Source organism: Sphaerodactylus townsendi, linkage group LG06 (assembly GCF_021028975.2).
Source record: "Sphaerodactylus townsendi isolate TG3544 linkage group LG06, MPM_Stown_v2.3, whole genome shotgun sequence".
Taxonomy (NCBI): domain Eukaryota; kingdom Metazoa; phylum Chordata; class Lepidosauria; order Squamata; family Sphaerodactylidae; genus Sphaerodactylus; species Sphaerodactylus townsendi.
This window is the reverse complement of record NC_059430.1, coordinates 69,027,988-69,100,076: the sequence shown is the minus strand read 5'-3', so window position 1 is coordinate 69,100,076 and position 72,089 is coordinate 69,027,988. Positions and strand designations below refer to the sequence as shown.

The 72,089-nt window shown below is 42.4% G+C and overlaps 1 long non-coding RNA gene across 1 annotated transcript; it reads right to left on the bottom strand.

Annotated features, from left to right (window-relative positions):
- Positions 1–43,158: 43,158 nt before the first annotated feature.
- Positions 43,159–71,164, bottom strand: LOC125434162. Its single transcript, XR_007244739.1, has 3 exons — positions 71,083–71,164; positions 43,385–43,447; positions 43,159–43,298 (listed from the first exon to the last, which is right to left on the bottom strand). It is a non-coding gene; the product is annotated as an uncharacterized LOC125434162 (long non-coding RNA).
- Between the last annotated feature and the right edge of the window lie 925 nt (positions 71,165–72,089).

The window sequence follows — 72,089 nt, the reverse complement described above, 5'->3', positions numbered from 1 at the left end:
AGCTCATGACTGGGATCATTCTCTATCATGACATCCCATCCTTGCACTTAATGGCATGGTTGGTTCAGTCCACTGGGCACAAGCAGAAGCCTTGAGATTTTTCAGTTGTCCTTTGTTTTTTGGGGGGAGGGGTATTTGTTGTGTTTAAAAGATACTGGGTTGCCCACTACTTCCATGAAGGTTCACCTTGCTGTAATTTCTGCATTTCATGTTCCAATGGGACCTTGTTCTGTATTTTCGGGGTCTGATTCAAAGAGGGTTTTTAAGAGGTCTTATTAACCTCTTCCATATATTTAAACCTGCTGTTCCTCTTTGAAATTTGTCTTTAGTTTTGTCACAGAATATATATACACTTTTTGAGCCACTGGCAATGTGAGACTTGTCATTTCTGTCCTATAAGCTAGCCTTTCTGGTTGTTATTACCTTGGCCAGAAGAGTGAGAGAATTATCTACTCTCCGGGGCTGTTTCCGCACGGCCGTCGAGGCGCCTCCACGCTGGCAAGAATTCTGCCGGCGTGGAGGCGGAGGCCGTTCGCATGCAAGCATGCGAGCCGCCTCTTCCCCCTTCCCTGTCCCACTCACGTTGTCCCCGTCGTTGGCCTGCTGGCCGTCGAAGCCCTACCTGCTGCCCTCCGACCTCCAGGGTTGGAGTGGACGAAGCGTCAGGGTGGGGCTTCGACGGCCAGCAGGCCAATGACGTGGACAAGGTGAGTGGGATTGGATAAAACAGCGTGTTCAGGCAGTGCTGCCTTGCAGCGCCCCGGGAACGCGGGGCTCTGCGCTGTCCTGGGAAAACAAACTCTTTGCTGGTTGTTTTCAGGCAGCCTGACGCCTCTCTGGGGGAGGGGAGCGACGCCAGGTCGGCGCTTGCTGCCTTAGCAGCCCTGCGCCTTACGCCTGTCTTGCATCGGCTCCCTGGGAACGGCGTTTATCCCATCCCCAGGGCACCATTAAAGGGCCATGCAGAAACGGCCCAGGAAAACTCCCCTATTACCAAATTCCATCCTGATAAGATGGTTTTATGCCTTGGTTCAGAGTTCAGGCCTAAATTGGTTTCCTACTTCCATCTGTCACAAGACATTACCTTTGTTTTTCCTGAATCCACAGGTTACATGTGAACAGACACTACATGCCCTAGATTTCAGAAGGGCATTCCTTTTTATTTAAGTCTCACAAATTCCTTTTGCCAAGACAATCCTTTACTGGTTTTCTTTCCAGGTCCCAATAAGGGCAAGGTTACTTCTCCCCAGACCATTTAAAGGTGGGTGGTTTCTGCGATTACATTAGCTTATTGTATTGCTAGGGTTGACTGTCTGTTCCAGGTATAGGTTCATTCTCCCAGAACCTAAGCCTCTTCTGCTGCTTGCCAAGGTCATCCTCCACTATAGCTGTCAGGTGGCTGCCTTGTCTGCTCCCTCTACATTTCCCTACTCCTATTCCTTTGATGTGGATTTCATTAAAGATGCAACTGTTGAGAGAGCAGTGCTAAAATTGTTATTTTGATAACAAGCTCACACACACTTTCATGGAAAGTGAGTTTGGTACACTCCCATGTGAGACTGCACTGAAGATATGATAAAAAACAATGTTGCACTTATCTGTAACTGCTTCATAGAATATGTACTGTGCATCCCTTCCTCCTTTTCCTGCTGTGAGCTGTCTTATTACTGGACTTCTACTGTTTCATGGCAATGAAATGAGAATGGAGGAACACTCTCCCTGCCTCCTTTTATGTTACTGTTTGGGAGAAAAACCATCCTGATTTTGGCCCAGGAGGTGAAAGGGAAGAGTGCTCCTAGTGCTCAAAAACTGTAGAAGCTTTTCTAGCCACATCTCCATGTGCACAGGCAGCCTGGACCTGTGAACTCCCCATGCATGCTTACACAGAAGACACTCAATAAACAACAGTTACAGGTAAGCGGAACATTGTGTTTAGATGAACATGGAAGTTACAGCTTGATACATGCTGACTTCCTGAAATATTTAGTTATTTAATGTCACTAAAGGACAAAGGCGTATCAACGCGTTCAATAACAATGCATCTAACAGCTATCTCAGCATTCCATAGTCTTATAAAGTGTTTTCAGCACTACACTTAAAGTTCCTGATGTCTCCATAACATATTCCCTCTAATAAAACCACTAGTTCCTTGATGGAGCATATTTCTAGTTTTGACTAAGCTTATGTATAAACCTTTTGAACTATTAGTAAGTTGTAGCTTTTATTTTTTTTGTCATATAAGACTGCATTCTTGGTACCAGTGACATTGCCTGGAAATATTAAAGAATTAAGTGCCCTATGCTGTGATAAAATGCGCCCCAGGACTTACCCTGGGAGACCATTGCAGCAGGGGAGGAGTGACAGGCAGCCCTCCTCCCGGGTCCCGATTGGCGGCAGAATCACGTGATGTGACAAGGGAGCTGGTCGGCACCTGGCCAGCTCGGCCTCTTTTGGAGGCCGAGTGAGAGGAGCACTTGCTCACTTGCGGTGACATTGGTCCTTACAGTGTGTTCTGAGGCCAGAGTCTTCAGAAAAGGCCGGCGTGGCTTCAGAAAAGCATAGGCATTAGGCCTCAGGGTTTTTGGGGGGGATGGAGATTGCCCAGTGGTAGGGGAAACCAATATGAGTGCTTGGTGCTAACCGGGTTAGCTTGTTCCATGCTCTAGGCCGGTTGGCTTGTAGCGTGGACCATTAACAGGCATTAGCGGGCAGCCCCCACACCCTCCATAGCGGTTGCAGGCAGATGCGTGGGGCAGCCAGGGATTGACGGCACACATTTGTGCCTGTCTCTTTTCCCTCCCCCTTTTCCCTCCCCTGGGTGTTTGGACCCTGGGGGTGAAGTGGCAGCCATTTTAGAGATAAGCAGTTAATTCCCGTTGACAGCCATTTTAAGAAAAAGGGCTTGGGAGCGGCAATAGTCTTCTTTCCCAAGCATACCATTTGTTTAATATTTAGTGTTTAAAAATTATATTAGTTTTTTTAATAGTTGATAGGGTATAGTGTTGTGGGTGTTTATTGGGTAGGCATATTAATAGTAGATTAAAAGTTTATAATTAATTGGTAGTCAAGCAATTCATAGTTAGGAATTCATTAGTTAATTAGTTAGATAGGATAGTTAGAGTGTATTGGGGTTTCTTAGTAGAGTAAGGATCAAGAGGGTGTGCATTGATGGACCATGGCACCCAAACCTAGAGGGGGTAAAAAAGCCTCCAAGTGCCAGACCTTGGTCAGGGCAGGAGACAGGAGTCCAGAGCAGGGCACCCCAGCAGTGGCACAACCAAACCAGGCTCCACGCCCTAGCACACACAGCGTAACAGCTGGGGCAGTAGGTCCTCCAGCAAGGGGCCAGTCAGTGGGACCAGCTGCCTCATCTGGGCTGCCTGCCTCTTCCACACCAGCGGGGCTGGGCATAGTAGACAATCTGCCAGGAACAAATTGCACACCGGGACATACATTCCCTCACCTTACATGACCCCTACTATGACACTGGGCTGGCTGGGGCAGGCAGCACTGTGCCATATGTCATGCAGTGGCTGGTGGGGTTTGGTGGCCTCTAACCACCCTATGGACATGGAGGCGGAGGCTCCTTTTCTTATTTTTCTCCTCCTCAGGCTGTGGGTTCAAATCCAGGATTTGTTTATGAAAACCAGCCTTGGCCAGGCCCTTCAATCACGGGCCCTTTGAGGGACGTTTTTCCATCAGGTCCTTTTGCCAATGGTATGCAGCCTATTCCAGGTGGGGACAGGCAGGCTTCTTCAGCCATAGTTCCTGCACTGGTTAGTGGGTTAGAAAGGAAAGGTGAGATGTCTGTCCCGATGGGTGAAGGCGATGGTGCAGACATGGGAGTCAGGCACAGAGGATGGAAGTCCACTCAGTGCTCATGGTCCTCCAGGCAGTCTCCTAGCATTTCCTCATCCAGTAAGTCAACAGATGAGGACTCTGCATAGGCAACTGGGGACTTTTGGGTGCATGGGGAACAGGTACCCTCACTATCTACTTGGCTTGCCAGGAGGAGGAAGCTTAGCGCCAGCATACCTTTGCCCCAGGTAGCATTCAAGGGCCCAGGGTCTTATTCAGCCTGGGATGCCAGTGACCCCCCAGGGTCTCATCTTCCCAGGAAAATCAGTGAAAGGGCTTTAGATGGCTACTTTGTGGACATCTTCACTGTACTGAGACCTGAAGGGGATCCAGGTTTGCCTGGTTCACATTCTGACAAAAAAAGGGACAGGTTAGGAGGGCTGACTGCACTTTCAATAACTGGTCCAAGTGAAACCAGTTTACATGGAATATGTGGCACTGATTACTGCAGCCTATCCACTGAGGGCTTGGCATTTAGTGGCACATTGGTCTACATGCTTAGAGTTCAGTTGCTGGCCAGGGACTCAGCTGCTTTAGATTATGATGAGGCTTTCAGGAAGAGTGCGACTAATCATCCTGGGTTATAGTGGGATTTGATACATCACCAGACCTGGTTGATATCTGTTCACCAGCTCACAAAAGCCAAGGCAATGGGCAGCATAAAAAAGGCACTCTACAGCGGGATTCCATCAGGCTTGTGTGCTCGGTGTTCAATCAAGGTGCCTGCAAACATTTTAAATGCAAATTTGACCATGTCTGCTTGGTCTGCCATGGCCCTCATGCCAGGGGGCAGTGCCCACAAGGGCCTGTTTGGCAGCCCTTTTGGCCTGGCCGGAACCCTGACTCCCGTGGCCCCTGAAGAGACAGCAGTAGCCAGGGAGGTCCTTCCCCCACTCAGAAGGCCTGAAGTCCTAGCAGGACTCCATTCCCTGGCTCCCACCCTGGTGCGTTTGGGTCCTCTATGCAGGTTACTGGGTAGGTACCCACAGAGGCAGGAGGCTGATTACCTTTGGGATGGCTATTAATACCCTGTTTCCCCTAATATAAGACATCCCCGAAAAATAAGACATAGTAGAGGTTTTGCTGAAGTGCGAAATATAAGGCATCCCCCGAAAGTAAGACATAGCAAAGTTTTTGTTTGAAAGCATGCCCGACAAACAGAACACAGGAAAAATAAGACATCCCCTGAAAATAAGACATAGCACATCTTTGGGAGCAAAAATTAATATAAGACACTGTCTTATATTCGGGGAAACACGGTAGGGCTTTCATATCCCCTTTTCTGGCAGCAGGATGGCCATGTTTGATACCAATCTTAGATCTGCCAGGGAGCTGCCTGAAATTATGGTGCCCAAAATCAACAAGGAATGCTTAGCAGGCTGGGTCATGGGAGCATTTTCTGAACCCCCTTTGCATAATTTGAGGGTGTGGTGCCCAAAAAGGCATCAGTGTGGTGCCTAAAAAGGTCCCAGAGGAGTACAGGATGATTCAACACCTATCCTACACAAGAGGGGAGTCAGTGAATGATTTCATTGATCCAATTATTTGCTTGGTCTGTTATGCCTCCCTGGACGAGGCAGCTGGGCTAATCAGGCATACAGGCTGGTTGTCCTCATTGGCAAAATGTGACATCCAGTTGGCATTCTGGCTGCTGCCTATCTACCTGGGGGATTTTGATTTGTTGGAATTGTATTTTGTTGGGATTTGTTGGGATTTTATTTTGAGGATTCCTGGTATGTAAACCCGGCCATTTCCATGGGCTGTTCCATAGCATGTGCTGCCTTCAAAACGTTCAGCCCATTTTGTGAATGGGCTGTGTGGGACAGGGTGCCATGGGCCCAAGTTACACATTATTTGGATGACTTTTTATTTGTGAGTTCACAGGGCACCACAGATTGGGCAATGAGCTTGGCAGCTTTTCAGGGCTTGGCAGCAGAGCTCTGGGTTCCACTGGCTGCCGACAAGACAGAGGGTCCTTCAGTGCACCTAACCTATCTTGGGGTCCAGCTGGACATGAAGGGGGGGACTTCCTCCCTCCCACTTGACAAGTTGTCAGCACTCCACACTCTGCTTGAAGCCACCATTCAAAAATGAAAGTGCAAGTTGCGGGAGGTGCAGTCACTTTTAGAGCACCTTAACTTTGCTTGCAGGGTGGTTATCCCCAGATAGTGCCCATCTTCTGTGCCCATCTAGCACAATTCACAGCTGGCTACCTTGCGCCCTACCACCACATTTAGATCACCACAGGACTGCGGCAAGATCTGGAGGTTTGGCTGCGGTTTCTATTGCATTATAACAGTGTGTCTCTATGGCAAGCCCCCCTTCAACTTGGGGAGGAGTTCCAGGTGCGCCCCAACACAGCAAGCGGGATAGGCTTTGGGATTTACTTTGGTGACCGGTGGTGCTGGGGAAAGTGGCCTCCTGCCTGGGAAACCTTGGGCATCCCTCAAGACATGACCTTTTTGGAATTGTTCCCAGTAGTGGTTGTGGTCCACATTTGGCAGGACCTTTTTCAAAATCAGTCAGTGCACTTCTGGTGTGACAATCAAGCAGCAGTAAGGGGAGTGAACAGGCAATCCAGCCATTCTGAAAGGGTCATGCGCCTAGTCCGAGAGTTGGTGTTGCTGTGTGTGACGGATTAGGCTATTAAGAGGTTAATTAGCAAAGGTGCAGTTAGCCAGGACAAGAGCACCCCAAAGATAACCAGAGTGCAACCTGACTAGCTGGGCTGTAATGCTATAGCTGGTAGCCACAGATAGGGTGCGCTGTCTACTATAAAAGCAGGAAGAAGCCTGTCAGAAGAGAAATTGGGAATTGAGAGTCTGGAAAACAGACTGCGAGTCGGTGTGACTCAAAGAGAACCCTGTGATTTCCTCAGAGTCAGTCGAAGGAGATAGTGTCTAAGGGCAAAGAGAGCCAGAGACAAAGGGGGATAAGGCAAAGGGGGGCTGTATTCTCAAAGATCTCAGACTGAGGGGAGATAGCCTTGTTTCCACAAGAGGATAGAGGTCTGGTTGGTGGGAAACAAGAGGGCTTGTAACTGAAACAGCCAAACAAACTGCTTGCTCTGTAACCATTAAGAAATATCTGCCTAAAGTAATGCTTATGTGCCTCTCTGAACCATCATCCTGGTAAAATAAAAATTCAGTTTGTGTTTAAGCTTTCAAAAGTCTCTCTTTAAGTTCCAGTTATTTTGCTTCAGTTTATGGTGGCAGCATTTTGAAAACTATAGATTAGTTTGCCCTGACAGGAGTCCTGTTTAAAAAGTCTGTGTGTGTTCATGCGTGAATTGAGGGGAGTGCCTCAGGCCAACAAAGTCAGCTACCCAAATATCCACCCTCAGCAACAGGCTTCACTCCCTTTTTGTGGCTTTTGTCTTCCCTCAGGGAGTGGGTGCTGTTATACTGCACCTTGTCAATAACATCTCTTTTAAGACTATTTTCCTCCCAGAGGTCACCAACAGCATCGCTGATGCTTTATCTCATTGCCAGGTAGACCGTTTCAGCTCCCTTGCACCCAAGGCCAACCAGCAGCAGGATCTGTTCCCAAAGCAGCTGTGGCACCTTGGCAGTGCATGGTAGCGGATGGGGTCCTCCAATCCTTGGCTCCTGCCACTCAATGTTCCTATGAAGGGGCAGTGGGCTCTTTCTTGGACTTTGCAGCACCTCTGGGCCTGGCAGCACAGCAAGGAATCCCTGGAGGTCTCCTCCTTCAGTATTTGGCCAACCTGAAGGCTCAGGTTGGCCAACCCTTCAGGTTGGCTCCGCGGATGATGAGAGTTCACTTAGCAGCCATTTCATTATTTAGTAGACTGTTGGGAATACCTGACCCAACCATATCCTTCCTAGCCCACAGGGCAGTAGTGGGTTGGTGCTAGGCTTCCCCTGAGCCTACTGATAGCCGTTGGCCCATCACAAAAGGCATGCTGCAGGCATTACTCACAGTCACTGCCTCTGTTTGCTTGTCTCAATACGAGGGAGTGCTATTTCAGGAAGCCTTCACCTTGTCCTTTGTTGGCACCTTTTTCTGCAGTAAATTAGTGGTGCCTTCTACAACATCTTTAGGGCCCTGAGCTATCCAATGGGCTAATATAACAATTGTTGAAAATGGCTTATGTTTGGCCACTTCAAAGACAGATCAACTTCAACGGGCACCCGGATTTATTTAGCAACTGCCCCTATTTAGCAAAGGCCCCCTTGCCTGGTGGTTACAACTGCAGCATTGTAACTCTCCAGCTGGCCATTCCAGGCCCCCTCCTTATGCACAGGGATGGGTCGATATTATCAAGGTTCCAGTTTGCCATGGTGATGCGGCAGTGTATAGGGGCTATAGGTCTACCTGCCAAGGAGTTTGGCACACACTCATTCCAGATAGGAGCAGCCACATCAGCAGCGCAAGATGATCTTTCTCTGGACCAAATTCGGGTCATTGGCTCGTGGAGATCATTTTCCTATTGGGAGTATGTGTGACCTCACCTTACGTTATGATTTGTTTTTCAGTTGTGCTGCGCTAGGGACCTGTGCATGGCTGGTTGGACACAGCATCGTGCACTGGGACGGTTGGTATGCTGCAAGTTCCAAATGGGGTGTGAACCTTGGCTTCCTTGTGCAATATTGTGACTATTAGTTGCTTGGGAGGTCGAAGCATGGTCTGGGATGCCCTGCTGCCTACAGTTCCCGAGTCGGTACTTCACTTTGGCCCTCCTCACGGTGTGGTGCTCCAGCTTGGTGAAAATGACATTCCAGATCAGAAGGGTGTGGCGCTAGCACACGGAATGGCTAAGGACCTGCAGGAGCTGCATTGGTGGCTGCCGAGGGCCAGATGGTTCTGGTCCTGTTTGCTGGAATGGAGAGCATGGAGGAATGTACTGAACCCTGGAAAAGTTAACAGGACCAGGCAGAAAGCTTGTCAGGCTGCAGCCCGGGTGGTACGGGATATGAGCTGTGAGGTTATTCCACAGATGGAGCTATCCCATGAGCAAGAGGCACATTTTTGCCCTGATGAAGTCCACTTGTCTGAATTGGTGATGAACATTTGGCTTCATGCCATAAGGCATGTTCTACTGCAGTGGCTAAGTGGCACGCAACAGGCCGGTGGCTCTGGGCTCAGGAAGCTGGGGCAGGAGCTGTTGGTAACAGCTCAGTGGCAGTTTGGGGCATAGGAGCACATCCATACCAAGAAGGCAGAGCTTGCATGCCAGACCTTCCCACGGTTGAGGTCCTCAATAAGAGGTCTGGGGGTAGTGGAGGGCTCGATGGTGCAAGCCTTGAGGCTTTGCTTGAGAGCTCACTACTCCTGGCAAGAAGGGGTGTCACTAAATGGGTATGCACTCAAGTGGCACCTAGTAACTTTCTGTCCCAATCCCCTTGGGGGGACAGTGCCGGGTTAGTGGTTGCTGCCCATATGCCAAGTTCAGCATTCACTGCCTGGCAGCCAGGATGTGCCCCTTATGCTTGCCCAGCTTCTCAAGTTGTTATTAATAAACGGGCTGTGGCCAAATTCTATTCTAACTAAGCATTGTGTCAGTGGTCATTAGAGCGAGCATCTGCAAATATGCATGCAACCCCTTTACTGCTTTTCATTCTGATAAGGTAGTCCTTCACCCCAGCATGGAATTTCTATCTGAAGGGGTATTCATATGACCCAGGTCATTGTCCTACCACCTTTTTTCCAAACCCTCAAACCTTAGCAGAACAAACACTGCACACACTGGACATTGCTTTTTGGCAACCCTATTTAGAGGTAAATTAATAGAACAGGTGTGTTTTTAGGAAATTCAAATATAGAATTTAAAACTTAATCTGTTTATAAAGCAGTAATAATTAGAAGTAGGACATAAAACTGAAAGGGAAACAAGCAGACAGATAAAACAAAATATTTGTGCCACTCTGTCTCTCACTCTTTTAAAACTAAAGCAAGAAGATTTTCACAGTCCAATCAATATTTTTCAAGGCTGCAAGATGCAGGGATTGTGAAAGGCCAATTAGAGCTAGGTAGGGCATGAAGGACATCATCACTGAACCTGGTATAAACCTCTTCTGCCTGGTTATAAGCTAGAATTCCAAGAAGAATAGAATTCCTACTGATATCTCTTTGAGAAAATCTTACCAGAGCTTTCTGTTGCCAAGGTGACAGACACTGAGTTACACTTCCACCTGGGCTGACAACTTGCTGACTGTTTGTTTAAATAGAGTCCATACCTTTTCCAAACAGGCATATATGTTCACCACAGATTCTAATTCTTTTTCGTAGTAGGAACATGTCAAAGGTACCTGGATGTTCAGCAGTTTTCATTCACTCGAGCAATTGTAAAGAATAATTAAATATATGTATTATTGATGGCTGGATTCAACAGGTTCTGGTGTGTTTTCTGGGCTGTGTGGCCATGGTCTGGTGGATCTTGTTCCTAACGTTTCACCTGCATCTTGGGTGGCATCTTCAGAGGTGTATCACAGAGAGAAGTGTGTAACAGACTTCCCTCTGTGATATACCTCTGAAGATGCCAGCCACAGATGCAGGCGAAACGTTAGGAACAAGATCCACCAGACCACGGCCACACAGCCCGGAAAACACACCAGGACCTGCTGAATAATTATGTATATTTTCACAACATTTACATCAATAATTCTAATAAAAATCATAATGTTACAGTTCAAAAAATGTAAATATGTTTTGCCTTCATGAATTTAGATGCAAAGGTTATTTTGTTTGACTCAGTCTATTTCCTTTTTTACAAGAAAAATACTGGGGTGGTTCACAGCAGTTGAAGCAATTACAAGTCACAGAAAATTAACAATTATACATTTTCTTTAGAACATGCTGTCATAAGCATTCCTCAAATGTCTTTAAAACTCATCTCAAAAATCAAATCTAACTGAACCTCACTTAGCATTTTAGACAAATTTCATCTACAATCTAAGGATAGTTGTGCCTATACTGCCCGCAAGAGAGCTTTCTTCTTATTTCAGTCTTCTTTGCTTTCACTTTATGGGTTCTATAGTAGTCTTTAATTTTCTGCTATTATTGGATGGAATCCATGTTCACCAGCAATGTAATCAGATTTTTGGCAGAATTTTGTTTGTTTGTATCCTAAGAATGTTCTGATTGAACAAATAAATAGAATTTGTAACCCCAAACAAATAATCCTGTCAACAACAAAAAGTGCTCCATAACTTTATTTCACCACACTTTGCCCACAACCTCACTTTTGTAAGTATTTGCTGCTGTTAACTTTTCCTGAGAAGCACAGAAGTACCTTACTTCTGTTAAGAGACAAGCAGTCCTTTTATTACCTAAGGCTTTATGGGTGCTGGCTGTAACTGCACAAATGAATGATAAATGACATATCTCTCAGGGATTTAAAAATGTATTTTACCAGTTGAAAACACTGACACGAATGCAAAAAAGTTGATATTTTAAAATATTGACTGTTTGTATTCTTTGTAATTTCCAAATTGTGTTTTGTGACAGTTTTTTAAAAATAGCAACTAATATATCCTTGACCTATGCCTTTTATTACTAGCCAATTTCCTTGTGTGGTATTCTGAATACTTGCTATCTGCTTATTAATGTATCTTCATTCTCATTTTATAGATATACCCTCTTACAAAGAAGTTCAAAACTATGTGTTCATAATGGTCTTTTTGATTTGTAGTTTGTTTTTAAGGATAAGTATGAACTTTGCTTGCTTGTCCACATGTTGAAGAGCTGTATGTAATAAATAATGAAATTGCAAAGATGTCAGGAGCCTGACAGAATGTGTGCCCTCAATCTGCTTTCTCTCAAATAATCTGTTTGTTCAACGACTGACAGACAGGTAGGCTAGATGGTTCAAAAACAAAGTAATTTACCACCATGTCCAAAAGCAAGGTAGTAGTAGAGGTCATTGTCAGGAATTTAGCTAGGTCATTGATCCAGCAGAATCAATTCAAAGGAAAGGACAAATACATCTTGAAAGAGATGCAACAGAGAAGTACAATATGAATCCATGTATTTTCTGGCTATGCTGAGGCAGAACTTATAGGCTATCTGGTGGTGGGAGATGAAATCTATAACACATTTGCATCATTTCTGATTTTTTCAATAAGTGACATTGCTACAAAGTATGTGGTACTTGAGAACCTGTTCCCTGATTTTGGGTGGCCATTGGCAAGATACACTTTAGTGGTCTTTAAAGGTTCCCTGTAGTGTTACTTATAATTGTGCATCCAAGAGAAGCAGACCATGACTATTGAACATTCCTTTAAATTCCATTAGTGCCATCAAGGAGTGATGAACATTCTGATATACTCAAGACTCCTCCTAGCAGGAAATGGGAAACTCTAGAGCCTCTGCAATACCTCTGAGGAAAACCATCATCTTTCTTATCTGAAAGGCTCTGCAAGGAAAGCAGCAAACCACACCTGTTTGCTGCTAAAATTGCCATCTACTGCTTTCAAGCACGTCTCAGCGGGAAGACAGAGATGACCCCAAAGGCTCTTGCTATTATTGTGATCTCTGGGGTGATCTTTTGTTCCAGGAGAAGCAGATGACCAACCATGACACTTCGATATCAGCCCTAGTTCACCCATGAATTCCAAGAATTGCATATTTTACAGAATATGAGAGAATCAAAGAATTGCAGAGTACTGAACATCTGTTAATTTGTTGCTGAATTTCAATAATTCTGTTTCCTGCTTTTTCTTGGTAAAGTAACTGGACAAGAGCTATTCTTATTTTTAACATTTTTAAAAGATAATGAATGTTAAGATAGCAGAATTAGCTCTTCAAAAGAATTTACTCCAGCATTGCATTGTTGTTTGCCTTGGTGATTCACAGATAACTTGAATTGTCATATTCCTCATTTTGGATTTACTTAAGCATAAGGTATTTCTAGTGTTGGTAATCTTTTCAAGCACTACTTGTTCAATGTCCCATAAATAAGGGAGATGTTTTTTTAATAGTAAAGTGCCAAACAGGCATGATCAAGCATCAATCCTCCCATACTATCCAGCCTGCCAATTAAGATCTTCTTCTCAAGCCCTGCTCTGCACTCTGTACCTTCAGACATGAGGTGGTTGGCAACTAGAGACAAGGCTTTTTCTGTGGTAGCACCTCTCCTTTGGAACTTCGTATCCCTTCAGACTCACCTAGCACATACTTTACTTTCTTTCAGGTGGCAGGCTAAAACACATCTTTTTATCCATGCTTTTAATTAGGGTTTTATCTTATCATCTTTTAACAGTCTGCTCTCCTTCCTGGATTGCTGTGGTTGCCTAGCAACAGCCACAGAAGGAATCTGTTGCTTAAAGCTTCCTTTATCTTTTTTTTTGGGGGGGGGGAGGTTGAAATCTCTCTCCAATGTTGTTGTTTTAAAATTTTGCCTTTTTCTGCAAACTGAGTCCCTCTTTGCATTTGTAGAAATATCAGTCTTGCCCATTTACAACTCCAGTCACTTGATTTAAGTATCAAAAGATTTGGCCAGCTTTGCTATTAGAATGTAAGTCTTCCAAATGCTATAGGGGAGGGTAAATTCAAATACAAGGACACATGATTAAACTGTATTTAAATAGACTAAAGCCACCATGGAGCTAATTATTTTAGTGCAAATTCTGTCAATTATGAAACTGAATCTTTTCACGTTAAATTATTAGCTGTTGCATAACACCATGAACATATTGCATTGGTCATTGTCCAAAAGTTGACTATCCGTAGAATCCCAGACACAATTATACCATTCTATGTACGCTGAAGCCACTGGATTTACAAGGGTGTAAAGCAACTGTCCATATTTTCTTGTTGATTTAATGATCAGTGTTAGAAACTCAAGTTACCATCACATCCAGGTACAGAAGGAAAATGTTCAAAATGATTGACTGTATAAAAAAGCTGACATATGCAAAATGTTTTGGAAGCCTTGTAATACTTTAGGGACCACTGTCAACAACAAAATATCCAGCTGATGTTGAAATTGACTTTGGTGAAAAACAAAGTCTGCTGAAAAGCAAATGTAACATGGGATATCTTTTTGCAGTTGGACATAGACTTTTCACTGCCAAGCTAAAATGTTTTGGCATGTGAGAACTGGTCATGCTTCTGTCTCCAGTACTAGATTTGCCTTGGTTTTTAGTCCGAGTTGTATAGCATTGCAAAAGTGGGAGAATCCTGTTAGTTTCTTTTTATGTGTGATGATGTTTCTGTTACAAAATAAGCCGGTGGGAACGCGCTGATTTCGAAAACCTCACTCATTGAGCGAGGTTTTCAGGGGGAGCTTCACGCCGCCTGGGGAAAGCCAGGACAGCACTACTGCGAAGCAGCAATGCGTCCTGTGTGAACAGTCTCCCAGGGATGGCGTTTTTGCCATCCCTGGGATGCTGTATACGGCCTGTGCGGAAAGGGCCTATGAGACTCAAGGAAGATGCTGGTGACTATTGTTTAGCAAATGGTAGATCTCAATACCTTGTTGGGGACTTGGCAATTGCACATAATAAGTAGAAAAGTCCTTATTTGGCCAGTTGTATATATTGCTGATAGAGTATAATCCAATTTCTACTATTTAATTAGTGAGTTTACATTTTCTGTGAAATTGTGATGTCTCAGTCTTATAACTGAAATTTAAGTAAATAAAAAAGAAAAACAATTTCTTTAATTTTAAAAATTAGCACAACAAAATTCCAATATAGTTTCCATAGTGAATTAATAACAAAGCTTTATCAGTTAATCAGAAAACAAGCTAAAGACCAGTTAAACTTGAGTAATGGAGACTTGAAATAATATATTATTTTGGCAAATAAATTAGGAAATTAATAGCCTGGTGTGTAAGCCAGTTACCATGATGTAGCAGTTTAGTTCTATTGACATCTTGGGAATAGTCCTATAATAGTAAAATAATTATACTACTTTTAACATTTAAAATTAGGCTCTCTTATGTTGATCTGACCAAACCAGCTGAAATTTAAAATGTTTTGGGATCATGCTGTTGGTTTTCTAATTTATTTCCAAAATCCTTATTCTTCTTCCACATGTAATTGTCTGCCAGTTAAGATCAGTACCAGCTATTAGAAGACATGTTAACATGCCATATATGCACAGGTGGGATTCAGCTGGTTTGGACCAGTTATCTAGAACCAGTAACTAAATTTATAGCTAGTTCGCCGAACCAGCTGGGGCTGGCTGGGGGCTGGCTGGGGCTTCCTCCCCACACAGAGGCTACCTGGTTGGCTGGGTGATCAGGTGAGGATCCTCGCCTCATCCCCGAGGCAGCAGGGCAGCTTCTGTATGGGGAGGAAGCCCCAGCGAGCCCTGAGCCAAGGGCTGGTCACTGGGCTTCCTTTCTTTCCATGGAAGCTGTCTGGCTGGCTGCGGGATGAGGCAAGGATCCTCCCCCAGCCAGCAGGGTGGCTTACGCACAGGGAGGAAGCCACAGCCAGCCCCGAGCCAAGGGCTGGTAGCTGGGCTTCATTCCTTCCCACAGAGGATACCCAGCTGGCTGGGGGATGAGGCAAGGATCCTTGCCTCATCCCCCAGCCAGCTGGGTGGCCTCTGCGTGGGGAGGAAGCCCCAGCCAGCTCCCAGCCAAGGGCCTTGGCCTTCAGGGCATTGGGCAGCCTGGCATGAGCCTCTGGGGTGGTGGTGGCTGGGGCTTCCTTCCTCCCCATGGAGGTTGCCCAGGCCTCCCAGCCACTGTCCTAGCCCAAGAAGACCACCACGGCATGGCCGGAAGGCCTGGGCAAGCTCCAGCAGGACTCCAGTCGCCAGCCCAGGTGTGCGACCCGTTCGGGTCAAGCTGCAGCTGCTGCCTTCCATCACCTCCTCCCTGCCCAACATGGAAAAGGGGTGGCTCAGCAGCCAGGTAAGTGAGCAGTGGCAGGAGGGCATGTGGAGGGAGGGGTGGACCGGTTGTTAACAAATTAGAATTTCACCACTGCATATATGTACAGAGTGACCTCCATTTTCACATGAGGAAAATAGTGGAGTGATCCCAATCCATGTAGAGGTGAAGCTGGGGTGATTGTACTCTGCCTCTGTGTGTGTATTTATGTGTATGTGTATATAACCAATTAAAACCCTCAGAGCATCAAATAATTTTAAAAAATTAAACATCGACTTAAAAAAATTATACTTACATATGAAACCAACAATTACAAACAAAAATGAAAGAGATCAGTAAGGGAATATCCAATGGAACAGAAAAGTCTTTCCCCAATGTTGGAAGATAATGATTGTGTGTGTGTGTGTGTGTGGGGGGGGAGATGAATAAATCTTCCTGGGGAAAAAAATTCCATACACTGCCACATTCAAGAAGACCCTTTCCTGGCTTGCTACCCTTCTAGTTTTACATAATGTGAGGCACCCACAGCAGGGCCCCTGAGGATGGCAGTAATGGTCTGATAGGTTCATATGGATAGATACTAATGGGGACTTTTCTGTGATGATTCCTTGACAGTGGAACCCAGCATTTATTCTGGTGTCTAGTTTGTTAAAGTTTCATTATCAGCCGAAAATATTTTCCTCAGGCATTTTGTTTCTTGTCATGCTTTCGATGTTTGCCTGAGGCTTGTATAAACTTTTGAAGGAATAAAGGCTGTTTCTCAGTTGTGGAAGGTTCAACCCACACAGTCTCCAGTTAAGAAAATCTGCTATTAGATGATGATAAAGGCTTCTTCTTGATAACCTGGAAAGCCACAGGCAGTCATACTAGACAAACTCATTCATCACAAACCAATTTCATCTTTGTAATCTGTTCAATATTTTGATGATGTAAAGTTTTGCAAGTTGCCTTGACTATTTTTTTTTGGAGAAACGGGCAAACAACTATTTTTAAAAATGAATTGTTTTATGATTTTAATTTGAATATTATTTATATCTTCAACCCTTCTGAAATATTTAAAAACTGAAATGATATTTTTTTCATATTATTTATCTGGTATCAAAAAGAATCTTCTGATTACTGTCCTAATTATACAAGTTGTACTGCTTCTATGACTTGAATTGATTCTTCTTGTGCCTATATCTATTTTTATGATTAAAACTGCAAAGACACTTCTGATTTAATTTTACTATATTATTGTAAGTTTATTGAACCTTTTGTTGTACCTTATTTCCTTGAGATTGATATGAACAGATGGCAAAGTGAGCATCACAGCAGTATCTAAAATATGAATGATAGTTTGAAGGTCTTATTCCGGCAAAGGACAAAAACGATGGCTACATAAATATGACACTAATGCAGTTGTATGCAGACCTTAGAAATTAATCAAGGTATAAAGGAAAATCTTTTTGAAGCCATGCCTCTGCATTGGAAAGAAGCTAAATTTGCAAAATAATCTACAAAACACTCCAGGCTCCACGCTGCCACAGAGGCAGGCTCCTTTTCTAGCCGAGGCTCTGGCTGGGGAGGTTTCCTGGCCCTTGCAGAGCCAGCAGCTGGGTTACTGGGCAAGATTGTGCCACTGTGACAGGAGAAGATGAGGCTAGGAACTTGAGGAGGCTGCTGCTCGAGGTGGGGGTGGGGAAGTCCAGCCTGATGCCGGCCCAGGAGCCTGCTGTGGGCCTGTGGCAGGTTCCCAGGCCAGCTCCAGCTGCTGCAGGGAGGGGGCAGGAGCGGGGGGGGGGGGGCTCGGAACAAGCGAAGTTCACACGGCCACACAACCCGGAAAACCCACCACAACCAGAAGTTCTGTTTTGTTTTCCCTTACAACACATACACACAGAGAGATGCCACACGATTTGACAGCGTTTTAGCCTTGCAAGAGTTAAAGAAGTAATTGCTGGTGAGAACGATGAAGCCTCCCTGCCCTCGAGAGACTGATATTCAAAATTCCAGGATCTATGTTAATGTGCAGTTGCAGTTGAAAGCCCCTTGCAGTCCCTGTGGGTTGTTTGAGCTGGGGAAGGGGAGTGCACGGAAGATCTTGCCGCCAGATAAGCAGATACAAAACAGCAGTTTCCCCAAAGCATATAGTCCATCCTTTCCCCCCTCCCCTTCCATTTGTTCCTGGAAAAAAATAAGACATCCCCTGAAAATAAGCCGTAACATCTCTTTTGGAGCAAAAATCAACATAAGACCCTGTCTTATTTTCAGGGAAACATGGTAAGTAGCACATTTACATCAACACACACACACAGACACTTAATGTATTAATAAAAATGGTATAAAATGGTATTTCATTGGCTGCTGTCCTTGAGCACAATCTTATTCTTTGTGTGTGTGCTCTACACACAAGCTGATTTTCTTCTGAAAGACTCTCATATGCTTCAGTAACTAGCATATAATCCTTTTCTGAATCCAACTTGAACATCTGGCATTTCTTATTCCATATATGTTCACAGTCTGTGTTGTAAAATTTTGAGCAACACTTTACTCACATGAGAAATTATGATGGTATGATAGCTGCTTCGATATTTGACATCTCTTTTTGTGAAATTGCAATGTACATTGAATGTTTCTGATCTGAGGGCCATTGTTTCATTTTCCAGACTCAGTTTTGATGGCTTCTCTGTTGATATCTCTGTTGATAACTCATCTACTCCTGGTGATTTATTTCTCTGAATTGCTATCAGTGCATCTTTCACTTTCTAAAACTGTAGATTCTTCTTCACAAGATTCTTCTTGGAAGGAATCTGTCATCCTTTCATGTCTTCTGTATAGGTCTTCAGCTCATTGTTCCCATCTTTTCTGTATGTTATTCTATTCAATTAATGTACTTTCATATTCAGAATGCCGAACCATGCTTTAAGTATTCCTTTCATTTTTTGAATCTTGGGGAACATTATTTGTTCTTCCTTTTTTTGTGGTTCTCTTTTATTTCTTTACACTGGTTATTATAATATCTTTGTCTTTAGCTGTGAACTTCTGATTTCTGACATGTTTTACTTTTGCTTCCTGTTGATTTTTAGCAGCTGGAAGAGTTTCCCCAGTCACCCATCGAGGCTTTAGATTTCTTTTGGCAACCAGACTGCTCTTTGCACTTTGTTTGTTTGTTTGTTTGTTTGTTTGTTTGATTGTTTGGATGGATGGATGGATGGATGGATGGATGGATGGATGGATGGATGGATGGATGGATGGATGGATGGATGGATGGATGGATGGATGGATGGATGGATGGATGGATGGATTTTAGCCCATCCTATACTCAAAGGTCTCAGGACAAGTGACGACATTAGATAAAAAATTATAAAATACCAATAATCTAAAAACAAAGCAATATATAACAATATACTAAACTCATTTAACATCCATAAAACTGTTAAAGACTATCAACATTATAAAACTCATTAAAATTCAAAAAATCTGTTAAATTCATAAAAGCTATTTTAAAAAAATTATTACCAGAAGAGGGAAATGATCTCTTCAGCCAAAGGCCAGGGAAAATAGGAAAATACTAGTTTTCTAAATGCTTGTAAAGACAATACTTGATGCAAGTCAGGGGCGGGGGAGATCATTCCATAGTCTTGGGGCTGCTACTGAAAAAGCCCCATCTTGGGTCTCCACCTTTTTTACCACTAAAGGTGGTCTGTCAAAAGGCCTTCGTGGGAACACTTGATCCGGCAACTGGTCTATGTGTGCAGTTGCCTAATTAAGAACAGGAGTCTGGCATCAATTTTGAGGGCAGCCCTAAAGTTCCGATAGAAGGAGCGAATTTGGCTATTGTGCTCCATACACTCTCTATAAAACCAAGGTGTTCTCTTTCTGTTTTTGCTGGGTTTCCCCACAGTGGACGTCGAAAGACCAGCCACAATTTGTTTAAGAAGATCCTGGTAATAGTCTCCTGGGGGGGAATCTGCAGTGAGGACAGAGGATTTAAGGCTGGCTAAGTAAGTTTTGAGTGGCTAAGGCCAGCTTGGGTGTCCAAACTAGTCTGGGGGGTGGATCATTAGGTGGCGAGGAAGCAGCTTGTCTGGCCTCTTGATGTGATAAAACAAGTCTAAGGGGAAGGTGATCACCCAGCAGAAGATCTCCAATCTGGAAGGATAAAACAGATGATCTCAACTTTGGGGAAATGAGGAGATAGTCAATGACACTGCAGCCATGAGGAGAAACAAAGGTATAATCTTGAGTGTGGGCATAGCACTTTAAGCCGTTAAGCCAAAGTTTGTTGTGCTTGATGGCCAAGTGAACGAGTTTCCTACCAGCAGCATTGGAGTGAGTATCTTTGAAGTCACAAAAGGCAGGAAGTAAGAGTGAGTGGTAGGGTTCATCATCAAAATCTTCCTGCTTCAATTTATTATTGCACAAGACAATAGTTCAGAGCTCCCGCTGACCAACAAGAATCAGACGGAATAGAGAGAGAGAATTATATATTATCCATGTATTGATGGATAAATGTAAACCAATCTAAAAATGTAAACCAATCTAAAAATTCATTCCAGAATTCCAAATGGGAAGGAAAGATTAAATATTTTCTACCATGATAATACAAGTGCCAATGTCAAACAAAATTCCCCATTTCATTTTCTGAAAATGCTCATCAAGGTAGGACCAGGACCACCAAGAAATATAGGAGGACCAACAGGGTCACATTGCCCCCATCTCCCCCCTGAAAAGATCATCATTTGGGGTGATCAAGGCTGTTTCAGTACCATGACTTGGGGTGAATCCAGCTGAAAATGGGTCGAGATAATCAGCTTCTTCCAAGCACATTTGCAGTTGAATTGCCACAACCCTCTGTTATATCTTGGCTAAAAACCCCGATATGTTAGCCACTGGGTGATGGTTGCTGAGATCTTCAGGATCTAAAGAAGATCTCTTAAGGAGACACACCACTGCCTCCTTGAAAGATATTCACTACCCCCGTATCCGATCACTCATTTTGAGGAGGCTAGTGAGGGGCAAGTATCTAATAGGCATTTTGTTGTCCACACCAAGCAAGCAACTTGTCCATATCATCAAGCCTCATTAATTGCAACTGATTCAAAATAACTGGACCGTACTGTTCTGTGAATGTCTCCACTGGACCATTCTCAGAATTCTTACAGAATTCTTCTGGTTCATGTTCAATTTAACTTAGTAATTCAAATTTGTTCTTTACATGGCATTTCAACTCTTCAGGAATGCTGTTTTGATTGTATTTTGGCCCTATGAATGTTTTGGTGTTGTTTTCAGAGAGAATTGAGCTTTTCCATTTTCTGCTTCCAATTATTCATTCTAAATTTGGCTGTCTGAGGATGCCCATCTATACTGTCATCTGTTCAGTTGCCTGAAATATGTGTTTGCAATAAACAAATTGTTATCTTCACAAAATTCTATGAGTTATTCTCTTGTTTCATTGCATGCTGCTAGTCCAAATCTTCCAACAATATTTGATTCTGACTTGTTTCCTATTTTTGCGTTCCTGTCACCTATGATTATCAGCACATCTTGTTTAGGTGTGCGATTCATTTCTTCCTGGACACTTGCATAAAAGCTTTCAATTTCTTCCTCATAAGCTTTTGTAGTTGGTATTGGCAGCATAAACTTCAGTGATGGTAATATGAAAAAAATGTGGTTTTCCATGTAGTCTGATTGATTTATATAATTTAGTCAGATTTTGTGTTTTATGTGGAGAAGGGGAGAGCCATGCATGCTTAAAGCAAGTATGGGACAGAAATGGAATAGCTACTTGGATTGTAGTTTGATTGTTACAGCTGATTTCATTTTTAGCACATTGGTCAAATTCATTGGAATGGACTGTGGGAACCCCCTAAAACAGTGGTGGCGAACTTATGGCATGGGTGCCAGAGGTGGCACTCAGAGCGCTCTCTGTGGGTACACGTGCACAGATTTCTTCATGTGGGGGGGTTAAAATCGCCCCCCCACACACACACATCTAGGCTGGCCTGGGCTGTTGGGCATGACATGTAGGTAACCCTGTTAAGTGCTGTTAAACCCCACTGATTTTCATGGGAAGAACTAAAGCACAATCCTTTACCTGGGAGTAAGCTCGGTTGCTGGCAATGGGGCTTGCTTCTAAACCCACCCATTCAAAACGTTGCACGATTGCTTCAAAGCAAAGCCACCGATTACCACCAAGCTTACTCCCAAGTAATGCGCGCCTTGGAGCCAACTGTTTTTCTAAACTAAAACCTCGGTATTCAGGTTAAATTGCCGTGTTGGCAATTTGCGATAAATAAGTGGGTTTTGGGTTGCAGTTTGGGCACTCGGTCTCGAAAAGGTTCACCATCACTGCCCTAAAATAACTACAGCTGGGGTGAAAGGGTTTTGATATGCTGGGTGTTCTTAGTTTCTGTTTTGGTATATTGTACAATGCATTTGTTTAATGCCAATGCTTCTGCAAATTCATAGCTATCTGCAAACTTCATTAGCTGCATAGGCTTTCACTTTTGTCAACTTCATGGCCCAAGTGATATTGGTGCTCACATCAAATGATGTCAGCACTTCCTTGGAATATCCTAAGTTTTGCATAAAAGTTTAAATCTTTATGCAACTGTTCTGGCAGGGAAAATAATTCATGAAGAAAATAGTTCATTTTGTCTTTTTAGCGTCGGCAGCACTTTAAATTCTGATAAACATTCTGGGTCATTTTCCTGCAGATTTTTAGAAAGGTTGCATTCGTAGAGCTCAATTCAACAAGCCCCTGTCCAAACAAAGATCTCCAGAAGAAAATGTGAGTGCTATTCCATTAGAATGCTGTTTCTTAGAGGATTCAAGGTAGCACAGGTATACCGTACATACTCGTGTATAAGTTGACCCACATTTAAGTCAAGGCACCTAATTTTACCACAAAAAACTGGGAAAACTTATTGACTTGCATATAAGTCAAGAGTGGGAAATGCAGCAACTACTGGTAAATTTCAAAATAAAAATAGATACCAATAAAATTACATTAATTGAGGCATCAGTAAGTTAAATGTTTTTGAATATTTATTTCAAAGAAAAACAGTAAACTAGCTCTGTAAGTGGAAAAGAGGATCAACAAAAACAATATGGTCTCAACAATAACTTTAAAAGTACAAAAACCTTAGTTCAACCAGCAACCAAGCTAAAACACAAGAGTCAAAATCCTTCAAAACTGGACTTTTGGTCAGGGGAGGAATGTTTATGTTAGCAGTACCAACATTTCAGAGTATCTTTAGGAGACCCTCCTGATGATACCACCCAGGTTTGGTGGAGTTTGGTTCAGGGGGTCCAAAGTTATGGACCCTCAAAATGTAGCCCCATCTACTATTAGCTCCCATTGCAAACAATGGGGGATGGGGCACCCACTTTGGGGATCCATAACTTTGGACCCCCTAAGCCAAACATCACTGAACCTGGCTGGTATCAGCAGGAGATTATCCTGATGATACCACCCAGGTTTAGTGAGGTTTGATTCAAGGGGTTCAAAGTTATGGATCCTCAAAATGTAGCCCCATCTACTATTGGCTCCCATTGGAAACAATGGGGGATGGGGCACTCCCTTTGGGGGTCCATAACTTTGGACACCCTGAACCAAACTTTACAAAACTTGGGTGGTATCATCAGAAGAGTCTCTTGAAAAATCCCTGAAATTTTGGTGGCACTAGCCTAAAAACTGCCCCCCCCGGTGGCCAACAAAATAAAAACCCTAAAATGTTTTTTAAAATACACCTCACTAGCCTATAAGTCGAGGGGGGCTATTTCAGCACAAAAATGTGCTGAAAAAATTCGACTTATATGTGAGTATATATGGTAACAGAAATAATTGGCACTGCTATGTTGGGAATAGTCCAATATCTGGTGCAGAATTGCATGGTGCACAAAAATGCAAAATGATTAAGTTTGAAACCACAGTCCTAGTTGATCATGCCAACCTACTATAAACTTTAATGCTGAGACAGCCACATCTGTAAGTACCTTACCTTTGGGGTGAAGAATGATGTTGAAGGCAATGAACTGGAGCCATAGGTTAAGCAAGGAAAAACAACTGAAAATCTTCAGTTCATGTAAGGTATACAAGGGTGCCCCATGTCCCTTCAAGGTCCACTGAGCCATACACTAGTTTGCAATATTAAGGTTCAAATTTTACGTAATTCAGGTTTCTGCACATACCATGTTCACTGTTTTTGTGCTATGTCAGTGTCCTTTGTGAATGAAGACACCTTCCCCTTTTTCAATAGGGGCTGGTGTATCTTCCTGAGAAGATGATCATTTGTTCCAAATGTCTCCTATTGTGGAGATTCTTTCACAGAGATCTGTTAACATAACCTCTCACTATGACAAATATTCCCATAGCACAAGACAAGGTTTTAGCTTCCTGCCTGGCTTCCAAATTCTTCAGTGGAAATTTTGAGTTTATGATGTCTTCATATTCTCATAATTAACAATGCCACATGATACTTGACATGACATCAAAACAGAGTGTTGTGTTCTATGGGCAATGGATATTGTGAAGCTAACTTTGGCAACTGGTGTCAGGTTTGTTGCTGCTGGTGCTGAGTAAAAGTTCAAAATTGAAGAATTAGGATGTGAACTTGCTGTTACTTTTGACTTTATGATGAGTTTATGATGTCTTCATATTCTCATAATTAACAATGCTACATGATACTTGACATGACATCAAAACAGAGTGTTGTGTTCTATGGGCAATGGATATTGTGAAGCTAACTTTGGCAACTGGTATCAGGTTTGTTGCTGCTGGTGCTGAGTAAAAGTTCAAAATTGAAGAATTAGGATGTGAACTTGCTGTTACTTTGAGTAAAAGTTCAAAATTGAAGAATTAGGATGTGAACTTGCTGTTACTTTTGACTTGCATAATCCTGATCATATTTATTTTTAATGATCCTTTAGTTCTTTGGACACAATTAACATAGATGTAACACTAAAAATTCAAAAAATATGACTTTTGTAAAAAGAATGTTGTAACTGATTATTGACCACATGATTATATATTTATAACAAATAATTTCTGTTGAGTATATTCAAATCTCATAGCTATAATTCTTTGATACAATGATTGTAGTGCATTAGAAGGCTTTGACTAATCCTCTGGTTAATCAAATAATAATAGTGGTTTTTTTCTTGGGATGGAAATTTGAGTAAACATTTTTGAATGCATCCTGTATCATTACTGAACATTTTACCATTTATTTGTTTCTTGACTTATATATATACCATTACCTTGGCAAACTTGGAAAAAAGAGCACGGATAATCAGATTTCATGGTAACTGTTCCAAAGGTTCACATCTGTTTTCCATTCTGCTCTATAAATCTGGAGAGCAGAAGATGATACCATATCGCCTCATATTTTCCATCTTGCAGAGCGATCCCATATGCAAAAATTCCTCCATTTCTAGAGACTAACTGTAATTTCTGAGTGTGACAAATAGCATATTCATTTGGTCCTTGGAAACATATATTTTGCTGTTATATTTGGATCTGTATGACAAGGGATGCATTTTGTTGACATGACTAATGATCCTGCTTAGGCAGAGGTATATTTTAGATGATTGTGGTAGCATTGCAAATCAGAACAAATATATAAGCTCTGCATAATAGGAATCTGTGGGTCAGAGGTCACTGGGCCTGGCACATAAAGTCTGGTGAACTACCACCATGTGCATTCTTGCCTCAGAAGAATATCAGTTGGCAAAGATTAACTACATTTGCACGATTTTTCCACTGTGAATATGCCACTGTGGATTGTTTTTAGAAACAATGTGAGCAATTTGCTTTTCATGACAGAGAGCATAGGATATGGATTGAATCTTGTGTGTTTGGGGAATACTTTTGTAGAAAGGCTACACAGTCCAATTTTGCCCTCTCATTAAACACTAAATCAAAATCATGAGAGCATCTAGAATTCTTGGGGTGAAGTAAAATTTTGGTATATTCATTCTTATGAGAACGCCAAAGTCCACTTCTGAGTGAAAACAATTAAGTACCTTTTACTCAGGTGAATATTTGTGACTTATGATATCTATGTGTTGAACCTGTCTTATACTTCCTTCTGTTCTTTTGCTGAGACTTGTAACTGGAGATAAGTTTTCCTGGAGTCTTTTGCTTTTCTTGTTGGATCTTTTCTGGTCTAGCTAGTCAGCCTTTCATGACTCACCCACTATCCAGACTTGTAAATGCCATTGGAAAACCCAAGTTTCCAATAGTTCAGATCTCATATATGTTGATTTCAGTAAGTTGAATCTAGGGTCCCAACCGAGGCATATTTGGAATGGAACAAGGAGGGCATGTGCACAAGGTGCCATACCTTGAAGGGGGCACCAACCGTACCCCATGGCCTTCAGAGATTAAAGGCAGAGTGCAGGCAGGAGAGGAGGGCCCACTGTGAAAGTGCATGCCCTGCCTCAAACTCCACATAGAGTTGGGGCACAGTTCAAGACTGCCCTCAGGCTTGCTGAGTCCAGCGTTAAACTGCATATCCCAACCACAAACTCCATGTGGAATTAATGGGAAAAGAGCAGAGTTTAAGGCTTGGCTTGGTCAGGTCCAGCTTTAAACTGTGGATTGTGCCCCAAAGCCTTCAGTTTAAAGCTGTACCCAGCAATGCTGAGGTCAGCACTGAATGGCAAGCTCAGCCTGGTTGGGTCCAGCTTTATACTGCTGCCTCTCAAATTCAGAGGTGGAGCTTTGGAGGTGGCACCAGCAGCTTAAAATGGGACCCAGACAGGGCAGAGCCTGCAGTTCAAATCTGGACTCAGCCTGGCTGCGTCCAGCTTAAAACTGCAGGCTTCAGAGTCAAAGTCCATAATTTAAACTGCACCTTATGCTGCCAAGAAGTGCATGTCTCACCCACAAACTTTACATGGCAGTTTTTAGCTGCTACTGAGTCAAGTTTGAAGGCTTATACTCGAGTCAATAAGTTTCCCAGTTTTTTGTGGTGAAATTAGGTGCCTTGGCTTATATTCAGACTGGCTTATACTCAAGTATATATGGTAGTTTTCTATATTTTGTACTTTGATTTGATTCTTTTTAAAAACATTTTTACTACCATGGAAAATACTCTATTATTACTGCCATGTATATTCAGAATGAAAATGGATGAAATAAGTATGTCTGTTCCACTAATGGTTAATGTCAGTTATTATACTTTAATTTCATGCTTTCATTGAGTAGATGCCAGTCAGACTGTTTTTAGATGGACATATGTGCACATATTCAATTAGAGTGGAAATATGCCAAGATTAGAATATTCATTTAAAAGGAGGACAGAGTTGTGCCTCATTTGTGCTATTATGGGTAAAGTGGTGGGGATGACACATCTGTAGACAGCAGAGCATATAATGGTTTACTGCCCGATGGGCAATATATTTTTTAATACCTGAGCAATTTTAATTTCAAATCCTCTATAATTTTACCTTTTCAATTAGGAACTGGTCACAAATTTTTTTTCAATTAATGGTCTTCCTCTTAAGAAATATTTTTCTTTGATAATTGAATTCAGTTTTGCCCTGAGTTTTTTTTTAAAAAAACAAACAAACATAGTTCTGTATTTGAGTGTACTCATATCTCCTTTCTGGAAATTAACTATTCTAGTGATTTATTTCTGTTTTGTTAATTGCTGTAATAGCTATTTTAATTTGGGGTGCTTATTAGTAACAGTCCAACAGTCCTCTGAGGGACAGTAGTTAACATTTTGTGTCTTTCTTGGGGATTGGATAGTGCTACTTGGGGATCTTTATTATTTTACAGTAAATGAGCCTAAGAGCAGCCTATCAAAAATTCTGGGTGTGGGCAGGGATTTGGCAATAGGTTTTTGCTATACTTGATTTAACAGCAATGAAGCCTATAATTATTATAGAAATAACATGTAAATACTTAAAAATACCCACCATACTGACTGTAATTCTATCCTTATTGCACCCTATAGGATTTGACAGACCAACTGTGTAATCAAGAATGGGGTGTATGTGTGAAAGGGCTCTGCATGTGGCATGCCCATGCATCAGTGTAGATGCCACTCAACAAATTTACATGAGCTGCATTTACACTGGTGCAGAGGCACTTATGCTGGTGATGGGGAGTCATGTGGTTATGCAGTCACTGAGTGTCAATGCAGCTGCAGTGCTGACACTCCTCTGGGCAGAAGCCCCACTGGCAGGGATAATTCCAAGGGCACAGCTGACTTTTGTTGGCTTCCTAAATCCTTTCAGTCCTGGAATACCCCCTTTTGCCTGCATAGACCTATGCCAGCAAAAAGGCAGGCAAATCCCATTAGCCTACGTAGGGGTCTTGCAGAACAATCGGGGAACTTTCCTTTTACCTTCTCGCTGCTGGCTCTGCAATGCTATTTGGAGGTGGTGGTGCTACACCATGCCTGGTCACGACCCATCTATCCCCTCCCCCATCATGTCCCCTTACTATTTTCTTTATGAAGTCTTTGGAGGAACCAAGAGGTAGCACAGACAAAGTGGACTTTCTTGGAAGAAGAAAGGATCAAGGTCTCAAGTTTCAAGTTGTTCAAGTCAAGCAAGTACTTTGTTTTAGTCAGACCCTAGGAGGAGTTAGGGTCTTGATTCTTCTATGCAATAAAATCTCTTTTTTTGAACTGTTACACCTTTGCTTGTGAGTCTCCCACTGTTCTGGTCAAGTACAGGGCACCTAGAATATTTCACTTGGGAAACAGAACACCTCCCCATTAGGATTAAGAACATAAGAACATAAGAACTAGCCAGCTGGATCAGACCAGAGTCCATCTAGTCCAGCACTCTGCTACTTGCAGTGGCCCACCAGGTGCCTTTGGGAGCTCACAGGTAGGATGTGAAAGCAATGGCCTTCTGCTGCTGCTGCTGCTCCTGAGCACCTGGTCTGCTAAGGCATTTGCAATCTGAGATCAAGGAGGATCAAGATTGGTAGCTATAGATCGACTTCTCCTCCATAAATCTGTCCAAGCCCTTTTTAAAGCTATCCAGGTGAGTGGCCATCACCACCTCCTGTGGCAGCATATTCCAAACACCAATCACACGTTGTGTGAAGAAGTGTTTCCTTTCATTAGTCCTAATTCTTCCCCCCAGCATTTTCAATGTATGCCCCCTGGTTCTAGTATTGTGAGAAAGAGAGAAAAATTTCTCTCTGTCAACATTTTCTACCCCATGCACAATTTTACAGACTTCAATCATATCCCCCCTCAGACATCTCCTCTCCAAACTAAAGAGTCCCAAACGCTGCAGCCTCTCCTCATAAGGAAGGTGCTCCAGTCCCTCAATCATCCTCGTTGCCCTTCTCTGCACTTTTTCTATCTCTTCGATATCCTTTTTGAGATGTGATGACCAGAACTGAACACAGTACTCCAAGTGCGGTCGCACCACAGCTTTATATAAGGGCATGACAATCCTTGCAGTTTTATTATCAACTCCTTTCCTAAGTATCCCCAGCATAGAGTTTGCCTTTTTCACAGCTGCCGTGCATTGAGTTGACATTCCCATGGAACTATCAACTAAGATGCCCAAATCTCTTTCCTGGTCTGTGACTGATAGCACTGACCCTTGTAGCATGTATGTGAAGTTTGGATTTTTTGCCCCTATGTGCATCACTTTGCATTTTGCTACATTGAACTGCATTTGCCATTTCTTAGCCCACTCACCTAATTCATCAAGGTCCGCTTGGAGCTCTTCACAATCCTTTGTGGTTCTCACCACCCTACATAATTTGGTATCATCTGCAAACTTGGCCACCACGCTACCCACCCCTACTTCCAGGTCATTTATGAATAGGTTAAAGAGCACTGGTCCCAAAACGGATCCTTGGGGGACACCACTCCCTACATCTCTCCATTGTGAGAACTTCCCATTTATACCCACCCTTTGTTTCCTGTTCCTCAACCAGTTTTGAATCCATAGGAGGACTTCCCCTCTTATTCCTTCATTGCTGAGTTTTCTCAACAGTCTCTGGTGAGGAACTTTGTCAAAAGCCTTTTGGAAATCCAAGTAGACAATGTCCACTGGTTCCCCCTTATCCACATGCCTGTTAACTCTAGTAAGTTTGTAAGACAGGACTTGCCTCTGCAAAAGCCATGCCGACTCTTCCTCAGCAGGTCTTGCTTTTCTACATGTTTAATAATTTTATCTTTAATGATAGATTCTACTAATTTACCAGGAACAGATGTCAAACTGACTGGCCTGTAATTTCCTGGGTCCCCCCTAGACCCTTTCTTAAAGATTGGTGTGACATTGGCCATCTTCCAGTCATCAGGGATGGAGGCAGATTTCAGGGATAAGTTGCATATTAAAGTGAGAACATCAGCAATTTCATGCTTGAGCTCTTTAAGAACTCTTGGATGAATGCAATCTGGGCCAGGGGATTTGGTAGCATTTAGTTTATCAATGGCTGCCAGAACTTCTTCCTTGTCTACCACTATCTTCGCTAGTTCCTCGGATTCACTTCCTAAGAAGCTTGGTTCAGGTGCAGGAATTTTCCTCACCTCCTCTTGGGTGAAGACAGATGCAAAGAATTCATTCAGCTTCTCTGCAATCTCTCTGTCATCTTTTAGCACACCTTTTGTTCCTTCATCATCTAATGGGCCTACCGCTTCCCTAGCTGGCTTCCTGCTTTTGATGTATTTGAAGAACTGTTTGTTGCTGGTCTTGATGTTTGCAGCCATGCGTTCCTCATAATCCTTTTTTGCCTCCCTTACAGCTAACTTGCTTCTCTTTTGCCACCATTTGTGTTCTCTCTGGTATTTTTCATCATTTTAGTTGGACTTCCATTTTCTAAAAGACATTTTCTTTTTTCTGATAATTTCCTCAACCTCTCTTGTTAACCATGGTGGCTTTCTTTTGGACTGGGCACTGCCTTTCCTAACCTGCGGAACACATTCCAGCTGAGCTTTTAAGACTGTGTTTTTAAATAGCCTCCAAGCATCTTGGACAGTTTTGACTCTCTTGATTTTCCCTTTCAGCTTCCTGCGCACTATCCCCCTCATTTTTGAGAAATTTCCCTTTCTGAAGGCAAATGTAACTACATCAGTAGTTGTCACTTGTTCGCATGCAGAGATACTGAATCTGACAGCATTGTGGTCGCTGTTCCCTATCGGCTCAACAACACTGACTTCCCGCACCAGGTCCTGGGTCCCACATAGAATTAGATCTAGAATCACCTCTCCCCTGGTTGGTTCTACAACCATCTGCTCTAAGCCATAGTCATTTAGCATATCCAGGAATATTCTCTCCTTACTATGACCTGAACATGCATTTTTCCAGTTTATATGGGGATAGTTAAAATCGCCCATTACCACTACATTTTTGCTTTTGTTGGCTTCTCTAATTTCTTTTTCCATCTCAGAATCCTCTTGTGCACTTTGGTCAGGGGACAATAATATATTCCTAATGTTAAACTATGCTTCACCCCTGGTATTGATATCCACAGTGCTTCTGTAGAGGAATCAGCTCCCCCTGCATTGTCTATTTTATGTGACACTATGCTGTCTTTAATGTAGAGGGCCACCCCACTCCCAATGCGCCCTGTCCTATCCTTCCTGTAAAGCCTGTAACCTGGGATAACAGCATCCCACTGGTTCTCCTCATTCCACCATGTCTCTGTGATGCCCACTATATCAATGTCCTCCTTCAAAACTCTGTACTTCAGCTCCCCCAGTTTAGGTCGAATGCTTCTACTATTAGCATAGAGACACTTGTATACTCTGTCTCTGTCCCTAACCTGGGATTTATGTGATTTGCCCTCTAGCCTTTTGTAGACACTATCACTTATCACATTGCTATGTTCCTTGCTTGTATGTGGTTGATTTAGAAAAACCTCCCTCTCTGTCTGCATCCCCATGGACTCTGTATTCCGAACCGGTCACCTCAGCTCCTGCCGGCTTTCCCCCAAGGATCAGTTTAAAAGCTGTTTTGCCACCTTTTTAATGTTGAGCACCAGCAGCCTGGTTCCTCTTTGGTTCAGATGAAGCCCGTCCCTTTTGTACAGGCCTGCCTTATCCCAAAAGGTTCCCCAGTTCCTGACAAATCTGAAACCCTCTGCCTTACACCACCTTCTCATCCACGCATTGAGTCGCTGTATCTCCGCTTGCCTAGCTCGCCCTGCACATGGAACAGGTAGCATTTCTGAGAATGCCACTTTGGGGGGTCCTGGATTTTAACCTGTTTCCTAGCAGCCTAAATTTAGCTTCCAGAATCTCCCAGCTACATTTTCCAATGTCATTGGTACCAATGTGGACCACAACTGCTGATTCCAGCCCAGCACTGTCTAACAGCCTATCTAGATGAAGCGTGACATCCAAGTAACCCAAGCCCATCTGTCAGGCAGGCAAGTCACCATGCGGTCATCATGCCTCTCACAAACCCAACTCTCTATGTTTCTAATGATCGAATCACCCACTACAAGGAGCCCCCCACCTCCCCGAGGGGTATCCTCAGTGCGAGAGGATATCTGACCACCAGCTAAGGAAGGGGTCCCATCTAAGGGAGCATCTTCCACCACCTCAGACTGGCACCATCCGTTACCTAGACTCTCATTCTCCATGACATCTGAAGAGATGTCACCTTGGGAGTGGGACCCGACTGTTAGGTCCCTGAAAACCATGTTTGTTGCCCTCTCTGCCTCTCTCAGCTTCTCCAGGTCTGCCACCTCGGCTTCAAGAGAATGCACACATTCCTTGAGTGCCAGGAGCTCATTGCAGTGAGGGCACACCCATGACTTCTGTCCTAGTGGCAGATAGTCATACATGTGACACTCAGTGCAAAACACTGGAAAGCCCCCATCCCCTTGCTGGCTTCCTGCCTTCATATCTAATTTTGTTTAGATATTCAAATACTGATTTTAATTAGTGCCTCCCTCTTAAGGTTTCTATACCTTCTACTATCCCTTAAAATATGTTCTTATTTAGTAAAACACTTGCGCGCGCCTAACGGCATGTGCCGCTAGTTCCAAAGACTAACTGAAAAGATTTAAAAATTTGAGAAGCCCCACCCCTGAGCAGCCCCACCAATCAGCAGCTTCAACAGCCTCCACCAATCAGCAGCCCCCGGACAAGGAGAAAAATAGAGAAAACCCCTGTTTAAAATACACTGTTTAAAAGATGTGGCTTTGAGAAAAGCCCTCTGTAAAGAAAAACCAGAGCTCACTCAGCCCTTTCTGGCCCACTCCTCTTCTCCACTGCTCTTCTTCTCTGCTGGTTCCAGAGACTAACTGAAAAGGGTTGTTAATTGGGCTGTTAATTGGCAGTTTCCACCATTACTTTCCATGGAGATCAGGGGTGGGGAGTGGTAGGCCAGAAAGGTCCATTCCACTGATGGAAAATTTAGTCTAGATCCTGTTCTTGGCTTGGTTGTTCAAATTGTAATTTATTAGAAGGTTGGATCATGCAATTTGTGGCGATGAAAATAGGGGATCATTTTTATGTTATCTTCCTCCCCAGCAATCCTCTCCTAGGCAAGTTTATTCCTGGGATCACAGCACCTATGTGGCTAAACACCCATGTGAACTGGGAGGCTGCATTGGGGAGGTTATAAGGGAAAATTGCCCTTTTACATCTTCCACCAGCAGAGCTGTACTGATGGAAGACAAATATATACTACTATTTATAGCAATTTGTGGTTTGCTCTTCATTTGTTGGGACACAAATATATTAATTCTTGTTATAGAGCATTTACTAGCTGCACAACTAAACACACTGACCCAACATACCTAAAACATTTCTAGTGGTTGGGTCACATATAGATAAATAAGTATTATGGCAAACAGGAAGGACGCTTCTGCATGGCCACGCTGGGGGGTGCGTCGGCATTCACAATGCCAACTCCCCCCCGGGACCATTTATGCGACTGGTCCCAGTAAAGACAGGGAAGATGGCGCAGCGCTGCGCCGTCGCCTGATCGACTTACCTTCCCTGCGACCTTCCGGCATGTTGCCGAGGCCAGGGGACACACCCCCTGCCTCGCGACTGCTCCAGAGTCGCAGGGCAGGGGGCCATATCCCCAGGTCTCGGCGACACACCAAAAGGTCGCAGGGAAGGTAAGTCAATTGGAAAAGGGGGATGGTACCTTCCAGCTGCTACCATTCGCACGGCAGCGGCTGGAAGCCGCTGTTTCCAGAAATCCTCGCTCGGGTTTCCAGAAAACCTCCGCGCCGCTGCGAGGGAGTGAGGGCAGCTTGGCTGCGATGCAGCTGCACCCCCTATGTGAACAGCTCCCTAGGGATGGCGTTTTTGCCATCCCTAGGGCACTGTAAAAGGCCTGTGCGGAAAGGGCCTAAGAGAACAAGCAAGAAATCAACACATCTGGAGGGAATGTAGGAGAGGGAAGAAGCACTGGGGACAGTTAGTCGCCTAAGTATGAAAATGGACAATCTGTTGGATATGTTAGAGAACTTTCAATGCAGTACTAATAAAAGGCTTGATGCTTTAGAACAAAATTCTACAGAACATTTCAGCAGACTGGAACAAGAAATGATAGAAATAAAAAAAGAATTAGGAAAATTTCAACATATGGAGGAAACAGTAAAACATTTAGATGGCACAGTGAAACAAAATTCAGAACATATAAGCAAATTAAGGCACAATTTAAATACATTAGACAAACAGGTTCAGCAATATAATGAAATGCTAGCAATGTTGGAACTAAAACAAAAGGAAACAGTGTTTCGAATAAGAGGAGTTCCAGTGGTTAAAAATGAAAATCTTTACAAGCATAGGTTGTCTTAACTAGCAGATATTTGGGATATAGAGGCGATTGAAGCTAAGATGGTGATAAATGAACTATTCAGAGTAAATGTGAAAGTAGCTAAAGAAAGGCTCAATGCACGAGAAGGAGCTTTTGAAACAAGATTCTTCATAGTCACTCTTCCAGGAAGTTAAATATTGATGGGAAAGACTTGATAGTCCTTAAGGAAGTAACATGGATATTACTTCATAAAAGAGAGCAATATAAGGAATTAGTACAGGTTCTACAAAACCCAAATACTATGGATAAATGAATTTTTCTGGAGGGTTTATCCTTTCAATATAATTCTATTATATTGAAGGAAGGAGCTGAAGGAAAGAAGGACAACAAACCAAATTCAAATCAAACAAACCACACAACTACAAGCAAATCAAAGAAAACAAACAAAACAAATGCTTAACATACAATAGTTGTTTTTAAGTATTTTATTTTGTTATTTATGACAATGAACTATAAAATTCATTCGTGGAATGTAAATGGCATGAACAGTATTTTGAAAAGGAAAAAAATATTCACTGGATTATCAAAAGAATCGGCGTCTATTATATGTTTACAGGAGACTCATATAAAAAAAGATGAGCCATATATTACAAGCAAAAAAATTGGTACTCTTTTTCACTCTGGATACAAAAAAGAAGAGAGGAGTAGCATTATATGTTAAACAACATATTAAACTGAAAGAAATATACAATGATAAAGTAGGCCGCTATCTATGGCCGTTTCCGCACGGGCAGAAAATGACGGCCTGGAGACGGTAAAAACGCCATCTCCAGGCCGCCATTCGCACGGGAGGCGCAGCTGCAGCGCAGCCGCGCCGCCCTCGCACCACCCGGCTGGCCCGCAGCCGGCATATTCCCAGAACGCTGGGAAGCGTTCTTTTTGGGAATACGCTGCCGTGAAGCCGCTGCCGAGCGAACGGCAGCGGCTTCACGCCGCCTCCCACACCCGGCACTTACCTTGTCCCTGGGCCTCCGGCGTGTCGCCGAGGCCTGGGGACACGCCCCCTGCCCTGCGCCGCTGGAGCAGGCGCGCAGGGCCAGGGGGGCGTGTCCCCAGGCCTCGGCGACGTGCCGGAGGCCCAGGGACAGGCCGGGTCGGCTGGGCGCCGGCGCTCCACGGCGCCGGCTGCCCGGCTGCTTCAAGGACCGTCCATGCGGACGGTCCCAGCGTCTTTGGGTCGGCGCGGAATGCGCCAACCCAGCCGTTTCCACCGCCATGCGGAAACGGCCTATTAGTTGTTGTTGTTGTTGCAGCATGAGTATATAACCACAGGACTGCAGTGACAACATAGAAAGACCAGTGTTCACAGTACGGCTGCCACATATCTCCATGGATCCTATATTATATTACAAGGTGTATATGTATGACTTTCTTAATACAGCAGCCTGAAGAAACTCAGTTTGTTTATTGAAAAAGAAGAAGAGTTATACCCCACCTTTCTCTCCTATAAAGAGACTCAAGGCAGCTTAAAAACTCCTTCTCTTCCTCCCCACAACAAATACCTGGGGCTGAGAGAGTTCTGAAGAACTGTGACTAGCCCAAGGTCACTCAGCAGGCTTCATGTGTAGTAGTGAGGAAACAAATCCAGTTCACCAGATAAAAGTCCGCCGCTCATGTGGAGGAGTGGGGAATCAAACCTAGTTCTCCAGATTAGATTCCATCATTCTTAACCACTACACCATGCTGGCTCATGTAAGACATGGCATATAAACAACTCTCTGTGGGGAGTGTTTGAAGTTTCTTCTGTGGGGTGTTTGCTCCATATTCTTATTCACATGACTGTTATCTTAAGAAAATTTAGTTTGAAATAATTGTAATTATATCATTGTGGTTCACTCTATGGATATATTGTTAAGATAGGGGTAGCATTAGCAATTGAAATATTATTACTTTAGAGATCCCACCTCGATCCTGGCTATTTTGGAAAGTCCTGGTTGCATTTGAGATCTTCTGTTAGTCTAATAAACACTATGTGTGAATGTGTGAATTGTGATGCAATGAAACTAGCCAGGGTTTTTGATGGGGAAGGGGTATGCCACTGTTTGCAACAAGGGAGGCTGGTATAATAAAGAGAAGTGTATTTGGTGTCACTTTGTTCAGAGGCTTCTAGTGCAGAAACTGCAGTGCAGAAAAATGTAAGTGTGACAAAGAACTAGGACAGGAGGTCTCTAAAATACCACCTTCATGTGTGTGGGAGGGGGTGGGGCGGGAAGAGCAGGGACAATTGCTGTGTCTTCTGTATGGCACCTATACACAGAGTATATGCATGGACACTTCCTCCCTGAATAGGTGCTGTGCTGATATTTTTACTGCCCATTCAGTGAATGAGTGGACAGGTTGTGTGAAGCTAGAAAGCAGGAACAAAGGGAAAGAAACCCAAGCCACCAACTGTTTTATTTCTTCCTGAAGTTCATCATGCTTCTCAAACTAGTTCCTCTTTCAAGATACTCAGTGGTTTTCTGTCACTGCTTCTTCTGCACCAGCACTACTGCAGGGTCCAGAAACTGTGGGATTTGGGGTTTATTTTATTAAGTCATAATAGTCAGCACTGTGAGATTGCATTTCTAACCCCCAAGCTTTCATTTTTCTCTCCTTGTTGTGCTTTGTGAATATCTCACAAGTTTCATGAAAAGGTACAGCAATAACTTTTTTGGTTTCTGCCTGTTCATAAGGTTTTTTTTCAGTGAGAAGTGTGGGAGTGTTGTAACAGATAAAGCAAATAATAAAAATCCATGCAAAGCTAATTCCCCTTTCAACCACTGCTTTCAAAGCTCCCTTTAGATATCCTGCCTTTAATATGCTCTCTAATTTTGTTGAATTTCCTGTTCACCAGTCTATTTGCACTCTGGAGTCCAGGCAGGAGCACCGAATCAAAAGGCTAGAAAATTTGTTCCTTGAGAATAAAGAAAGATAACTCCACAATCAAATGTGCTAGGCCAGTGCATTTTTCAGGTAATAAAACGTTAACTAACATAGGAGGCAGTAATGATTAGGAAAAAATAAATTGATGCTTTACATTTACACAAGGTGTAAATGGATGGGCATAAGATAGGGCTGGGAGAAAACAAGTAGGGAAAATGGAAAAGAAGGAGGGGAAAGGTGGAACGGAATAGAAGGGGGAGAGAGGGAAGGAGGGGAAGTGGAGGCCAGTTAAGAGAACTGTTTTTCTCAGCTTGGCAGAATATCTCTGTTTTGCAGACCCTAACAAACTCTGCTAGGTCTCGCAGGGCCCTGGTTTAATTTGACAGAGAGTTCCACCAAGCTGGGGTCTGTGCTGAAAAAGTCTATCTGTTAGGATGTTGAATCAGCCATGAGTTGTGATTCCACCCTGGAAACTCAATTTCCAGATATGCAGAGATATGATTTTGATTGGGACAACTAATGTGGTCAAGCCTACCCGCCCTTATAGAAGAAATGTATAGGAGTAACATAGGTCTTTGCACACCACACTGGAGTTGAGGTTTATTAATTAATTTATTTAAAACATTTATTTTTACCTTATGTAACTCAAGGCAGTTTACAATATAGATAAAATGCATAGATAGAATACATAAAATACATTTTTAAAAGTTCTACAATTGTGCCTACTTGGATAATTTAGGCTCACCATTTCAAATGCCTGTAAGGTATTTTATTCTTCTGGTAGATACATGAATAATCACTAAATCGTAGACTATATTGTGAAGCATGCTTATTCTGAAGTTCCATGCATTTGCTTAATACAGAATCTCATGACACTGCAGTGTGAAATGCTGGCTAATGAAGCATTGCTAATAATAAGGCAATATGGTAGATAAGGATTGATAAATTGCTCTTTCCAGCACCACTATGACTCTACTTCCAAATAACTGCCTTATCCAATCATTTCTCTGAGTTTTCAGATTGGAGAATAAATGAAATGTTATGTCTGTTCTCCCGCTTGTTTTCTTTTATACCTTGAGCTGAAAGGTAGATTCATTTATTGTCTAGTTGAAATAGAATGACTGCAATCCTACAAACAAATTGGTACTCGGTTAGGTATGCTTTGTCATAAATAATCACTGAGGAGATTGGATTTCTCTCCTTGCTGGTGTACTTCAGCTGTACATTAAGCTCACAGCATCTAGAAGGGGCTGAATGATCACTTGAATGATCACTGAACAACTCACACCTGTCCTTGTTCTGCTGTGCTGTTGCCATCTCTATTTCCCTAAAGCATATTCAGCAGAACTTTTACGGTAAAGGAAACTACAGTTCCTTTTTTGTTTGTTTTTCTCCCTGCCTTTTTCATATAAAGTTCTGCAATGAATGTCTCTTAGAACATCATTCTTCATGATCTGGGGACTGAGTGGAGGACATCATTTCATAGATTGGTTCTTGTCATTTCCGTAGTTAGGTCAGTACATACTTATGATTTACGTACTACCTTAGGTCAATAGGAAATGTGAAAACATATGATTTCATGCTATCGAAAGTACTGTGTCTGCCTTTTCCTTTTTTAAAGACTTGCTTCACTTTTGATATATTGTTGCACTCATTTGCAAATATAAACATAGGATCTGGTCTGCATCCACACTGTGAGGATTCTCTATTTTCTTCAGATTGCTGCTGTGAATGCAAAGGCATCTGCACTGGCAACTGAGTGTCTACATCGGAATTTTGTGCACACTTTCCTTAATCAGCTGCTATTTTCTCATTTTCTCCTGGCTGTACCACTGGATGGCTTTTTGAGGGCATCACAAAAATGGACAATTACAGTTGTTTTATATATAGTTGTATAGCCATTGCTCTATAGTTACTTGATTTATTGCCACAGTCAACTTGTTTGTCTGAATTTCCAGATTTTTTTTACGTCTTTTATCCTTTTGTCTGGATGATACAAGGGGAATTCATGAAAATTAATGAAAGCTAGGGGTTCAGATGCATTAGTAATAGGGTTTAGCAGTAGATCATTGTAATGCTATACTGATATAGCAAGACAGAATTTTTAAAAGCATTGAAAAATCCCTCCAAAAGCATGGAGTATAGTAGTGAGAGATAACTGGCCTCCATGGGTGAGCTGAGACAATTAAAACCATGGTGATGTGGATGGTGTTACAAATTCTGAACTGTGGCCACTGAGCCTTTGAAATGGTTCCCAGTCCTGTCCACCAGTATTAAGAATTCTCTCCCAAACCAAGGGACTTTAGTTTTCTTCCACTATCACTTCTTGGAGATATTCATAATTCATATCAATATTAGACAAATAAATATTGAATGAATATTAATACTGGATAGATATCTCCAAGGTCACCCTATGTAGTCTCCATTAGATGTGGGTTTGCATATGAGTAGAATGAAGCTCACTATCCACACCCAATGTTTTCACTTTAAACTATGACAGGCCAGATCATGAGCAATTTAGCCCAGAATTCTCTTGTATGTCAGGTTACTTTTTTTAAAAAGTAAAATTTTATTACTAACTTTACATATTAAACACACATATTTATTTATTTGCTCCATTTACTTTTTATTTGCCCCACTTTTCTCCCCAACGGAGAATAAATGCAGTTGACATCATTTTCCTTTCCTCCATTTTATGTTGCAGCACTCCTGTAAGGGAGGTTAGATTGAGATTATGTGATTGATTTAAAGTCCTGTGGCACTTTACCCCAAAACAAATGGTCTGCCAACAAAGGTCATCTAGGTGGAGAAGGCTGGGATCAAGGGCAACCTTTGCAGTCTGGCCAGGGAAACTCAACGGATGTGTCTCAAAGAAGCAGTGTCTGGGCTGGAAACTTCCATACGCTATGTGCTCCAGGTATGGTATTGTTCTGCCCCTAGAGAATGTTATAGTCATCCAGCAACTTGCATGGCAGACTGGGGCTTTGAAGAAGAAGAATTGGAATTATACCCTATTTTTCTCTATCACAAGGAGTCTCAAAGCAGCTTACAACTCCTTCCGCACGGGCCAAACACGGCGCCCTGGGGACGGCAAAAACACTGTCCCCAGGGAGCCATTCGCACAGGGGGCACAGCTGTTTTGCAGCCGCACCTCCCTACCCCCTTTCGCCCTCCACCTACCGTGTCTGTGGCCATCCAGCACTTTGCCGAGGCCTGGGGACACTCCCCCCTGCCCTGCAACGCCGGAGCACTCGCGCAGGGCAGAGCGGGCATGTCCCCAGGCCTTGGTGATGTGCCGGACGGCCACAGACACAGCAGGTCGGCCGGGCAACGGTGCTCCGTGGCGGCATCTTCCCTGCTGTTTCTGAGACCATTCGTGCGAACGGTCCCAGGGGGGTTGGGTCAGCGTTGTATACGCCGACCCAATCCCAATCGTGGCCGTGCGGAAACAGCCTTTCCCTCCCCACAACAGACACTTTGAGGCTGAGAGAGATCTGAGAGAACTGTGCCTAGCCCATTGTCATCCAGCAGACTTCATATCTTGGAGTATGATATGCCAATTCACCAAATTTGATATACATCAATCTGTATATCCATAAAAGGTCATAAAGCTTGCCTAGAAAACAGAATAGAATGAACTCTACCACCAGTGTAATATGTGAAGGGTCAGAGGATATACTAGTGTTAAACAGTTTCATTTTAAAACCAAATGTTTAAAATATAAACTGGCTAGGACCAGTATGGTAGACTGGTTAGATTGTCAAACTAGGACTAGGGAAACCTTATTTATATCTCTACCCAGCCATGAAGCATACTGAATGACTGTGGGTCAATTACTTATTCTCCCCCCCCCCCCAGACCTACCTTACAGGGTTGATGAGAAATAAAATAGAGGAACAGAAAACAATGTATGGCACTATGACAAAACAACATCTCAAAAATATTTAACAGATACTCAGTGTATGTTTGTACTGAACTGGATGAGCAAGAAGTAAATCTGGAATGTTATTCATATATTTTGCATGCTGTTCATGTTAGCAGTTTATATCATTACTCATTTTATATTATTCATGGCATTTCCTGAAAATTGAATATACACCAATGAGTATGTAATCTGCAGAATAGAGGGTGCTGTCTATTTTGATGTGTAAACATAAACACTTAGGATGCTTACTATGTCTCTTCCCATTATCAAAAGCTAGATTAGATAATCACTCTGACGTGTAAATATATGTTATCCTCCTGCATTGTCTTTTCTTTATCTTGAACATTTCAAATGAGCACATTTGAGCACAGGGTAGGAGAAACCAACAAGACTTTTTCTTGGGGAAAAATGCTGCCTTCAGTCTTTTTCCTTCCCAAATGATCAGTTTATGAATTACCACATGGAGGCAGTATGAGGCTGCATAGTCTGGGGATAAATACTTTGGTGGGACATGCAAGTATAAAAATACTAATCCTGTCTATTCAGGATGGATCTTCCAAGACTAGTATCAGTATTATGAATACAAAACTTTGTATTTTTGTTTGCTTGTATCAACATTATAATTTAATAAGAAATCCCTAAAAACAACTTATATCTAAAGATGTTTTTAGCTCTATCAAAGTCCCTTAAACTTTTTACAGAAGTGGAAAAACACAAAGTTGCCTACCAGAGAGTTAAAAGTTCCAAGTCCACCATCAAACATTTTTCATATTGAACTGGGTCCAAGCTGTTTTCCAGATGGTGAAAAAGTAAGTGGGGCAGGACAGGAAAGAAATTCAGAAAAATGTTATTCTGGGGATTATGGGATTTAACATGTACAAAAGCCATTTGGGTTAGGCACTGTAGTAAAAAGGGGAACTGGGCAAGCTTGCATGAAAAGGTTGACTGGTCCCAAACCCACCATAAACTTACACAAGAACTTTCTTGTGGAGAAGTGGTTCTGTTTCTTTTTTAATATTTCTCAAGTAAGCTTTAAATTGTCAACCTGTAGTGGTCTCCCATAGGCAAGTGAAAACATATTTGTCTAGTTTTAGTGCCCTCGATTGGTGTTATTTTTTAGTGTTTAAATTAGAGCTGTGATTTTAAAAACATCATTTATGCATTTCTTATGGATTTCTTAGTCATTTGTATAAACTGCCTTGAATTTATGATTAGACAAGTATGGGGAGGAAATTAAAACAAAGGTTTTCTGTATGCAGTTACAATACAACATATTGATTCATCTGATTTGTGGAAGACATTGCTGGATTCAAGGAAATAAGATTCCAGGAGGTGTCTGAGAAAATGTAGGACAACTGAAAAGAAGTGATATCTACTGCTTTTTTTCAAGCAGTCAAGCTATTTGCCTGGTGAAAGATTTTTACACTGTTCCTCAAAAACAGCTCGACAGGCAAAATAGGAGAAGCAGATTCTGTTAAACTGCTAAAAGATTCAACACAAAATGTATCTGAAGGTTTCTTGATCCAAGGAGATGTTTAGATCTGAAGTTTTATTCTATTTTAATGCAAGAAAGCAGTAGAGTTGAGTTTAAAAAATCCAGGAGAGTTTCAGGTAAAGAAGGAAATAAGAAATTACTCTGATGGAGCTGTCATGATCAGATGGAATTGAGAGCAATTTCAAGAAACCAAGAGGATTTTGACTGGATATGTATTTTGGTAAGTGTTTTATTCAAAGGGACAAAGAACCATTGACATTGAGATTTTCAGAGTCAGTCTGCGATTTTTGGCTTGTCAAGAATTGACAAGTAGATTTTTAAGTCATCATCATAGAGATGATAGCTGAATCTATTACACTGAATATGATTTTCCCAAAATAGAGAATAAAAATGAACAAAACTCTTATGCATCACTGTCATATCAGTCATTTTCTTTCATCTTCCTGACAGTTGTCCCCTTATCTGTTTCTTTCCTTGACTGATGTTTACATCCAAGGACTTGAATGTCACCAGAACAGCTGGTGGGAACATAGCCCTTAATTCATTCCATTTCTTATTCATTTTTCTCTTTTTCAATGTCCAGGATTTTAGTGCTGAGGGGAGAAGAGAGAATCAGACATTTATCTATTATACATTTAAAAATCCTTAGTATGTTGGAAACATGTCTAAATTCCCTTACTATATTGGTGTCAAATTATTGAATTGGCTCTTCCATCTCAGCAGACTTCAGTGATGTATGACTCTAAGTCAGACAGGGGAAAAACCAAAAGTTAATGATGCTCGAGGAAATTTATTTATTGTCAATACACCTCTATGTGTTTTACATGAGCTTCGTCAGGGGGATGTAACTAAAGGAGTAAAAATTAAAATGCTTATTAATACATAATAATTATTAATAATTTTAACTGTATTACCCCTACGGTTTTACAGGTAAAAAATACATTCCTTCAGATAACAGACAACCTTTAATGGCATAGTACAAAGACCCAAAACAAGATACAAAAAAAATTAAAAGACAACAAACAAAGCAAAATTAAGACATAGACAATATATACCCCAAAAATTTCCTTCTCTCTGAACACAGTGTGTAACAGACTTCCCTCTGTGATACACCTCTGAAGACGCCAGCCACAGATGCAGGCTAAACATTAGGAACAAGATCCACCAGACCACAGCCACACAGCTTGGAAAACCCACCAGAGCCAAAATTAAGATTGTTTATGACCATGCATAAAAACCTGGCCATTTGCTCTACAGCATAGCTGGATTCATTTTTAATAGATAAACTGTCTTCTGCTGGTCTGTCCAGCACTCTAAGCCCATCAATAAGGTTGAGAGGAACTTTGTTCTGGCCTGGTTATAAAGGGGGCAATAATACAGAACATGGTGCACAGTTTCCGCAGTTTTCAGCTTTCAGATGCAAAAACGCTCGCTATGGGGTGTTTTGGAACCTCTTCCATCCCTCAAAGCAGAGGGAAGCACATTGCATCTGGCCAAAGTGATGGCATGTTGGTGCTCCAGTTCAGAAAGAGTGAACAAATATCTGGCCATGCCTAGGTGGCTGTATGGGATACCAAGCGAGAGGGGAGGCAGAACTTTTTTGCTTGAGCCATCAATTCCTGATGTTCTAATTCAAAAAGTCTAGATTTTATAGTGAAGATCATCTCATTGGAAAAGAGCATGGCTATAACATCAGGAGCCAGGCCCAAGGCATGGAGCTTCGCTTCTATGTGTGCCCACCATTCAGTGGCATGCAGAAAAGTTAAGGCCTGGGCAGTGAGGCTCATGTCCTCATGCCTGAAGCAAAGCTGGATCCAATGCTTGAATGTTATATACCAAGCCCTGGTCTCCGGAAGATGTTGTCCAGCTTCTAGCACAAGGTAGCATAAGGAACAGAGTGTGTTGCTACAAATATTTTATACAAAAAGGTAGATTGGATCCACTCAATACTTCTATTCCAGGATTGGATCCATAAAGAAACACCATATAAAAGTTGCAGGCAGACTTTTGCATAAAATGCTTTAAGGGCCACAGGAAGAAACTGGTGACCCTTTCTGTAAAAGAAACACAAGATAGTGTTGGTTGTATTTTTACTGGTGGCAACTATTCTGTTCCTGTGTGAGGACCAGCAGCAGAGATCTCCTTGATTTACCAAGATAAGGGCTGTGAGGGCTCAAAGAGGGCACTAAATCGTTTTAAGAGGTTGAACAGAGTCGGTGTGAGAACACAACCCAGCTTGATCCCCTTATTAGATGTGATCATTTTAGGGGTCGGAATGTCTTCCGGGTTGCACTTTATTTGGCACGTTGTATTAGAGTGAAATGCAATGATTATAGAGAGAAGTCTCTTCTTCACACCAAAGCATTTATGCTTCCTCCACTTGAATGCCTAGGTGTATAGAAGTGACTTCTCTCTATAATCATTGCACTTTACCCTAATACTACATTCCTTCAATCACCATAGGTTTTTTTTTGCTTTCCCTTTGTTTTGCCTGGTGCAGCAATCAGGAATTTGGAGAGGATTTGCAATGGAAATTTGAGCCTTCTTTTTCAGCTTGTGACCATATTGCAAGAAAGCAATGGTTTCATCCTTTCCCACACCTTTTTACATTCTCATACTGCCCTGTGGAGCCGTTATTGACTCCATTGTGAAAATTACTTGTAACCAAGTAAGTAACAGAATTTTTACAATGAAGCCAATAGCAGCTCCATGAGTCCATTTTAGAATATGAAGCTGCTGTGAAAGTGGGGAGCTGAAGCTGCTTCTCCCCACGTTCTCTAGTCATGTGTAGAAAAGACCTGGCATGAATCGGGATGGCTCAATCACAGGAAAAACCTACTATACCCAAGCTTCTGGCTCAAGGAAAACTAACCACCATGGAAGTGACAAGTGCTCATTTTAACGCACCTAGTATGAGTGTCACAGTGCAGCCATTAGTCAAAAAGGCAGAGAATAAACACAAGACAACAAAATCTATACACATACATGTACGTACTTGACAGCCAGCAAACACCACAATTATCCCCAAGGAGAAACAATTCTAAATAATACAATAATATCAAGCAACAGATAAAAGTATATACATATGCTGGACCTGGAAAAATACATACCAGTTAAGTGCTAGGTAAGTGGGGTAGTCACAATACACAATGTGGATGGGATTTTCTGGATGAACCCCATTTCGCTGGGGGCAGTTTCTTCAGCAGGACGTAGGTTTTATACACTTGCCCAGAATAAGAAATCAACACATCAAACCTTAGGCACTATAATATGATATAAAGAACAATTCAATTTCTCTTTTTGACTAATGGTTGCATTGTGACACTCATACTAGCTGTATTAAAATAAACACTTTTCACTTCCATTGTGGTTCGCTTTCCTTGAGCCAGTAGCTTGGGTGTAGCAGGTTTTCCTGTGATTGTTCTACTACACTCCCTTTTTTCTGTTGGTTTGGCACCATATTCCCATCACAGTTCTGGTACAAAGTCCTTATGTCATCCACCAGCAGGCATAAGGGATTTATAGTGTTACTATACCATTTGGACTTTAGGAATACTTCATGCTGAAAATAAGGAGGATATATTTCATGGTAATTTGAATGTCTATGAATTTGATTAGACTTTTCAGATCACCTCTGAAAGAACCAAGAAAAGGGTCCTGAAACATATGACCAAAACCAGAAAACTAAATGTAAAGAATAGGATTGGTCCAAATTGCTGTGCTTGTATTCTTGTTTACTTGAATTCAGCAATTTTTCTTGCCCAATAATATGTATACCAAAACTGCTACTATTAAGGAATTATTTCCAAAATAGCATACCTGCCCCCCCCAAAAAAACCCAAAACCAAACAAAAAAAACACTGCTTGTTGCAGACGTTTCTGGGTATCAGATATTGTTCTAGGGTCGTGCCTGTTGATGTTACAGCATGAACTGATTGCATATCTGGGAATGCAGTGGACACTTGCCTGCTCTATAGGTCAGTGACAGTGGGTCACCTGTCTTTCAAAGAAGCCTGTTGACAGTTACTTGTCAGTTAACCAACAGAGCAATCCTCGCAAGATGCATTACATCTTGCAAAGTCCATTGACTTTGTTGGCATAGGTTGGAACTTGACTTTAGATTGCACTGTCAAGTTTCCCATGACCACGCTGTTCACTGGATGCCAATTAGAAAACTATCGCTTCATGCAATATGCAGGGATGGTTGTTAGTTTCTGCAACTGTCCTGAATTATTAAAATTTTTTAAAAGTCCATTTCAAACTGTTAAAAAAATCATGTGCCAGGCAAGTGGTCGTTAATTGGAATAACTTAGAGGTGGATCCCAAGCTTCTCAGGTGGTTTTGTGGACTGAAACACAACTGTCTAAGGCATTCTTCATATCTATACCCTTCATATCTATACCCTACTGAAAGAAATAAGTGTTGTCAGTCATGGTCCAGTAGAACTAACAGTAGAGTTCTTCTGTGGGTGAAAATAGTCCCAAATGTCTATAAGTATGTTTGTGTTACATCATGCAGATATGTTAGGGAGTTAGGATTACGGACTCAACTCCCCTGTTCATAAATATGGTGCATAATATCTGAAGCAAGTAGCTCAGACATAAGTCATGCCACTGATTTTTATGCTAAAAAGCAAGTCCCATTCCTAGTTAGATGAGGAAAAATGGACTAAGGAGGGGAAATGTCTTCTTTCCAATCTTGGCCCACACCACTTGGAGCTCCTTGTCCTTTCCTAGCAACCTCAAACTGCATTAAGGCAGAAAAGCAGAAAAGGCAGAAAAGCAAGGCAATACAAACACAAGAAAGCGGTTGAATGTCTGCAATAGAGTCTTAACTTGAAGCAAGAACAACTATTGGTGGGGAAGTTAGCACCGTGTTTCCCCGAATATAAGACAGTGTCTTATACTAATTTTTGCTCCCAAAGATGCGCTATGTCTTATTTTCAGGGGATGTCTTATTTTTCTGTGTTCTGTTCGTCGGGCATGCTTCCAAACAAAAACTTTGCTATGTCTTACTTTCGGGGGATGCCTTATATTTCACACTTCAGCAAAACCTCTACTACGTCTTATTTTTAGGGGATGTCTTATATTCGGGGAAACAGGGTAGGTCAGAAAGGCGAGGGTACTTCTGCATCTGTGTTAATGCTCTCACCCTACCTGCTTCTCCCCCTGCTCTGCCTTCCCACCCCCTACCTTAGGAAGCTTCCACAATCCCCATGTGTTTCTCTCTCAGCCAGAGAAGTGGGTGCTCCCCATCAGATACATAACTGAATAGGGCAGGAAAAGATGCTGCTGAATTGGCCCAGGCATTCCTATGTGGGCCAAGGAATCAATTGCTATGAGAACAAGCCCAGCTGCTGCTGCAGGTCACAAGGCCCCATGAAGGAGGGGGATGGCTCTTCCACTCAGGGGTGAGGCAGCAGTGGCAGCTTCCATGCTGTGTTTTGGTTCTTCTCTCACTGCAGTCGTCCCTGCATACTGCTGTGGATTTCAAGGGTCTCTTCCTAATGAAATTGCCTTCCATCTAGACATCCTCTTTCAAGTTCATTTTCCCTTGGAAGCTGAGGGAAGGGCAATATGTGCACAGCAAGACAAGTCACACAATCTCTGTACACAGTTTGCAGCATTGGCAAGGGACGATGTGCTAACAGCATGTACAGAGTGAACAAAGTCTACAGTGGATGACATGTATATATCATTTCAAATATTGTTCTTATGGTGCTTTCTGTGACTCGTTTAACAATTTTATGTCATTTATGTCGTTTATATGAACAATAACAAGCCAGACATTAGAACCCCTACAAAGCATTGAACTACTAATAGGGTCCAGGAAGAAGCTGAGGATAAATTTAGAATTCTACTTATATCTTATGGTGGAAAGGAGTATAGTGACAAACGAATTCCTATGTTATTAGAATGGTCTCTGTGTTTATGGATCAGTAATTTGTGTTAGTTGCAAGGCATTCAAATAAAAGCAGACAACTAGTATCTGATGTTTCTCAAGGAACTGTTGGTACAGCTTGTTTTTTAGAGTTCTATTTTTCTATGAGTGAAATTTAAACATAAATTGGTATCCTTGTATTGTGGTGATTTTACGCTAAATATATTGCTTTGCCATTCATTGCCTGTCTTTCCCTTGACTGTTCGTTCAAATATGTACTTGAAAAAGCATTTCATTTTCCTGTTGCTATGGAAACAAAGCACCATATTACACATTGAGTATATGCCTTCATGTCAAGATGAGAGATGTTATGTGGAACTGGACAATCCTGAATGCTCCAAGTTCTGTCGTTGTGTGAACACCATTCTTTTCAAAACAGGTTTGTACAGAAAGTCCACAAAGCTGGATCTAGAAATGTCTTGTTTTGAATGAGAGAGAAAGATGTTCAATCATTGAACCATTACAGTTATGTTAGCTCCATACAGAGTGTGTATAACTTGGAGCCCAATCTTATGATTTCTGAATAGTGTTAAAGTGTCAATCTATATCTCCTTTCCATGATACATGGACAAAGTACAAGTTCTGTACTTTGAAGAATTGAGTTGGCACAATTAAAATGAAGAATAGAGTTGGCACAACAACCTGTATGTGCTAGGAATGGTTTTGTTTTTGTAGCATCTTTGTGGAATTTCACATTTTAGCTTTCAGTTATACATTTTTATGAGTCTTTTCAGTTAGGCATTTGGGGGCAGGAGAAGGTATGTTTGTGTTTATCAGTGAAGCCAGTGTTGTGTAGTGGTTTGTGTGTCAGGCTAGGGTCTGAAAGACCCAAGTTCAAGTACTTATTCTGCCCTAGAAACTTATCGAGTAGTCTTGGGTAAGTCACACACTCTCAGCCTAACTTACCTCACAGTGTTGTTGTGAGGATAAAATGGAGGAGAGAATTATATAAACCATTTTGGGTGCCCATTGGGGAGAATGTGCACACTTATAATATAAATAATATAAATAATTAATAATTATTTTATTATAAATATAATATAATTTAAAATATAATATAATATAATATAAATATATTATAATATAAATATTATATTTATAATATTTATAAATATTATAATAAAATACATAAATAATATATATATAATATAATAAAATACATAAAATAAAATTATAATAAAATACATAATATAAATAAAGTAAAATAAGATATAAAATAAATGTTTAATGGCTTCCTTTCATCTCAGCAATCTCTCTGCCTTTTCATAATAGTTATCACTAAAGTGCCTTTTGAATTTTTGATTAAAATTCTGATTGATGAGTGGCAGTCAGTGGAAACTTAATTGATGGTTAATTGTTACTAGTTAGCATTTTTGTAACAAGTGGCCCATGGAAGCAGACTATGGCTGGGCTGGTGGATTTGCCTTCCCTGGCGTACTTCCCCCAGTGAAGGCACGAAACTGCCAGCATGGCCCTCCCCAGCACTGGGCTGCACTGCTAGATGCAACATCAGCATCACCCTTGCCAGCAGTGTAGCGGGGCATGGTGGGGTGCAGTCAGGGGAGGAGTCCCTCCCAGCCAGCAGCTGGGAATAGAGACTTATGACACCCTTTTGGGTAGTATAAGTATATTGGATCCAATGGGGGCTTCTTGATGGTGGGAAGGCTTTTACGCTTTTGAAGCCTCCCCATGCTGCTGCAAAACTTATTTGGGAGTGATTGGACAATGTGGGTCTTTTGGATGGGGCTGTTATATGATCAGAATAGAAGGTCTCAGAAATAAGTCATCTAAAGTGTGCACGTTTGTCTCCCTCACCTTGGAAACTACCGTTTTGACTTTGCAATATTGTTGCCTCACAGTTCTCATCCAGAGCAAACTGATCTTGGCTCAGCAGTGGAAGAGTCCAGTGGTGCAGATTTGAGCACTTCCAAAGATCAGGTGGGCATACCTTAGTCTGAATGGTTAGATGCCCACTTCTGTTTTCAGTGGACCCTACCATTCTCTTTCACAGTATATAAGAACTGCATGTTGCATAATTTTTGAATATTTGAATATAATTTTTTAATATTTGAATAATTGAATTTGCCTGGTCTTAGTAGATTGAATTAGATAGATGGTATGATATTTCAACGTATTTTGACAAGCAAGCATGTTTGAAAACAAAGTAAAAGGAAAGCTTTGTTTTTTTGGTAATGTAGTGACGAGGCAGATTTGTTATTGACTGAGTGAACTTCCTTGTAGTAAAGTGAAGAACAGAGATTAATATTTATTTTTAAAGTCCTGCACTGAATATTTGTAGGTAAATGAGCTTGCTCCGACATTAATGCTATTCTTGGATTTACTTAGTTGTGTAAAACCATTTGTGTGTTTATGGGTGCAGTGCTAAATTATGCTATCAGTGGCACTTTTATGCTGTATAAATAATTTTCTAATGTTCAGTGATGTGCATTCTTTAATGCAATATGGATTTGGGCCTAGATTTATGAATGAGTCACCATCCAATAAAGTTCAGATGTATGAAAATGGCCTATTGCAATGTTTAGAACATCTGAAAACATACTCAGAATTAAACATTTTAACTGCTTCTAAGATACAGGTTTATATCCTGTTCTTCTTCATCTTAGTACATATGACAATTCATTTAATATTTTCAATTTTTCTTAAAAAAAATGGACTGTACCAAGCTGGTGTCTTAAGCAAACCGCTATACAGCAGTCAGAGGAAATAACCTGTTTTAACAGAAGGAAAGCAACTGGCTTTTGCTTGTTTGCACATTTTCATGGATTTAATTTTAATCAAATTTTAACAAGTCATTGATTAAGATTAAAAAAGAATGCTTGAAGGCAAACATTCTAATTGGATCAGTCAAAATTGTAACAGATGGCAACTTTAATAAGAGCTCAAACAGAAAGGTCTCATGCTGGTGCTGGAGGAACTTCAGTCTCTGGTAGAAGTCCAAGGGGAAAGGCTTCCCAAAAATTATGAAGCAATATGCCCCTGGCTGTAGGCAGCATGTTTGTGACAAAGTCTGACAGTGTGGGTCCTGCTGTGTTCAAAACTTGCATTGGTTGCTCCTAATTCTGTTTCTGATATAATATATCAGGTCCAGGAATCTTTGAGTACGGCACAGCCAGCCGAAGTTGGGCAATTTCCAAGACCTAATCAGACTTCATAGACCTCTGCCCAAGTCAGTAGAAAGCACACTTGTAGTCTGTGAAAGCTTGGTTTCAGCTAAGTTTGTTTGAGGCATATCAAAAGTTGTTGATTCAGCCAGCAAACTACTCTGAGCATACTCCAAACCCCAACTTTTGGTCTATATAGAGCAACAAGCTGGTTCTCAAGAGGTATGTTAAATTCTGCTTTCAATATCTGTATTATAAATCTCTTTTTGTTAAGAAAAACATATGTTTTTATAAATCACAATTATTTTTTCTTCAAAAATAGATTCATGAGGCAAGTAGGGCATAATGAGAATATTTATTTTCAGGAAGTAGATACATTATCAGTACATATGTACCCTTCACAAATGATATAATGTAAAATGGGTATCTTGGGAAACATCCCCCAAGAATTTAATCACCTTCACCATTCTCCCTTCAGTCCAACAATTTTTCCGTAAGTTATTTTCTCCAAGCCTTTTTGCTTGAGAAAATCCTGGTTAATCTTTCTTGGAAATTTTCTCACATTTTCAAAGTGATAATTACCTCTGCAAAGACTTGAAGAGAGTTCTAATCCTGTAACTGTCCACCCTTCAAGGAAAACATTTTCCCCATATAATTGTACTAGCGGGGCCCGGCCACACGTTGCTGTGGCAATTGTCCTTCTCATCACAGTCCGCAACCCACACAGATGTCTATGCAGGTCCAATGATCCCCAGCATAGCCTTTTGGGAGCAGCAGTGGCGTAGTGGGTAAGAGCAGGTGCACTCTGATCTGGAGGAACCGGGTTTGATTCCCAGCTCTGCAGCTTGAATTGTGGAGGCTTATCTGGGGAATTCAGATTAGTCTGTGCACTCCCACACACACCAGCTGTGTGACCTTGGGATAGATCTGGTTTTATCAGAGAGAATAGAGATTACCCATCTTCTGCTTCCAATTATGTAATTTCTATATTGGCAGTCCAGTAATGTCCACATATACAATGATTCCTGAAGCATGTATTGTCAATGAATAAATTGTCTTCACAGAATTCTATTAATTGCTCTTCTGCTTCATTTTTTGCTCCTAGCCCAAATCTGCTAACAATATTTGACTGCTTTGTTTCCTACATTTTTGTTCTGATCTGCTATGATTATCTACATATCTTGTTGATCCATTACTTCACAGACATTTGCATAAAAACCTTCACTTTCCTCCTCATGAGCATCTACAGTTGGAGCGTAGGCTTGAATGATGGTTATAGAGTTTCCATGAAATCTGATTGCTACTGTTTGGTCAGACTTTGCATTATAGTTCCTGATTGCGTATGCTACAACTAGCCTCTGTATTTAAGTAACTCCATTCCTTCTATGTTTGAAATTCTTTGAGTAAAACACTTCATACTTTTCTGACTGAAAATGTCTTAATTGAGTCCACTTCAGTTCATTCACTCCTAAGACTGCCATGTTCAAATGTTCTATTTCTTCTTACACCTATTCAAGCTTATCTTGAAATTCTCATTTCCATGTCCCTATTACATCAATTGTGTAGCTTTAGACTTTCCTTTTACTTTCCTTTTGCATCTGTTCACAACTGAATGTCTTTATAACTTTAGTCCAGTTGTGTTTATAAGAATAGCACTAATTGTCCTCCTCAGCTCCACCAATGTCAAGGATTCCTGCACCCCATCACCATTGTAACTGTCTGCTCTCTTCTGCTGATGTGGCATTGATCCAGGGAGGGGATGGATTCATATTACTCTGAAGTGTCAGCTGTGACCATTCTGCCCTGAGAGACTCTACTAGGAGTTTAGCCTCTTGATAGAGTCTAGACTTTTTTATGGTATTGCTCCCAGATTTGCTGTCACCACAATAAGGTATTTGTCCAAGTTTATTGTGGTATAAATTACCTATCTTGTTTTAAACAAAATGATAAAAGACTTCATTTTACTGTACCAATACTCTTCATATATTTTAAAACTAATATCTATGCAGCAGAAATCATTCCCCACCCCCAAGGCAAGCAATGTGTTTTTGTGACCATCTGTATACATGGTAGCCATACCCTCCCCCCTTTCAACTGTTCTAATTTTGTAAAACTTAATAAGTTCTTTTTAATTCTTTGAGTATCTTCTGTGTAAGCCTTTAAAAATATTATCACCATCTTTAGAAGATGTACATATTTTTAGCATTTATGGATAATTATAGAGGTGGGGGAAGAATTCTCAATGAATAATGCATTCTGTGAATTTAGCTCTCTTTTGTTTTTGAATTATTCAGCAATCATTAATTTTTTTGAAAATTTATTATTCATAATACTTCAGCAATTCTAAAAATGTGCTGCTAACTAGATTATATACTTCTGTCATTCCAACTTTCAGTTATCCAAACTGCCTGATTTATGTAAATTCACATTGACCTCTTTGCTAACATTTTAGCAATCTAACAAAATTAAAAAGCAGTCCTTTTACGTAGACTTCCCAGTGGCATGGTATTAACATTATTCCTAGTCTGTTTGTTCAAATGCCATTTACAAATGAAGTATATTTATTGACAAGCTGCATCTTCCAAATTCCAAATTCAGTCCAGTCATCTCTTGTTGATGCAGAGGCCATTCTTTGTAGAATATATGTAAGAAGGGAGGTTAACTGCATAAAGCAATGCGGGCTGGCAGCATCAGTGACCCATGGCAAGCGTGGAACAACTTTGTGCAGTTGCAGGAACAGCTGCATACATTGGAAGGAATAAAACCCATCCCCACCTTGTGAATCTCCAGGTCTCACTAGATGCTTTCTGTGTACTCTTCTGCATGTGGTCATGTGCATCATAGTATCAAGAAGAACTGATATGAGGTAGCCCTCGTTAAAGGGTCTGTACTTGATTTTGGAGGTAAATACTGCTATGGAGCTGGAATATTTCTTGCTGTCAGGCTTCACACATTTTTTGTCAGCAGCGTTTGACCTTGTCTGACAATGCCAAAGATTTCCTGTATAAAATTTGCAGCATACATTCTTTTCAGTTTTACAGCCTCCTTGTTGGGCTATGTTGTCTGCAGAACACCTGATGCTTTTTGCAAAAGGTTATGTTAATAATGAGCTTGCCAGTACTATAAATACATGAAGATGTATTACTAGTAAAAAAGAAGAAAAAGGCGGGAGGAGGAAGAATAGAAAATATTGTTCCATAACTTTCCCCTGCATTGTTCTCCCTTTCTTGTAGTTGGAAAACTGTCTTTTTATCTTCTCAATTATTATATATGATAAGATTCCCTCCATAATCTATGTCAGTAAGATATCACTGATTTCTTCAATTAAAATAATATCAAAAGTAAGGCTTTTATTGCAGTTTGAAGTTAAACCTCACGTATGTCCTATTGGATCTCCAGATGTGTCAAGGGCATATGCACCCTCCTCTTTTGTTGTTCCTTTTATTCTTTCTCATCAGGACCTTACAAAAGTTGTAAAAAGTAATCTGAGTCATGTTTTATTACCCTGTTTTTCATCACTTTCCCAACACCCCAGTTATTCATAAGTGCCCTATCTCATTTAAGCGCCCCCAGATGCTCTTATTCGGGACATAATTGACAGTAATCTGTTCACGTTGTATAATTGTACTGTTAGTCAAGAATGGACTAGGAATGATGGTCCTGTAGCAAGCCAAGCTGAGTGGCCTTGTGGTGGTACAAGCTGTTCTAATCTGTGGGGCCAAAATGGGTAACAGCTTACCCAGCTTGCTTCTTCCTAAAATCTGGCAACAATGCAGGTGGAAACAGTTGGTGAGTTGGCACTCATTATCAATGGAGGGTTGGTGCCAGGTGGCCCCTGAAGCACTTGTTGAGGCTTCGCTCTTCTTTCTCCTGATCACCTGTGATACTCTGGATTTTCTCACCAGGAAATTTTCCAGTCAGCTAAATGGCAAGCCCACCTCTGGTAGGCTTCTGACAATGATCACTGTTCATTTGATGGGAGGAAATCATATCTCATCCATCTTTGGCATTAGCTCTTTCAAAGGGTTCATGTATCTTCATTTGGGCTGTTGGTATATGTTTTCTTTTGTGCTTGAAGGCCGGATTATAATCTCTTTACTGGGGACAGCTGTTAGCCAGTAACCACAATTCTGCCCATGGGGCTACAGCTGTTTGATTTCTACAAATAAAGGTAGATTTTATTTTCAGAAGAAATGAATGCATGGAATAGCCATTTACGTTGGTTCTATAAATCTACTTTCTTCTTGTTCTCAGGTCAGAAAGCCTGTTATTATTTCAATTCTGCATCTCTTTTCTTAAATGTTGAAATATCAAGCTTGAAATCTGAACCAAATTTGGTGGATTAGCTTCGGTACTTCCAGGACATATGATGACAGACTGAAAAGAGCTAGAAAGCAATAAGCGAGATAAAATGTAGGGGTTTTATGGTTCTTTAAAAATATTGAAGAAGTCCACTAGACCTTCATGGGTATTTTCTTTTGCATTAGACTTGGTAAATGTGGCTCTAGCAAATGTGAAAAGTATATCCGTGAAAAGTATATCTGTGATGCTCAAGATTTTGACTGGCAATCAATTCCAGCAGATTTCTATCTGCCAGCTTGCCCTTACCCCATCAAATAGGCCCTAATGATAGTATAATCCATCAAAGGAACATTAGTGATAGCTGTCATTTTTAACTTGGCATGTGCAGCTGACTGTAAGTAGCAGCAGCATTCCAAATAAACTTGGAGAACAGAATCATTTTACACTGTTCAGGAAAACTATTGTTCTACTTAAGAATTCTTCCTTGGGGTTAAAGCAAATGTTGGCTTCAGAGTTCCCCCCCCCCCCACAATGTCCCAGTAAATATTATGTGCCAAAAAAGCCTGAAAGTTCTAAGAGCCACAAATCTGAAATAAGATCAGTCAAAAAATAAACTGGCACACTGGGGGGAGGTGGTTCACAAGCTGCTAGCATGGCACTATGTCTTTTCTCTGCTGCATTCCTGTGAGCTCAGGAGCCCCTCGGGGATAGGGCGGTGACCCTCGGGGATAGGGCGGTATAAAAATCTAATAAATAAATAAATAAATAGCCTTTGCTGTCTATTTTGGTGGGGGGAGATTCCTGAAGGACTAGTGGTCTCGGCCCTGCTTCAGCATGGCTGATGCATGGCTATCTAGGAGGGCATCTGGAAGTTCTGTTGGTGGTGTTTCAACAACTGGCTCCTCAAAATTGTCCTCTGGAACCAGTGGTGTAACTGCCATGGGGACATCCAGAGACAAATGACCCATGCGCCCCCGTGTGAGTCATGTTGAGGGCAGAAAATTGCCCCCCATACTGCTGCCTGAGAGGCATGCCTCGGCCCACCCCTTGAGCAGCAGAAGCTCTGGCAGCAGTGCGAGAGGACTGCCCAGGCACCACCATGGCCCAACTCTCTGCCCTGCCTAACTGACCGTGGCTGCTCTGCTGGGCATAGGGGGTAGTCCTAAGGCTACCCCCCTCTGCCTGATGGAGCAGGCATGGCCCCCAGCTCCATCAGGCAGAGGGGATTATTGTAGCTGGCTGTGCCAAGCTGGCCACACCCCCTCTGCCCAACAGAGCAGCCTGGTGTGGCCACTGGCTCAGTCTGGCAGAAGGGATCATGGCTGCAGCCTCCTCTTGTGAGAGTCAGCTGCGCCAAGCTGGCCACATCCCCTCTGCATGACAGAGCAGCCAGGCGCAGCCACCAGCTCTGTTGGGCAGAGGGGATAGTGGCAGAGGCCTCCTCTCACAATAGCCTGCTGCACCGAGCTGGCCATACCCCTTCTGCCCAACAAAGCAGCCAGGTGCAGCCACTGGCTCCATCAGGAAGAAGGGATGATGGTGGCGGCTTCCTCTCATGACAGTCGGCTGTGCTGAGCTGGTCACGCCCCCTCTGCCTGACAAAGCAGGTGCGGCTGCGGGCTCCATCAGGCAGAGGGGATGGCTGCAGGCTCTGCATTTTCTGCCCCCCATTGCCCCTCGCACCATGGTCACCCCCACACCCTCACATACATGCAACATATAAGGAAAATGGTGGTGCAGGGGGGTGCAGCATAGGGGTAAAGCACAGGGGCCCATACGGGGCAGAAAACATGGAGTCCGCCCCAGGCACAGCTTTCCTCAGCTACTCCTCTGCCTGGAACTGATGGGCTGAGAACTGACGGGGATGCTACACTGTGGAAGTCTCCATGAATTACCAGTTCTTGGGGTGACAGTTCTTGTTCCTTAGGCTCCTTTTCTTGAGGATTTCGAGTCTGAGCATGGAATCCCCTGGAGGATCATTATGTATCATTTTAAGACATGAGACATAAGTCACTATGAACATAAGTCACTATGAACAGAACAATGTTCTTGACAATAATGCATAGGTGTTCTATAGCACCAGTAAATCTGTATTATGTCCCCCTTATTGCTGAAAGAACTGCTGATAGGAGAACATTGTATGTGGTGACTAGCTAATTATGTAGAGCTTTTCTGAGTTTTGATCTATGAGAGCAGAAAGATAAACGTACAAAATGCCATCTCTGATTTATATCTAATGTGAGTAGGGACTTCTAAATAACAAAGTAAACATTTGTTCTGTAAAAGAAAAGAGAAATGTAAATGTAAAACATAGCTCCTTTCCGCACAACACAAAGAAAACATTTTGAGGTCTGAAAATAAAACATTTCCTGCAGAAATTCTACACAGCTTTTTGCTCAGAATGTTTGGAAAACATTTTATTTTTCCTCAAAACATTTTACTTTGAAAATGCTAAAATAGCGAAGACTTGAAATATGTGCATATTGACAATTCTCATATCATCTCTCCATAGCTTCAAAGCTGCCTCCCTGAAAGCAGAAAAAAGGTGTGTGTGTGGGGGGGGAGCAACATGTTGCTGAAATCAGCAGGCAAGGCTGAGTTGTTGCAAGACTGTGTTGATTCATGTACTTAAATCAGTGGAATGTTGCCCAACAGCAATGCCAGCAGAGAAAATGTCCCTTGGTAAAACTGTGCAGATGGTGGGCGGCACAAAGAATCACAAACAGCGCAAAATGGCGAGCTCAACAAAACGAAAGTGAGAGCTTTATAGTTGGGTGACAAGCAAGAAGAAAGAACCATTTTCACCTGAAATTTCCAGCACTGTACAGGAGAAGAAAGCCAAAACAGTTCAAAATATTTGCAAGACGTTTTAAATGTTCTGCGCAAACCTTTGTGTTGAATCCAGGAAAAACATAGTGTGGAATAGGGCAGTCATGGAGAAGTTAATTTCTCATTTACAGTGTCTTAAAGGTTACTCAAAGTGTGTTACATTCACTGAACAGTGGTTAATATTATTGCTCTATGTTAATGAAAGTCCTGATACTGTTAGACCTACTTCAAAAATTACTTTCTTTGTGGGCAGATGCTGTCATTAGTTAATTAGAAATGTCAAGTACTAAGTTTTCTTATTCCTTGTTTTAAATTTAGATTATTGCTGAATGCTTATTTTGCATGTGTGTTTGTGTGTATGTGTATGTTTTATTTAGCAATGCTTTAATATGTTTTGTTAATTGGTTTTTGTGCATATTTTTTGTGAGAAACGGTTATTCATCTTTTGTTTTGTGTTGGTTTATTTTTCCTCTTTGTACTAGCTGAAAACAAAGAGAGAGGGAGAGAGAGAGAGAGAGAGAGAGAGAGAGAGAGAGAGTTACAAAAGCTCTGTTCATATAAACTGCATGTGCATGTGGCCCATCCATTTGTTTTGGGAAGGTGGGTCCATCCTGCAGCCAGTGGCATAGTGCCAAAGAGGCGAGGGGGTTGCAATGACCTGGGTGGCGGCATGGTGGGGGCATGGCCAGGCCTTGAAGGGAGTGTGACGGGGCGAGTGGCATCGTGGCAGGGGTGCATGGCGTGCGTGCCCCTGGCGCAGTTCCCCCTTGCTCCCCCCCTGCCTGCAGCAGGTGTGAATCTTATGCAGGTACACTTTGTGATTGTATGTAACACATGTGAAAAGAGGCAGAATCTCATTTCTTCCTATGTATGTTGTCTGTGCTCAGATACCATGCCATGTGAACAGGGGAGAAGGCAATCACACTATAATAATGTGTTGTGGATTGACTGAATATAACATTTATATTGGTCAAGGAAAACATGTAGTCTGCATTGCAAACCAGTGCATTCATGTGCTGTTTTTCAGGAGCATTTTTGTGTATGCCACAGATATCAGTAAAGCACAAATGTAGAAACAAAAAAACTTGCACAATAATATGAACAGAATGCATTTCAGCACTAATGCTAGCAACCATTATACATCCATTTGGACAGAACAAGAAGTTTTATGTTCTCAGCCCCTGAGCTATGTGTCTCCAGCAGATATCACACACAACACATATAGGCTATGGAGAATAACTTTTTGCAAAATTAACTGGGCTGTTTAGGCTGAGCTCCATTGCAAAGGGACGACTCAACTTAGAATTAGGTTTTTCAACAATTCCAAATGATTGAAACTGATTCTATGGGTTCAGAGAACATAGTTGGGCCCAGTTTTTGCTGATCCATATGAGAGAGAGAGAGAGAGAGAGAGAGAGAGAGAGAGAGAGAGAGTGTGAAGCACGGTGCTCAGATACCATGCCATGTGAACAGGGGAGAATGGTTTATCTACTACAGACATCAGAAGAGCTGCCAGACCAAGAACAAGCCACAGGAATAAATATAAACAGCTGCCTAGAGGGAAAGTGTTCTTACCATACATCAAGGGAATCACTGACCATGTTGGGCAGGGGTCGGCAACCTTTAACACCCAAAGAGCCATTTGGACCCGTTTTCACAGAAAAGAAAGCACTTGGAGCCGCAAATATTTTTGACATTTAAAATGAAGATAACACTGTATATATTGTTTTTTTACCTTTACACTTTGTATAAACAATCATAGCGTGTTGCTTATGAAATCCATTAAGTGCTACAGAGAAAATTATATTTTATTTATGTAAAGAACACATTTTGAACATTTTGCAATCTTAAAAAATAACAAAAAACACGCTGAGTTGAAAGTCTCTTTCAAATGAATTAAAAAGCTGAACTTAAATTATCCATGCAGCAAACAAAAAATGCCTCCCCCCCCCGAGAAAATGTTTGCCATGGAGGGTGGACTCGACAGCCATATTCCTCATTGAGCATGGCCCCCACCCTGGTCCCAAAAGCCACAGCTTCTGAGAATCTACCCTCAAATGTCCTGGGATTTTCCCGCTGGGAGTTAGCAACCTCCGACAACCATGGCTGAGGATGATCCCGGCCTTCCTCCCTTCCACGATCTACAAACTTACTTTCCACTGGCTTACTCTGAAGTAAACCTTACAAGATCCACATGCAAGGTTTTCCCCATGCTCTCCTGACCTCCTTGGCAATGCAGAAGCAAACAATTCCCACCCATCCCCGCCTCCCCATCAAACAGCCCCGACAAGTGCAACCTTGCAGGGCTTCAGGTAATAACTCCTTTAAAACCTGACATCGTCTTTCTCACCTGAACTTAGCCAGGCTGCCATCTGCCAGGAAAGCCCCTGGAACTCAGCGGGGCTGCTGGGGGGGTCTGCAACCCAAGGTGGCGCTGCTGGGAAACTCCATATGGTCCCGCCACCCAAGAAGGACCTGGGGGAGGGGAAAATGAGGCCACCCAAAGCAAGGTTCACCCCTGACCCCTCATTCAAGGGGGGTGGACTGAGGTTAGGATTGTACTGAAAATCTGGGCTCCTGTAACTCCCTCCCATTTCCCGCCCTTCAAGAGGATCCACCAGCGGTGCTCCGCCTGTCCCGCGCCAGCATCACCGGCATCAGCCAACCAGGCAGCTGAGACATGGAAACCAGAAGTGGCTTGGGATAGCCATCTCGGGCTGTGCCTCTCTAGGAACAGGGACTCCTTCCCATTAACCCTTAGGGCAACTCTCCGAAGGAGGCTGAGAGGACCCAAGCCATGTGGAGCCACAGTACAGGGACAAAAGAGCCGCATGCTGCTTGGTAACCACAGGTTGCAGTCACCTGGTATAGGAAAACTGATGAAGAAACCTACAAACAATCTACAAATCCACTAAGAAAATTCAACAAACTCTACATTCAGCAAAGGATAAGAGGGATCCTCTAACTTCTGCGGGAGTCTACCACATACGGTGTAGCTGTGGACAAGTCTACATAGGGACCAGCCCAGAAATGAATCAAAAAACATGAATGGCACTGCAGATTAATTCAGCCAGAAAAAAATCAGCAATAGCAGAACACATGATAAACCAAGCTGGGCACAGAATATTATTTGAAAACACAGAAATTCTGGATCACTCTGACAACCACTACGTCAGAATACACAAAGAAGCCATTGAAATCCATAAGCACAAGCATAAGAAACCATGAAAATGAACAAAATTTGGCAACCACCTACTGTGTTCAGTTCTGGTCGCCACATCTCAAAAAGGATATCGAAGAGATAGAAAAAGTGCAGAGAAGGGCAACGAGGATGATTGAGGGACTGGAGCACCTTCCTTATGAGGAGAGGCTGCAGCGTTTGGGACTCTTTAGTTTGGAGAGAGACGCCTGAGGGGATACATGATTGAAGTCTATAAAATTATGCATGGGGTAGAAAATGTTGACAGAGAGAAATTTTTCTCTCTTTCTCACAATACTAGAACCAGGGGGCATTCATTGAAAATGCTGGGGGGAAGAATTAGGACTAATAAAGGGAAACATTTTTTCACGCAACGTGTGATTGGAATATGCTGCCACAGGAGGTGGTGATGGCCACTAACCTGGATAGCTTTAAAAAGGACTTGGACAGATTTATGGAGGAGAAGTCGATCTACGGCTACCAATCTTGAGTCTCCTTGATCTGAGATTGCAAATGCCTTAGCAGAACAGGTGCTTGGGAGCAGCAGCAGCACAAGACCATTGCTTTCACATCCTGCATGTGAGCTCCCAAAGGTATCTGGTGGGCCACTGTGTGTAGCAGAGTGCTGGACTAGATGGACTCTGGTCTGATCCAGCAGGCTTGTTCTTATGTTCTTAACCAGCATTGAAAAACACTAGAATCAAGGCAGTGACTAATGAACACCACCCAAACACAGGATTTCTCCAGGCAGTAAGCAATCAAAGGGATCAAAAAGCCAGACTACTACTATGCAGATGCCCTCACCAATTGATTATGCTCTCTTCATGGTTGCTCACAAGCTAAAATGGGTGGATCCCACTCAATACATGCAAATCAAGCTTGCTATTTGCATCCTTTACACTTGTTAAAACAGGCAAATGGTTCTTTCTCCCACTCTGGACATTCCACAGGTGTATATATACTCTACCATCAGATCATCTGAAGATGCCAGTCACAGATGCAGGTGAAATGTCAGGAGAAAATGCTACTAGAATACGGCCATACAGCCTGGAAAGCACACAGCTCCCCAGTGATTCTGGCCATGAAAGCCTTCGACAAAACATTAATACTGGTTAATTTCAGGTAGAGGCCTGGAAGGCCAGATTGATCTCAGAAACCTCAGCTCCATTTGGGTAAGCTAATGAGTGGAAAGGGTGAAAGAAAGCTGTGGAGCTTGGGCTTTGGAGGGGCCTTTTGCAAAAAGGATTAATGTTGTGGCTTTCATGCATGTCAGGCTTCTTGCTGGCATTGTTGGAGATAATGATTAATGGCATTAAATGCCCTCAGAACTAGGAGCCCACCCACTTTGTGAAGTAGGTGCCCATGATTGCCTCATGAAGGGATCAGCCATGTATATGGATGTATGGTTTCTTCCATGACACAGTTCTTTAGCCGGACTGGCTGGATGCTCAAAAAAAAGTCGAAAACAATTCCACAAACTGCTGAAGCAAAATACCACCTGTTCATGAAATATGGCACTTCCCAGCTCTGAAGTCAGTGTCTCTCCCATTCCCTTTCTAGGCAGATAAAACACAAGTAAAAGGCAGAACACAAACATTTTAAGGGTGTCTTAAAAAGCTCCTCTCTCTGTTGCCAGACATTTCAATGGTCAGCCTCTGTGTTCGAGTGGATTGCCTGACTCAGAGTGGTGTATACGTGCATAACAGCGAACAGCTTCAGGGGTAAGTGCCTCAGCCTCTGGCTTCTTCCCCACACAACCTTGACTAGGTGGGTGTGCATAGGCTGTGCAGGTGACAAGCTGAGGGGCACTGATGGGAGGGTCTGAAAGCCATGACCAAATTTAGAGGAAATGTCCAAAAAAGAAGGCATATACACATTAATTAAAATAAATGGAAACTTCCCAGAAACAAGCCTCATGACCTGCATAATAGGACTGCAGTTCTGGAGATTAGTTGATTCCAAATTTTGGTCAGAGGAGACAAGGATGGATTTAACCACCTTGTAAGTAGCCTCTATGATTTGTCTTAAATACTGCTAAAGAGTATGAGTTAAAACCATCAAGAAATATTGGTGTTTTTTAAAATTTAATAATATTTAATTAATTTTCTCAGTATAATTGACAAAGAAAAAATGAAACAAGAATTTTTTTCAAGAGAAAGACAAAACAGAAAAAGATAATACATCTACCCAAGAACTATATAGATATTAGAAGAAGAAGAAGAAGAAGAAGAAGAAGAAGAAGAAGAAGAAGAAGAAGAAGAAGAAGAAGAAGAAGAAGAAGAAGAAGAGTTTGGATTTATATCCCCCCTTTCTCTCCTGCAGGAGACTCAAAGGGGCTTACAATCTCCTTGCCCTTCCCCCCTCACAACAAACACCCTGTGAGGTGGGTGGGGCTGAGAGAGCTCAGAAGAGCTGTGACTAGCCCAATGTCACCCAGCTGGCATGTGTGGGAGTGTACAGGCTAATCTGAATTCCCCAGATAAACTTCCACAGCTCAGGTGGCAGAGCTGGGAATCAAACCCGGTTCCTCCAGATTAGATACATGAGCTCTTAACCTCCTACGCCACTGCTGCTCCTATATATTAGCTATAGCACGTTGCATCTTGAAATAGCAAAACTAACATTATCAGAGAGAACATTTCAAAGTCTTAAAATTCACTACCTTCTATCCACTGACTCTGCAGCATCATTACAAAACAAGAAGAAATATTGGTGTTTGAACCCAGGTTTCCTGAAAAAGAACTATATCGAAGCTTTTGACAAAATCTAAAAAATCCTAATCCTTAGCCTTATTTCTCCATCCCGCTATGTTCCATGATAGAAATATAATTGTTACGGGTGGGGGAATATTCTCAAGTCAGCCAGCCATGATTAGTTGTTCTAGGTTAACATCATACTGAACATAACCATTGTTGAAACTTTCATCATATCTAACATGACCATTGATACTGCTTCTAGGTTGATTTCCCAGGTTTATGGGCATTCTTGAATTTTCCTGGTTTTCTTGACTCTTTTTCCATACTGGCACTGGGCCTCAGTGGCATAGTGCCCACGGGGCAGGGGGGCATGATGCCTCGAGCGGAGCAGTGGCAGAGGCGTGGCCGGGCCGGGCCATCGAGGGGGCATGGCAGGGGTGCGGTGGGGGCATGGCGTGGTGGGGGCATTCCAGGATGGGGGTGGGCAATGCTACGGTAGGAGTGCAGGGCATGCGTGTGCCCCTGGCATAGTTCCCCCTCGCTCTGTCTCTGCTGGGCCTTCACTCAAGGGAATGCACTGATGAATTTCCACTTCAACTAGAATTTCTGTAGGTCTCATGGAATCCTGCACAGTAACAGCAGATGTAGTAGTTCCATTGGTTCCTCCTCCACAAGACACTGCATCTCAGAACAGACAGTGTCCAGCATATTTTTGAAAGGGCTCGCTCATACTGGCTACCGATTAGAAGTTCATTTGTTAATCATCCTTTTGGTTCTGGATAGCTAGGTAACTCTTTAAAGGGACTCTGGTAGCACCCTCCTTTTCTCCAGGAGCCACTATTGATATCAGCTGGCGGCCTCACTTGTTGGTGGTTCTGACCATGTTATTAAATTATTCATTGTTACCTACTCCTTCAATTTTGCCAGTGGAGGGAGGCTCAGTGTACATACAAACTATATTATTTGTAAAATAAAATAAATATAGATGACTATCTGGCTATATATCCAGCATAACTTTGCACTGGGCTTTTGGGGACTATTTTAAAAATAATGGTGACATTTAGACATGATTAAGGTGCTTTAAATTATTCTACATATTATAAACACATTTTTTTAATGTCAGGTAATTAAGGTTTGATGAACCAGATTCGCTCTTTTGTGATATTTATTTTCTTAGAGGAAAGAAATTGAAGAATACAGAACTTTTATTAAGAACCTGTTTATGTATGGGAAGTAAAAAGAACATAATTTGAGTATGAGAAAAAACGTACAGTTAGCGTATGGAAAAAATAATGAGCTAGTGCTAATATTAGAGCCCTGTGACACAAAGTGGTAAGCTGAGTTCAATCCCAATGGAAGTCAGTTTCAGGTAGCTGGTTACAGGTTGACGGGCAACAACATCCATACTGGAGGTGGTGTGCCGATGCAGCACCACCCCAGTGCTCTCAGAGAGGATTCTTGGCAGCATGGAAGCAAATCTTCCTGTCACTGAGAAGCGCCTATGGCAGTGGTGGCAAACCTATGGCACTCCAGATGTTCATTAATTACAATTGGCCATGCTGGCAGGGGCTGATGGGAATTGTAGTCCATGAACATCTGGAGTGCCATAGGTTCGCCACCACGGACCTTTGGGTTGCAGTGGACCTACGCCACCCAAAAGGGTGGCTTAAGTCCAAATTGCGGCCTCTTGGTGTTACTCTGGCAAAGGCTAGGAAAGAGCCAACTAAGGCTATGCTTCCTGGCCCACGCCTGCTACACCTGCAGTGGCAAGGGCCCTGGGACATGTTCCAGTGCTGGGGGCAACAGTGGCAGCACGCAGAATCACCCTTCCCCTAGGGTAAGTGCCCTGGGAAGGGTGACTCCACTGACCTTATCTTAATATATGCCCTTATCTTAATAAAAGGAACTGTTTAAAATATAATTTTATACTCTTTTAGAAGACTGTGATATCAATTCTTATTACTCATGAGTAGACTGACAAAACTTGTGAATACTGTTAGTGGATTGATTCTATTTTTGTTATCTCTTTGAGCAATGTGCAGTTGGAAAACATTTTGCTTCCATATTATGGATTAGTTGGTAAAAGAGATGAAAGGCTTTGACATAGGCATATGTTTTGGGGATGCTTTAACCAAGGTTTGCTGCTTCTCATAAATTCGCAGATATTATTAAGCTTCATTTTAAAATATAATAATACTGTTAAGGTTAGATATATTGTAAAGCTTCTGATTCCAAACCTGTTAACATTACTCATGATTAAGTTCCATTGATGTAATGAGACACGTTATTAATGACTAGCCTCTTTTGGTTTCACTGACACTTAGTTCAGGTCTAAATATTTTTCTTAGCTATTATTTTAGTTCACAGGAAAGTGAAAAGGTATAAAATAGCATAAAAAGTAAAGTTTCCCCTTCAGTCGTATCCGACCCTGGGGTTAGGGGCCGTGTGAGTGGCCCCCGCGTCCAGGGGTCGGAGGGCAGCGAGGGAGGGGCTTAGGAGGCCAGCAGGGTGACGACGGCGACGAGGTAAGTGGGAGAGGGACGGGGTAAACAGCGCGTTCCCGGCGGTGCCGTTCGCACTGCGCCGCCGGGAACACGCTGTTTACTCAAAATCCTGCACTTCTAAGGGGTGTTTTTAGGGCAGCCTGACGCCGCCCTGGGGGAAGGGAAGGGGAGCCAGGTCGGCGCTGCTGCGTTTCAGCAGCGCCGCCTGTGCGAACGGCTCCCTGGGGACGGCGTTTTTGCCATCCCCAGGCCGCCGTTTTTGGCCCGTGCGGAAAGGGCCAAGCTGTTTTTGTGGGATAGTTTGCCATTGCTTTTCCTGGCTACTTTTTACCCCCTAGCTATGAGCTAGGTACTCATTTACCGACCAAGAAATGGATGGATAGCTGAGTTGACTATGAGCCAGCTGCCAGGATATCTAATGCACAGGTGGCTCGAACTCGTGACCGTGTGAGTGGCAGTGCAAGCACTTAACCACTATGCCATACGGCTCCTATAAATAAAATAGCATATTGCTATGTAAAACTTAAACACAATAATGTGACTTCCTTAAACTGTAGCAATATAAAAATCTACATTTATACATATTTTTATTTTGAGAATCTCTTGTCTGACCTTGTTGTTCCTTGATGAAATATTTGTTTTATTTTGTTTCTTTGCTGTGAAAGCAGCAAGAAAACTGAATGTATTAAAATATATGATAAAAGCTTCCTCAGATAATATTGAATGGTTATGTCTATACTTAGTTTGAAAGACTGCAAATTTACAAAAGAATGCTGCTTTGAATTACTTAAAGAACAACAACATATTAGCAATTGTGAAACTTCAGGAGAAAGAAAATTAGGTATTCATAGGGTATAAGCAAAGCTCCAGTGAGTTGCAATTTATCTGGTGTTTCATATAGCACTTTTTATACCACAAAATGATTTATTTTATTATTAATAATTAATTAAAAAGTATCCCAGGAGTGCTAGGTGGGGTACTCTGATACAGCTCTACAAATACTTGAGCATATTGATGAATGCAATTATATAAAGATGTGGATTTCAGTATATAGGGATATAGATGTATTCATTTTAATGTGGGATGCTTCTCAATTTTTTCCTTATTTTTTCACTATGTTTGTACATTTTTACTAGTTACAGGTGGATTCTGCATTGTCCAAAAACAGTGCCTCAATGACGGTAAAAACGCCATCCCTGGGGCACTGTTCGCACAGCTGCCTCCTCCACAATGAGGCAGCACCGTGATATCCTCTCCCCCCCCCACTGGGACAGAAACGCTGTTTCCCTTTCAGGAAACAGTGTTTCCCTGCCAGCGCCGGCACCAAGCTGGAGGCGCTGCTTTTCAGCACCTCCATTTCTCCCCATACTTACCTGCGGAGATCCGCAGGGGACAGGAAGGCATGCCCACGCTGCCCTTCGACCCATGAGTATGCCTCCCTGTCCCTGCAGAGTTCCACAGGGAGAGAATGTAAGTGTAGGGAAACAAAACAAAGGCACCTCCATGCAGACGCATCTCCATGGGCTGCGGCCACTCTGGGGCCGCTCGCACCTCAGCATGCAAATGGCCCCGAAGTTCCACTGGCATCATATTTGCCTATGGGAAGCCATTGTAGTGGCCTGTGCAGAAGCTACCACACTGATGTAGCTTGTTTGCTGCAAAGATTGATGTTTATAATCAAGCAATTGACTGCATTTCCTTGACTCAGGTCTTGTGATAAAAAGATGGCGGCAGGAGTATTTGTAAGCTCCAAAAGACATTCAGTGGTTAAATATGTCATTCTCCTAACCAGAAAGACCAGACAGAATTTCTGAAACACTATTCTGCACATAACATATCACAGGTTCACTACACACTGTGTCTCAGTGGAAGAGCCTCTGCTTTGCATGCAGAAGGCCCCAGGTTCAGTCCCCAACATCTCGAGTTAAAATGACCAGGCAGCAGGTGATGTGAAACACTTTTGTCTGATAGCCATTCCCAGTCTGAGTAGACAGTATCAATGATCTGAATCATTATGCCAATAAAGGCTTATGTATGTATGATCTGAATCAGGGCAGCTTCACGAATATTAATGTATATACACATTCAGTTAAAACTGCCTTTACTGTAGCTGATTCAGCCATTATCATTGTTATATTGAAGAGATGCCACTCAATGGAAGGATGGCATTTGAAATGAGCTTATCCTAAGGATTGAATAAAGCCTGTTTGTAAGTCAAATATCTATTAATATTGGCTTGAAAATGCAATGCCCACAGCATGACACTTCATGGAAGTTTTCCCCAGCAGTCATCAAATAGCTTGCAAAACTGACCTTCATCTCATTTATTTTCTTTCACCTTCACACATGTTGTTCACAAGAGTTGTATGTTGGCACCCATGAAACACTGTGCATCTCTACTACCATACCTTAGTCTCACACATTCATTTACAGTTACTTGGGAGTTCTCTGAACTCTCACTTCAGTTGCTTTTACAGTGATACTATATAGAATGTATTGATTCATTGTATGTATTTGTAACATATCAGTCAGTGTTTGTAAAGTAACCAGTGCTTTGAGCTGAACCCAGAAAAAAAGTCTCAGGCAATCTGTGCAGTTCTTTAATTATGCACTGATATTTTGCATCTCGCCAGTGGTGCACGGGGCCTAAATAGTGCCTGGGGACATGGCTACCTCCCCCTGCCCCTGCCTGTCTCCCCACACCACCTGGCTCCCTGCACCCCCGCCTGGCTCCCTGTGCCCCACCCCCTGCCCGGCTCCACAAGCCCCACTTACAGGAGCCAGCAGGGAGGCCAGGGGAGGATGGGGCTCAGGGAGGGCAGAAGCCCCACCCCTGCCTGTCTGCAAGCTGGCTTCTGCCTTCCACATCAGGAGCCAGTCTGCAGGAAGGCAGGGGTGGGGCTCCATGGTGGGCCATCTCCTTCCCCCCTCAGGGCCTGGGAAGGGCAGATGCTGACCTGCAGGAAACCCGGGACGGCAGGGCACCGTGGTCACCCACCATCTCCCTGCAGGCTGGTTCCTGCTCTCCCCAGGGTCTAGGGAGGGTAGAAGCTGTCCTGCAGGGAGGCCAGGAGGGGGTGAGGTGCCACAGCATGTAACTCAGGTGCACAATTTTTTGTCTTGTGGGCAGGCGCCTGGCACCCCTGCATGTGACTAAAAGGTGTATGCCTGGGGACATGGGATAACCCATGTCCCCATTAGTGGAATGCCACTGCATCTCACTGCTGCATTTTAAGCCATTTGAAGCTTCTGAATCATCTTAAAAGTCAGTTTTGTGTAAAACATACTTGTAAAGTACTCCTTTAAATTCTAAAAGTGACAATCACACTAATATCATTGACAGAGCTGCAGAGTATCTTTCTGCACATGCAGGGAATCAATCCACTTTCACCTAATGCTAGGCACTTTGGCGTGTTGGATTTTACTGTGCAAAAATCCACTTGCAAACAATTGTGAAATTGGATTGAAAGTGCATTATTCTGCATGTGCAGAAGGGCCAGAGAGTAGATAAGGGAGTGAGCTGTGCTAAAGGAAACTCTCTGGTTCTTTGCAGACAATGGGAGGCCCACCAGTATGTTGCCAGAAGCCACTCTTCAGGGTCGGTTGTGACTGCTGAAAATGTTGCAAACTTCAGATGAGATTTGAACCTCCATTTGCAACTGCTGATCTAGCAGCATCCTCCAAGTAGTGAATGTGCTTCATAAGGACAGAACAGTTCTTCTAGAGTAGATGAATCCAATGTTTTAACCACCATTGCTACCAACTCAACACCACCTCAATCTTACCTAGTTTCAAGTTCAGTTTTTTAGTCTTCATTCAACTGTCTTGAGGTATCTCTTCAAGACGTTCACTTTGTCAGCCAATTCTGATGAAGAGAAAAGAGATATTTACATACCATCAGTAAACCTTTGGAGCAGTAAAGCACAGGTTTCACTAGCATTCTAGGCTTAGAATAAACACACAGAGGGAATGCAGAGTTATAATAATGACTTACTTTATTGAGGCAATTTTTATTTCCATCTGTTCAATCCTATCTCAACACTAGTTCCTACAAGTGGCCCCTTAAAGCCAGCCATGTCCATAGAGTGCTGCATGGCAGGCATATCTGGGCTTGCTTGCATGTTCTAATAGAAGAAAGACAGACATTCATGAGTTCTGCTTTTTTGGAAGCAGCACTGAATGACAGAGGAGAAGAAGGAGTGAACTGAGCTAAAGGGAACTCTCAGGTAGGGTTGGAGATTCGGACAGTCCAAATCCGAATTTTTACCGAATCTGCACTGATTCGGACGGATTCGGATGAGCAGGGGCCGAATCTGAGCTGTCCGAATCCTAACAGATCCGAATCCATGGGATTCGGATCACCAGCCGAATTGTGTTTTTATTTTTTGGGGTTTTTTCACATTTCGGCCTGCAGGGGGCGCATTTTTAAACATATCAGCACCACAATTTCAGGGTATCATCAGGAGACTGTCCTGATGATACCCTCCAAGTTTGGTGCAGTTCGGTTTAGGGGCTGTGCCAGGGGACCCCCCAAAGCAAGTGTCCCTATCTCCCATTCTTTCCAATGGGAACTAAGGAGATGGGGGCTACACCTTTGAGAGTCCATAACTTTGGCTCCCCTGAACCAAACTGCACCAAACTTTGGGGGTATCATCAGGACAGTCTCCTGATGATACCCTGATAATTTGGTACCGATACATCTACAAATGCACCCCCTGCAGGCACCCCCAGAAATTTGCACAAGATTCTTTGTTCTGCAGTGACTTAGCTGCATTGCTGTCAATAGGGAATT